The sequence below is a fragment of the Nesoenas mayeri genome (assembly GCF_963082525.1).
Source record: "Nesoenas mayeri genome assembly, chromosome: 18".
Taxonomy (NCBI): Eukaryota; Metazoa; Chordata; class Aves; order Columbiformes; family Columbidae; genus Nesoenas; species Nesoenas mayeri.
Window position 1 is genome coordinate 3,918,020 of NC_137566.1, and position 70,521 is coordinate 3,988,540.

General features: G+C 48.8%; 2 protein-coding genes across 2 annotated transcripts; one reads left to right on the plus strand and one right to left on the minus strand.

Moving 5' to 3' along the window:
* Positions 1 to 23,292: 23,292 nt before the first annotated feature.
* Positions 23,293 to 51,008, plus strand: LOC308047549 (discoidin domain-containing receptor 2-like; the record flags this gene model as incomplete). The annotated part of the gene is made up of 16 exons (XM_080356130.1): positions 23,293 to 23,356; positions 27,490 to 27,592; positions 29,669 to 29,897; positions 31,763 to 31,910; positions 32,104 to 32,209; positions 34,811 to 34,997; positions 38,502 to 38,748; positions 39,704 to 39,796; positions 40,806 to 40,963; positions 41,199 to 41,394; positions 42,556 to 42,800; positions 45,661 to 45,782; positions 46,145 to 46,342; positions 47,863 to 48,097; positions 49,405 to 49,554; positions 50,868 to 51,008. 16 exons carry the CDS (start codon positions 23,293 to 23,295, stop codon positions 51,006 to 51,008), a joined length of 2,622 nt encoding a protein of 873 aa, XP_080212256.1.
* Positions 51,009 to 68,203: 17,195 nt separating this feature from the next.
* Positions 68,204 to 70,360, minus strand: LOC308047411 (tubulin beta-4B chain-like). The gene is made up of 4 exons (XM_080355893.1): positions 70,235 to 70,360; positions 70,033 to 70,141; positions 69,849 to 69,959; positions 68,204 to 69,399 (listed from the first exon to the last, which is right to left on the minus strand). Exons 1-4 carry the CDS (start codon positions 70,289 to 70,291, stop codon positions 68,339 to 68,341), a joined length of 1,338 nt encoding a protein of 445 aa, XP_080212019.1. The 5' UTR covers positions 70,292 to 70,360; the 3' UTR covers positions 68,204 to 68,338.
* Positions 70,361 to 70,521: the final 161 nt, after the last annotated feature.

The window sequence follows — 70,521 nt, forward strand, 5'->3', positions numbered from 1 at the left end:
TGGAGTTGTGTGGGAGGAGAAATGGTTTCTTGGTTGTGTGACCCCAACGGGGAGAAGAGCAGCTGGGGCTTAACAAACTGGTTAAAATTATATAGACCCCCCAAATTCTCCAGAGAATCTCTCCTTTCCTAGAAGCTTCCTTTAACAAGCTGATTTCTCAGGCTGATTGCTTGCAGATGAGATCATGCAGTGTGTTTTGCAGGGAAAGAATCTGAACTTCGACTGGTGAGCCAGAAAGTTTTAACACACGAGTCACATGCCCGTGGTCCTCATGGCGCATACAAAACACGAGAGACGGCCAAAGCATCCGTCTTCAGGGCAGCTTTGTGTTCCAACAAGAGCTTTCTGAGTATAACGAATATCTAGGGATGCTCTCAAGTGCTGGGTCCCGTTGCTTGGACAGCAACAGGAGGCAGCAAGGAAGTGTTTCATCTTTCCTTAGCTCTGTTTCTCTCTTCAGTACGCGCAGTGTTGGGATAAGCCCAAGCGAGGGAAGTCTCTCATCTGCCTTAATTCCACAGACGTTTTTCTGCTGGCTTCGGCAAAGGAATTTATGTAGAATTGATGATATTTTTGCTGTTAATGCATGAGAACATTCTGTGAAGGGAAGACTTGATGCTGATGTTCTGCTGCAGAGGATCCCGTTGCTCTTTGCCCTCTCTCTAAAGGGATGCTGGTCTCCATTTCTCTTTATGGCAATTGGGTTAAGGTGTCCTTAATAGATAGACCTCTTCTTCCAAAATAATCCCAGCCATTGTTTAAGAATGGTGAAAATTAAGCAAAGCTGTTCTAAGGTGACATTGGATGGTGTTGTAGCATAGGGGAGCAAGCAAAAAAGTTTTGTTGTCAGGAGCTTTGAAGTACAGCCCATTCTCACAGGCAAGGTGGAACAGCACTTTCCTGATATGCCAGGGCCTCTTTGTGCCTAAAAGTATTTCTTCTTCCAAATCAAGAAGGCATTAGTTATGCAATAATAGATTTGATGTGGTGGTAGGCGAAATTTTACTAATATTGATTATGGGAACAGGAGCCAAGGAATCATTTGTTCCCAATCTCTCTTTAAAAAAAATTGTCAGAATGGGCAGGGAAAATTTCAAATGCCAAGCCTGAAATCTGCCAAACACATCACACAATTGAAGACGAGAAGGTATAAACCAAGATGCATTAAAACCTTCTACCACTCCACATCAGCGTTCTGTCTGTAGGACACTCGGCTCTGTGAGGTGCTCCGGTGAGCTTGCTTTCTGCATCAAGTAGTTGAAAGTAAATCTTAGAGCTGAGCGCAGACTCGGTGGTGGTTTTCTTTCATGTCACCTAAGCATGTCTGCTCCATGGGGGTTTATCAGAAGCTCTTTCCCATGCATAACTTCACAAAAGTACTTCATAGAGGTGGAAAGTGAAGCACGTGGAAGTGGAAAACACCTATTTGCAGGCTCATCTCATCAAACTTTGTTTGGCATCCTTGTGAGTGTGCAGTACAGTGCAAGTTAAAATGCCTACTTTCAACGTCATACATACGTTGTGAACATAAATTGCTTGGATTCCGTGCCCTTACTGGCTAATAATCCCAGAATCCTTCTTTGAAAGAAAGCACTGGTAAAACACTTGGTGCTCTGATGGATTGCAGTGATGTTGTATGTTTTTCATAGCAGCTCAACCATTTCATTCTTCACGCTGCTCCTGGATGGGATCCTGCTGGGTCTGTTCGTGGGCCGCCTGTCCACCCGCAGTTCGGCTGATGATCCTGGGGCCGTTGGCTTGAGCAGCGTGTGCACATGGGAGGTGACGATCCCTGTGCCCTGAAGAGTGCTGCCTAAACCTTGTTTTGTCCGTGAAGCTTCAGGGCTGGAGCTGTTAAAACACCAGCCCACTCAGAACTAATGCTTGCAGAATGCGTGAGCAAGGAATTAAACTGGGTGGAGTTGTTCCAAAATCTGGATTTGGGGCCTGTCTGCTCCTAGTGCAGCAGCTCTCTGGGTGTTTGCTTGGAAGGGCTCCCGGCATGGATGATGCTCTCCTGACCTGATTTGACTTCACTTTCTTGATGCTAGGGTGCTGTGCCTAGATCTGTCTGCAAAGCTCTGCAGGTCCTGATGAACCCAAAACAAGTCGGCTCTCGTCAAGAGATGGTGGGGAGATGATCAGCTCGTATGTGCTGTGGGGGATGAAGGAGAGGGCGAGAGGACAGGAGGAGAGACAGACAGACAAAGTTAACAGTTGTGTTTCTTCCCCAGGACTGCTGTACATCCTGAGTCTGCCAGCTGTAGTTTGGAGGCCAGAAGAATAGGGTGGGGTATTTTCTTCCAACCAGATGAATTTATGCAGTGAAAATGAGAAGTTTAGTTCAGTTTCTCTGGGAATAGCATTTAAGGTGTAAAAACGCCCCACCCATCAATAATGAAGAGCAAGCAGAGACAGAGCCTGCAGAGCACACTGCGTTTGCAGCTGCTCTTTTTCCTTGAAGGATGAGAATCTGGGCATGTTTTTGTTGGGTGTATCAGTTGGTAGTGGTATCAGTGATTTGTGTTGCTCTCTTAGGGAGAGCTGAACTAGCCGGGCGTCAGGTTTTGTTGTCCATCTGTAGTACTGCCATGTTATTTCACTTGTGCTCATTTGCTTCTGCCTGTCAAAAAGCAAAAAACAAACAAAAAACTACCACCACCAAACCTGTAGCAGAAGTAGCTGCAGGACTAGTATTCTCCAATGTGAAAATATCGGCCTAGAATAAGTGTTTTTCTCTAAGCTTGGGGCTGTTTCTACCATTCCTGACAAACTGTCATGTATTCGTGCTGGGTAATATGATCTTCCAGGAGTGTTTATCTTTCATTTCTGCTTTTATAGTGGAGCTGAGCTGGGGATGCTTGTGAGAACACGTGCGGCCTCCAGTGCCATGTTATTGTTTGGGATGAGGTGTTGGCCATGTGCGCTGTGATTCAGCCGCTATAGAGAACAGAGCAGCAGAGCTGGTGCAGTGAGCACCCTCGCTGCTTCCCTGGACAAGTGTCTGATGCTGTCAGTTCATCCCATGGACTTTGTTTTTGAGTGTTTGTGTGTTTTGCATTTGTCTGGATTGCGATGGATATTATTTAAATAACCCAACTTCCCAAAGTGTTCTTTGTCTTTCCATCAGTACAATGCTGTCCATCTACATACTGAGCCAGCTGCAATCTTATCATTTCCCTCATGCTTCGAGACAACCTGGATGGGGCTTTATCCTGAGAAAATGAGCTTTGCTGGCCAGTGCCATGCGCAGATACCGTAGGTCCATCCTGGCAGTACTGTGGGCGGACACAGGAGGAACGGCCCTGGTGGCACTTTCTCTGGTGTCCCTTGACCCTCTCTCGGGGTCTCAGCGTCCCCATCACCCTCCAGACAGAGCACCTCGTGTAGATGTGCTGCCTTCTCCCCGAGGACTGAACCATCAGCAATCAGATGTGGTTCAGTCTCTGCTGCGGCATTTTTTGGCCTCGTCCCAGCACTGGAAGGACACCAAATAGCAGCAGTGCTTCTGAGACCTCCCTAGAGTGAAGACTTCTAGTGGGAAATGATTTTTCTAGTTGCTTCTGATGTCTTGAGAGCTATTGGCTGTCTTGCTTTTAACCTGTATTCTTGGAATTATTGCAAGCTTTTGTATTTGAACGCGTAGCTGAAGTTAAATGCCAAAAAGAAATCTCGTATGGCGGGTGTTAATTTGTGCGAGGACAGTCTGACGCGGTGTACTGACCCTGTTTGAGACCCGTGCAGTATATCAAGTCACAGACACTGGTACTCCAGTATCCCTGCCAGTATAGAATTAGCCCTGAGTGTGTCAGTGCCGACACCTTTGTTAACCAAGCTTTTAATATAATTTAGAAAGATCCCTTCAGAGAAACTCGATGCGAGTCTTTCATAAAACCATTGGCAATCGTTACTGTGCCTCCTCTCATTCGCTGTCATGGAGTGATGGAAATACTGGGTGGAAAGGACATCTGGAGGTCTTCAGCCTGACCTCCTGCTTGAAGTGGGACTGTCTCCAGCATGTGATTGACTCAGCCATGGCTTTGTCTGGCCAAGTCTTGCAAACGTCCGGGGATGGAGCAGCGTACCATACCGGATCAGCTTTTATTTGCTTTTGCTTGAGAGTCGTACCTAGTGAACCACCTTATAGTGTGGGTCATGTATCTGGGTTTGAATTACCTCATCCTGCAGGTTGAAAAACATTTGAGTGAACTCTTAGGAAATGTCCCAGTAGGGCTAGTAGTGTAATGGATCTGGATCCTCCTGTCTTTTCCGTGCTAGTATGGGAAATATGAGCAGACCCTGGTGCTGTTTCTGCAGGGAAGGGCAGGGATCCTGTTAGGTGGTTTTCTCATGATTACACGGGCTATTACAGGTGAAGCAGTGCTTGTAGGACGTGTCCTGTTGCTGGAGTGAGCACACGGGTGTTTTCCCCCTGGTATTAGCCGTGGTGTTTGCCCAGATGTGAGCCAGGCTGGTCAGGAGGCGCAGGGTGAGCACTCAGAGCATCCCTGGCCCCGAGGCCGAGTGTGGGATGGGTGCTGGCCAGGCTGAGCCCACACATGCACAAGACATGTAGTTGCCTTTCATCTGCCAACCTCAGCCCCTCGCAGCGGGAGGAGAGGCTTTTCCACAGAGCCTGCTGCTTTTATTTCGGGGAAAAACACCAGGTCATGAGATGAGTGTGCCTGGCGGAGTGTACATAGTGATCCTGAGCGTTAGTGGGAGCAGAAGAGCTCTCTGCATCTCAGAAGTAAACTGGCCTTCGGGAATGCCAGGGCTTCTGGGCACAGTGGGTGTCCATGGACAGCACGTAGTCAGGCCGGAGCAGGGGCCTGCTGCTGTGACTGGGCTGGATTTCTTCAGACAAAACTGCGGATTGCAACACCCATACGCTTGCTCGGGCCAGAAGGCCTTGCTTGGAAGGGAAATGGCTGAGATGCAAGGAGCTGCTGGGGAAGTGGAGGCTTCCCTGGCCAGGGCCTCGTTGCTAGAGGTGTCCCTCTGTGTCCCTTCATCTAACAGGGAGATTCGGCAATGATATGCGTGCTTCACCGATGCTGAAAATGAGAGCTGCCGTGGGCTGGTTGTCATCTCGCTGGCACTGTCATCTGCTCTGGAGATGGATGTTGTGTTCCTGTTAGAGTGCAAACCAGCCCTTGTGTTGGGTGCGTCTGGTGGTGCGGAGTGAGCAGCAGCGTCCTTGGGTGGGTTACGAGGCGCCCTTTGCTGTCCCGCCTGGCTGAACTGTGTACCCGAGAACACTCTCCTGCCTTTTGTTTCCATAGCAGACCCAGCAACAGGGGCTGGGAGCTTGAGCTTCTGCAGTCTCCTGGTTATTTGAAGATGATCGTCCTTGCTGAGGAATCGAAGGAATGTGGTGCCTACTGTTGTCAGCTGCTCTCTACATGCCAGCTTGGGCCGAAGGTGCAGAGGTCAGGGCAGGGGTTGGATGGCCGGAGGGTCCTGCAGCAGCTGTACAGGCCTTCAGGGATGTCAGCTGGGGGCTGGCAGCTCTTGTTTTCCCACCGGTTCTTATTTTTGCAGAGGTCTGTGTGCTTTGCAGGTGAAGGAGCTGTAACGGCGTCACTGCCACAAGCTGAGCTCTGCCTGTTTGGTGGGTCACTTGGTTCAGTGTTCCTTGCTGGGAAAAGCAAATGTCTGGTGATGAATCTCTCCCTTCCCACTTGCTGTTGCTCCTCGCTGAAGCTTACAGCCAGGGCTTATGGTTTGCTTTGGCTTTCTGCTCATATTCTTCATGTCCCTGGAATAAAATCTGCAGTGAAGGAAGCTTTTCTCCGAGCTTCAGTTGGAATTAATGCTCAGACATTGGTGTTCTCAGGTCCCCACAGCTTGTCGTTTTTGAGGTGAAATATGCCAACACAGGTTCAACTGGGAAACATCTGGGAGGGAGGACCAGATGTGGCGAAGTATCCCTGCAGGTGGGATGGCAGGGTTTGTCCCCAGTGGTCCTGGGACCCGTGCAGCTTTACAGGGATGGGGGGCAGAAAGAGCTGTCCTGCTGCAGTGGTGGGGGAGGAACATGTGAAGGACAACACTCAGGACATTACATACTATCTAGTGCTTCAAGAAAAAGGTCAGCTTTGAAAGAGGCCTTGTGCCTGCTGAATATATGAACTGCTTCCAGGGATTAGATGTGAGAATTCCAGAGCAGAGGCTTACCTGGCTCACGGGAGTTGAGCATTCCCTGGAGCTGCGACAGTTCTCATCTCAAGCACTTGATGTTGTGGGACAGCAGAGGATACTTGGCTCACTGTGCAGATAAGAACAAGGCAGAGAAGCTGGAGATGTCCTGCTTGGGCAGGTCCCAGTGTCCAGGGACAGGGAGGGATGTCTGTTTGCAGATAATGGTTTTCTCTGCCTCTTTCTCACAATTACGTCAGTAAAGATGGCCAGGGAGGGTGTTTACAAGCGTGTCCTTGCTGAGTGCTGCTCTATGCCAGGAGTTTGCTCCTCAGCTGGATGACGTGTTTGCTGGGGCTTTGTCATTACAACAAATAAAGCTGAATTGTTCTCGTTCCACTTGTTCTGATGTGGGGGTATAAGTTCTACTTTTCCTTCTCTCTATTCTCATCCCCATCTTTGGGGCAGCCCATGTGTAGCAGCTGAGACTGTGTTTAAAAGACAGGGCGAATAGGAGGCTGCTGCTGTTTGGATAGTATTAAGGCTCCTAGTGAGATTTTGGGGGCTGGGGAGTTGTCATCGTTCCTCCATTGCCACCTCCCCAGCCATTCTCATCCCTGGGTGAGGGAACTGTGATGGCAAAGTGGTGCTGAGGCCTCTACTCCCATGTCCCAGCAGGACAGGGCTTCACCGAGCAGCTGTCTGTGCACCCAGAAACAAGCAACTTGGTTCAGCTGCAACCTTCATCTGCTGGGACATGAGGATGTGCTTATTGTGTGCTTGTTCTAGTGATTTAGGAAGCTGCTGAGGGGCAAAGGAGACAGGGTACTGAGGGGGGATTTGCCCTCTTGAGAACTCGTCACCTCTTTTCAGAGCAGGAAAGGATTCCTCAGCACGGGGTGGGGGGCATGTGGTGCTGCTCTTGCACCCCCTTGTCCCTCGTACTGCTTGGGAGGGTCTGTCCCACATCAGGTGTCCATGTATGTCACTGTGGTGTCATCTCTGAGCCACCTTCTGTTACCCTGCAGTACAGCAGCTTGTATGTAAGGGTGGTTTGGCAGTATTTCTCGGGGGATGTCACACACATGTCCCAATCTTGCCCTCCCCACTGCACCAAGCTCTGCCCTGCTTCCCTCCTTTCCCAGGTTTATGGCTGGATTTCTGCGCAGTGGCAAATCGACACTAGCAGAGCAGATGTTCCAGCTGGGGTGGGAGTGAACGTGCTCTCACACTATGAGGAAGGATGGAAGAGACCTGCAGGGTGTAAACAAAGCACTTGTATGGCAGGCTGCTGCGTTCCATCAAAAGTTCTTGGGAAGGTGAAGGTAGGAGCTGGCTGTCACTTTCTCACTGAAATAATAAACTTGAATGTGTACAGGTCCAGCATCCTTAGCGGGACTGTCCTGTGCTCGCCAGCTCCTGGTCCCTGCTTAGCCAGAGGCTGCTCAGGTGTGTCCTGGTCCTGTCTGACCATGGGGCAGAGCCCCTGGAGAAGGTTGTGTGGCCTGGTGGCATCACTGGAGTGACCCGTTGTGCTGCTGCTGCAGGAGGGGCCTGGCAGAAAAAGCTCTTAGGTGGTATTTCAATTAGTTGTGGGTTTTTTCTTTATTCATACTTGGATATATATTCCCATATCATTGTTGTGGAGCAGCTCTGTGGCATGTCTCCTCTGACATTCATTTCTACAATGTGTTTCTGTAGCTTTTCTTCCGCAGGAACCTTGTGTTCGGTACGGAGGAGAGATCTGCTCAGAAGTTCAAGGCCGTCATCAATCTTGAGCTGTTTGTCGTCTTGTCTTCGCTGTAGCATCAACATACTCCTCAGGGTTTGTTCATTTATTTCTTGCGGTGCCCCCGGGACAGCAAAAGGCAGCTTCTCAATTTCAGTGTGAACTGCTCACCAGTTCATCACCCGTGAATTTCACATTTCTGCCTTGCTGCTCAGACTCACCCAAGTTTAGGGGTTATTTTTAAACACTGGAAGAAAAGGCTGTTTTTTAAGCCCGTTAAAACATGTCTGGGTTGTAAACAATCAACAATATTTTCAAGGAGTTGTTTTCTGAGACCATTTCTTATCTCCTCTTAGAATGCTTGTGAAATATTTCTGGGATTCGGGATACCATACGGATGACTGAAAAACAGCCAAATTGCCTTGCGTTGGGATAAACAAGCTTTCGTGTCTAAATTTGTATATGGAATTTAGTGTCTGCTAATGGGCCTTCATCTATTAATTGGTCTGATGTTCTCTTGGAGCCAGACACAATCTATTGGAGAAACTATAAAAATGCCAGCCCTGGGCTGAGCTGGTTGTGCTCCCTCGCGTTCAGAAACCTGCTCATGCTGCAGAAAGCAAAACAGGGTCTGTTGATGTTATTTCTCGTCCTTTGAGAAGATGACTTACTGGTCACATGTGCTGCTATGAGGTCATGAGGAAGTCTCTCAAACACACCATCTGAGAAGTGATGATGCTATGGCAGAAGTATGCTCCCTCTGCAATGCGACTCGCAAAACTCTCTGAAGTACTTTAGTTTGTAATGGCTCTGAGTGGGATTTGTTATTGTGCATATTTGGGCTCATTCCAGTGAAAAAAAAAAAAAAGAGGACTGTTTTCGGCTTTGCTTTATGCCCAGATTGATTAGTGAGTGTATACTGTGGGATCGAGTTACATTTCAGAGGGCATCCAGCAGCGAGCCTGTTTCTGTGTTGAAGTGCTGAAGGCAACAGTGAGTCTAACTGCAAGGTCAGCAGTTTTCTAGCAGGGCTTTGTGCTGCTCCGGCACCGTCCTTCCCCAGGGGAAGGAGCTCCTCAAATCCATTTGCAAGCTGCGCCGTTGCTCTGCCCAGTGCCGTGGGGAATGGGAAGCTTTCTCTAGACCCTTGATGTTGCTTCTGTGACCGTACATCTGCTTTGATGCTTTTATTGATGTCCCTCCTGGGCTCCCTGTTCCTGGATGTCCAGAGGTACCTTCTGCCACAAGCTGCCCCGTGTCCTCCAAAGGGAATCCTTGTGATCCCAGCTCACCCCAGAGGCCTGTGATACGGGTTAGTCGTTATGTTCACAGGGCGAGCATCCTTATTTTGGCAGGAGAATGCCCTTTTAGTGTGTTGTCTGGATCAGGAACACCCTCTTGGAGTAGGGCTTCCCATGCAGGGAGAGGTCTCATGTCTTTCCACCTCCACCCTATTGCTGGTCATGTGTTTTTGTCCCAGACCGTCTATGCGCCTTAAGGGTTGTCCTGTCCTCTGAGCTGATTAATGTGCTAAAGCATGGAAAAATTACCCAAAGGGAGGAAAAAAGTAGATAGCTCTCTGTTCTTGGTACGGAGGTGGATTGTGTGGCTGAGATGGGGTAAGGAGGCAGGAAGGAAGATGGGAGCGAGGCAGCATCTGACTGCACATATGACTTGTCTTACAGCTCACAGCTGTGTTTTCCAGGTGGGGCTTCATGTGGGCACAGTGTAGTTCATGTCTGCTTCCTTTTGTTCTTTTGAATGCCCAAAATACCTGCTGCATCTCCTGATGCTTTGCTATGATTCCTGCTCTGAAGCCTGGTGTAGCATGCGGGACCTTTGAGAATGGGCTGAATTGCTGCTGTCTCTGCTTCTTGGCCTCCTGCTGTGGAGTCCCTGTGAGTGTCACTGCTGTACAACACCGGTGTCCACGTCCCACCCTGGCACTGCTGTGCTGACCCCACGGGGACACTTACCCCTGATGGGGTGTCCAAATGGGACATCGCAGCCCTTCTCCATGGGGTGCCTACAGCCTGCCAACCCCCCTGGCCATGGCAGTGTCTCCTGTGGCCCCATCTGCACCAGTCCTGCTCGTCCTGCCACCATGGAGCTTTAGCAATGTCACCTCTCCATGAGGTTCTCACTGTCACCTTTGGTAATTATCTCCCCTGCCAAGTACCACCTTGTGGTATTGAGTTTTGTTGTCCCTCTATATTCTAAGTGAAAAGGAAATGGATGTGGTGTCACGCAGCTGTCTGACAGCTGCATTTAGCGATCTTCGCTCCTGTGGGACCCCAGCCCAGGAAAGCAATAGGGGTGAGCGGTTGTGATGAACATGCATTGAGAACCAATGTCACCACTGGGCTCCCCCTCTTCCAGGAAAGACTTTGGAAGCAAAAGCCCAAGTGTCTGAGAAATGCCCTGCTCTGCTCTTCAGTTGCAATAATCCCATCGGCTGGATTTAATTAATGACTAGTTCTGTATTTGGTTTTTACCTTTCCCCCACGGACAACACGGGCTGGTGAAGAATGGGCATGATGAGCATGGTGCGGTGATGCCTCTGCCGGGATCGGTCCTGCTAGCGCGGGCCGCCGCGCTGAGCAAGAAGGTGCGAGCCGGCTCTGCCGGGGCCTGGCTCGCCCCTGGGACTACACGGGCCCTGCTTCCTGAGCAGGAGAGCTGCTTTATGTTGTGGTTTTACTAAATGAATTCAAAGCTTGGCCTTCCTCCAGGCAAAGTCTGGGCCAAGTGCCAGCGGAGCAGCCCCTGGGGAGAGCACTGGAGCAAGGAGGGGCCAACAGCAGGGAAGAGCGGAGGAATCCAAGAAGGCAGATTTGCCTAGAAAACAGCTCTGTTTCCATCTGCTGGGTCAGGAGTTGCTATAGGAACTGGGATGATAGAGGCAGGGCCATCTCCTGGGCCTGTGTGCGGAGGGAGGGAGGAGTTACTCAAGTTTGAACATATCATGTGTGCTGGTGGAAAGTTGCACGGAATGTCGAAACGACAGCCTGGCTCAACCTGTGGAGTTCAAAAGAGACATGGCAGTGGTTCCCTCTGCTCGGCAGGCCCCGGGCAAGGCAGGTATGGTCCTTCCAGCTTAAATCTGCTTTCAGCTCTCCCCCCGGCACGTTTCTGTCTTTGACTAAAGCACAAACGCCTTTGTAGACTTGCTGGAAGTGGAGGGGAGTTTGTAGAGGTGGCAGTGCTGGGGGGTGAAGGCTTTTCTCCCTGGGCTGCTGGGGAGACGGCGGCTCTTTGTGCCCTGTTTTTCACGGCAGGGTTCCCAGCTCACTGGTGTTCCCCCAGCCTTGCGTGCCCGGGATCCGCCAGGTTTGTTGTTGGGTGGAAATGTGAAGCTGGATGGTGTCGTTCTGCCGGCCAGAAGTGGTTTCTGAGGCTCTCCGGGAAGGCCCGTGGTGGTTGAGCTCTCAATTGGACGTGCTTGCTTGAACTGTTTCAGGGCTAGGGCTGAGTCACATATGCAAAATCTGGCCCTGGCAGCGAGTTGCTTGTGGATGGTGGGAAAGCAGAGGGGACACACTCCGGCCTCGGAGCCCCGGCAGCTCCTGCCCCGTGTGTTTTAGGTCTGTGTGTCGCCTGCGTTCGCTCCCCCGTTCTCCTGAGGGGATACGGAGCTCCCCGTCCCCTTCTGATGCACCTACTGCCATTTTTGTCACTGTCAAACTTTCCCAGCCCCACATCTAGCCTAAAACACAGGAGTATGGGTACGCAGGAAGCTGTTCCTGTGAATCCTTGTAGTCAGGGTTAACCGTGGGGCTCGCCAGTAGCAGCCCTTCCAGATAAAATCTGATTATTTCCCCAGTAAACCCATTCTTTTTCAGGTGCTGAGAACTTTCCAAAATAGCCATGTTTCCACCGGAGCGTTCCAGGGTCGCTCGCTGCTCCGCAGGTATTTATTTAATAGGTTTGGCTGAAATTTCATCTGCCCTTTTTGTGTCACGGAGGATAATCTCCGCTAAAAAAAAAAGTGGGTAGTCTTGTTTCTGTGTTTGAGAAGCTGCACAATAAGCTGCTGAAAACTGCAATGTGATCTCTCTCCACAGACGTGAAGCTTGCCAAAGCGGATTAGATCACAGCCCACCTACCCGGGCACCCATCTTATCTTGGGCAGCGGCCGCTTGGCACGTTGCACATGAAAATCCCAGAGCTTGAATGCAGGCAAATGTAGAATAACCTGCCTGTGCAGGAGATAACTGTCTGGTTGCATTAATTACTGCTTTGCTTATGCCTGGTTGGATGAACATTTATAGCCAGTGTACTCTTTCCTTTACTCTGCTAATGGAATCGCAGATGTTCTTATTATGTAAATCCACTTCCAATATTTTATTGAATTACTCCCACGTTGCTCTGTGGCAATATGTCCCAGAGGCTTAATATGCATGGTATGCCGTTGAATTTCATTTCCTCTGTTTTAATTTGTTGTTTTTTAATTTCAGTTCATTTTCAGTATGGAAAAGAGGTAAATGGGATCCTTTTCTTGGTTTAGGTGTCATTATTTTACATATTTCTCTTTCCCTCTCCTATCTCCTGTTTCTCTTTGCCATAAACAATCCCAGGATTTTCCTGCAGCTACCTACCTTCTGTGTAACGCTAAATCTCATTACTTCTCTGTTTTCTGCTCTGTCTTGAGAAAATTGGATCAGAATTGGCCATTCTGGCTTTCCATAGCTGCGAAATGCTGCTAGAGCTTTTTCAGTGTTCTTGTCTTTGTTTATAAGCAAACCATCTGATTTGTTTGTTTGAAATACATTGTGGTAAGCAAAATATTCTCTGAACCGTCTGTAGTCATGCTGGGTATTCTGCTGGAACACTTAGTTAATAGAAACTTTATCTCTGTCCATGCGAAGTTAAGTTTTTATCTTGTAGAGTTGTCCTGGTAGATAGTAAAGCCAGCAGAACATGGTGAGACCTGCCTGGAAATCCTCGCTGGAGCCTCCGGGCTTGATGCAGCAATTTGGGCTGATCCGTGAGCGTTGCCAGTTGCTGCTCCCACCTTTGCCAGGCACTTCATAAATTAAACTTCAAAACCACTTTCTGTAGTAAACAAAGCTTGCTCAAGCACAGTGTAGCAGCCCTGCGTACCCAGGTTGTGCTTTCCCAGTTGTGCTCAGACCCTGACGAACCGATTGTAACTTTTCCTTCTTTCTGATGTTGGAAAACAATTCCTGTAGTTTGGTATCTTTTTGTAGGTGTGTGGCATGGCTTTTCACACTTAGAAACTCTTTTTTGGTATGGTTACAGCAGAGCCAGTAATGCTCCTTGAGCTAAGGGCAAAGTCCACATTCCAGCAACAGGTGCATTGAGTTTTTCTTTTATGAATATCACAGAATCCCAGAGTGTCAGGGGTTGAAGGGCCCTGGAAAGCTCATCCAGTGCAATCCCCCCATGGAGCAGGAACACCCAGATGAGGTTACACAGGAAGGTGTCCAGGCGGGTTGGAATGTCTGCACAGAAGGAGACTCCACAACCCCCTGGGCAGCCTGGGCCAGGCTCTGCCACCCTCACCGGGAAGAAGTTGCTTCTCATATTTCAGTGGAACCTCCTGTGTTCCAGTTTGCACCCATTGCCCCTTGTCCTGTCACTGGTTGTCACCAGAAGAGCCTGGCTCCATCCTCCTGACACTGCCTCTTTCCATATTGATCCCCAGGAATGAGTCCCCCCTCAGTGTCCTCTTGTCCAGCTCCAGAGCCCCAGCTCCCTCAGCCTTTCCTCACCCGGGAGATGCTCCACTCCCTGCAGCATCTTGGTGGCTGCGCTGGACTCTCTGCAGCAGTTCCCTGTCCTGCTGGAGCTGAGGGGCCACAGCTGAACACAAGATTCCAGGTGTGGTCTCCCCAGGGCAGAGCAGAGGGGCAGGAGAACCTCTCTGACCTACTGACCACCCCCTTCTAACCCACCCCAGGTCCCATTGGCTTCCTGGCCACAAGGGCCCAGTGCTGGCTCATGGTCATCCTGCAATATGAAGAGACATTTTACAAAACTCATGAAACATAGCGTTTTGGTAGTATCAGCATTTCTGTGGTGGTTTGATGGTTAGATTACCAGCTAAATTAGTAGATGTTCCAAAAATAGTGTTTCTGGTTTGATTTTTCATTGAACCATCTCTTGGAGGTTGGTTTCTACCCTTGCGCAACCAGCAGCGTCTCAGCTCGGTGCTGGCTGGTATGTGCTGCTGGACGTGGCTTTGCTTCCCTTTGCAAAGGGTCTGTCCCAGTAATCATGTTTTATCTTTTAAAAAATAATCCCTTAGGAACATTTTTGCAACAAAAAGTTATAGATAAGCAGCTGTTACTGTAAATGAGGTATTCTGGAAGGTAAGCGATTAATAAGATGACCAAAAAAATATGGCAAGTATATCTTGGGGCAGTGAGAAATATCGTCATATCTCTATAACAAAATAAACTTCATCAGTAGTGTTTATATTGTTGGGAAAGATTAAAACCTCCTGAACTGATGGCTAATAACAATACTGAGGTAAAGCGTCTCGTGTGTTTGGGGAGGGGCTGGATGATGTACTCTGCTTTGAGGATATCAAAATACCTTCCATTGCACTGGTAACAGAGGAGGGTGTTAAATACAAGATAACTCTTTAAAGTCTTTGAAACTTGACCAAGATTGGGAACCTGTCTGTTTAAAACAAACGGGCAAAGCGACTTTCTGAATCCTGGCTGCTGATGTGTAATAAATCTGGGAAGGCCGAAGGAGTTCCAGAGGTTTGGAAAACATAAATGTTGTGGCAATGCTTTAAAATAGAGCAGGGAACCAACAGGCGCTCAAGACTGACCTGCAGTAAGAGGGACGCTGGTGCATTAGTAAATCAGTGTCCCATTAAAAAAAGAACACGGTTGGTGATCCATGTGCTCTGATGGAAAGCAGATCGTGTCCGAAAAGTCTTCAGATTGTGGTTTTTAACGAGATTCCTGTACCGGCTGCCAAAATTAAGTGTGTTGACATCATATACCTGGATTCTAAGTTCCCTCCTGTTGACCCGACGCTGCTGCTCCTGGGAGGCTGCAGAGATTCTGGTGGGAGCAGGACACGTAGGGTCCCCCTTGCCCTGGGCAGGGTCTCATCCTTTGTGCTCTGCTGGGGTGACCTTGGCTCTGAGCTCAAAACCACCCTCCTGAGCAGTTTCGGTGGTGTCTGGTCTTTATTTGCTGTTAACGTCCCCAGTCCCTCCCCTCTCACTGTGGCAGCGTCTCCGTTTCCAGTTCGCCCATCAGTACTACGCTGAATACGTTGATTTAGAAAGTGCCACCCGATACCTCTCAAAAATAGTTACTGGGGGAATGTGATGCACGCGGTCCCCGAAGAGAGGGCCATGGGGCAGCGCTCCAGCCACGCTCCGGCGTTGGTATGGAACAAACTCGGGTATTCCCTAGTTTGGCTGTGAAGATGCTGGTGGAATTCACAGTAAAATCCAAGCAGAGCTGTGCCCCCGCCTGGACGGAGCCTCGGCCTTGTGAGATGGGACCTGGGCAAAAATATTAAGTAACTTCATACAGAAATTTGGCTTCATTAAGGAGGCTGGTGGAACCAGGGTCGTTATTTGGGACAAGAGAAGGCTTTGGGATGTCTAAGAGCAGGTTATCAAGGCGGCAGGAATGGCCTCTTTACTGGGGTGGGTGGCAGGGAGGTTGACAGTGATCATGGACCAAAAGGACAGGACGTTCTGCTTTGGCATAAGGAGGGGTGAAGTTTTCCCTCTGCGGACAGTCAAGCAGTAGAAGTTTGTCCAAAGAAGTGGGGGAGCCTCTGTCTCTGGAGGTTTTTAAGCCCCGGCTGGACAAAGTCCCGCGCAGGCTGCTCTGAAATTGGCGCTAACCCTGCGTTGAGCAGGAGGTGGGATTAGATGCTCTCCTGAGGGTCTCCTCCAGCCCCAATAATTCTGTGACTCGGTAACCTGATCTCCTGAATGCAAGTTTGCATACAGTTAAGTAAAAGGTTATGGTGGAGCCCCTCGAGAGCGGGGAAGGAGGAAGGTGGTTTAGATTGAGTGCTCTTAATACCCCATCTGTCATCTGTGTGGTTAACATGTCACATAGATGGTTGCTATGTGAGACTCTCGCAGCAGAAGGTTGTAGGTCTTGAGAGAAGTATTGCTGACTTGTAGTTCATATGTTTTGAGGATAATTTAAAGAATAAAAGTAAACACTCTAAAAAAAAAAGCTTGGAAGGGGAGGCCAGTGTAAGGAATAGAGTGAAAATATCAGTGTTCCAGGTGCTATGTAGTGGCCATTCTGTGTGGGAAGAGAGCTCTGGTTGAGGACGGTGATCACTGCTGCTTGGCCAAGGAGAGGGGAAATAATCAGAGCTTTTCATCTGTTCATACCTGTCCTGCTGCCAGTTCTGCCCCCTGGGCATCATCTGTCGTACAGAAACAGGACTGGAGCCTGGAGGCCGCTCCTCACTGGAGGGACCTGTATGTTGGAGGAGCTTGCTGGGGTGCAGCAAGGCTTCCCCTGGCTTTAGATTTGGGGTTCCTGGGGGACAGCATATGTTTATGTCCCCTGTAGAGCCCCCATGTGTCTGGTGACCTGTCTGGGTCATTGAAGCCGCTCCAGGGTCCTCAGCTGAGATAAGCAGGGGTACCCCCACCCCAGGGTCGCTGGGGAAGGGGAGCTGTGGCTTTTGGAGTAGCCGAGCTAAGCAGCACCCATTGTTAGTACAGTGAGTTGCATTTCCTTACTTTTGGCTTTGCCTTTCAAATGGTTTCTAATTTGGGCCTGGTTACTTTGGCGGATTGAATGATATTTGTTCATTTATCCCTCAGCCTGGTTTTGTGGCAAGAGTACTGTGTGTGGTTTCACAATCTGAGGACACCCCACTGCTGGGGGGCAATGCTGGAGGATTTGTGGGACTCCAGCTCCTTTGCAGAAAGCCCCCACCTCTGTGGGCTGCAGGTCACGCACTGCTGTGTGCTGGGGTCCATGGGCTGAACCTTCTCCCGGTGTTAAATGGCTGTGTCATGGGGGACTGGAATGCTATTTTTCTCCTAAAATCCAGCAAGAGTGGTGTCACTTTTTTCATAGTAGCCCCATTAGATATTTGGCTACACCGTGGAGAAGGAGGTTCAGACCCTTCTCATCCTCAGGGCAGTCCTGTCACCCACCCCTCGAGGGTGACCACAACATACCCCCAGACCTCAATGTCCCCATTCTTCTGCCACTGTCTCACACCAGCTCTGTGGTCTCCCTGTCCCCACCCCATGTGCCATTCCCACATGTTGTGGTCCCTTTCTTAGCCCCGTGTGGGTTTTTTGTGTCCCCTGTGGTGACAGGTCTCCTAATACCACCTCAAAGATCATGCCGGGCCTATTTCAGTCTCACTTTTCCTATTGCTGTGTCTTAGCTCTCTCGTGCATCTTAACCCAACCCTTCCACCTAGAATCTGGTTGCTTTTATCTGTGCAGACATGTTGCTGCTCTGGACATCACTTGGTGTTGTCACCGTTCCTGCCCTATGTCCCCAGCTACATTGCTGACATTGCCGTGGGTTTATGGTCTCTTTTGAGCCATCTCTGGTGGTTCCCATATGGCAGAACTCCTGTTGTAGCCTCGTGCTTCGTGCCGGGATCTCGCCTTGCCGTGAGGTTGTTGTCCCCACGTGCTCCTCACGTGATGCAAGACGAGTTGCGAAGGTGGTATCTTTAATGGTAAATAGGGATATATAGGGAGGAAGACTGCTGGTTTCGGTTGTATCTCAGATTAATTCTGAAGCAAAGAGAAACGTTCCACCATCATTCTGGAGCCAGAAAAATTGAAATCCTGCTTTCCAGACTCTCTTTCTTCAGGCTTCAGATATTGTCCCAATTAATAGCTTTGCCGTTTCCTCCTTGAATTCCTTTAGGAGTACTAGGAGGCACCGTCCAGTCCTCTGGCTGTTCCTGATCCTCTTCTGAGGATTCAGGATAGATCCTCTTGTAATACATTCAAGAGTGCATCATAGACACAGCTACGAGTCTTGATCACGACCGTGGAGTTTCTTGGCGCGGCGCTGGGCATCTGTAATGGGATTCCTGCAGCAAACCCAAAGGTCCCACTCCGAGGTAACGATCTGCGAAGGAACCAGTTAAAACAAATGCCTGTTTCACTTGGGATCTAGAGAGGCTTGCAAACGTGCCAGACCTCCGTAATGGATCTCTGGAGGGAGAACAGTACCTGGAGGAGCTCCAAGTCCCACCTTCTCCATGCGCATCACTAAAGAGCAGCTCCCTCCTGCACCCGGCTGGCTGCGCTGGGACGGCGCTGGGTCACAGCGAGCGTTTCTCTGCTGGGAGCTGCATTGGCTTTTTAGACATGGTATCTGCTGGGTATGTTGGGAAAAAACCCTGCCCTCTTTTGCGTCTCTTACTGAGTTTTTCAGCAACTAGATGGGGTTTTTTTTCCGCTCTCACAATGATTGTAACAGGATTTTATTCTCCTGCAGCCAGCTGTTAGCAATTAGCAACTTGATCCATTCAGTCCCAAGAACAGAGTTTAACACTTTCTTGCCTCTGTGAGGATGTCTCTAATCCTGGTTTTGCTTGTTTTGGGCTCGCGCTGTAGTTTTGGCACTTTCCGTGTATGTGTGGGCAGGTCAGGAAGAAAGGCCTGAGTACAGCAGGGGCTCCAATGCAGCTGGAAGACCTGCAAAAAAGTATTGAGTTGTCTACCTAGAAAAAAAATCATTGGGAAGATGATTTCCAAGCAGTTTGTACAGAGGCTTGTATTTAGTGCTATATTCCAGTATGTTCTAGCAGTGGGAGGTGTGCAGTTTGGGAAGCCAGTCTGCTACTAGCCGAGATTTGGATTCAGCAGAAATCAAGATCCGTTGTTATTCAAACAGTGATTTCCGGCAGGACAAGCTCCAGAGTGGTGCTGAGGCTCCTCTAAATGATGAGGTGGGAGAGAAAAGCACTCCTGGTGTCCTTGCTCGAGGGAACAGCAGCTGCTCTAAGAGCACTAGAAGATGAGAAAGGGCTGTTTGCCCTCTCCAGGGACTCCCAAACATGCACTTTGTTGGTCCAGGACTGTGGACCAAGTGTGGTGGGAAGAATAAACCCAGCCCAGCCTGAGCCCAGCTGCTGAGGTCCCTGCCTGGGGCTGAGCTGCTGGAAATAGTTCGTCACTGTCACATACAAAGGTGACAATTTGTTTTGCTGAAGTGTGGCCACCTGGGAATGATGAGGCCTTTTAGGTTCCCTTTGTCATCAGTGGAGACAGACACGTCCTGAGAGGATTCATCCTGCTTGTCTTGCACACTCTTTAGGCAAGGGTCAAATTCAACGCCAGCTTCAGGCACAGAGCTGCGGACAGGGGAGCTCTAGAGCCAGCTCTGGTTTCCTTTCCTCTCCTGGAGGACAGCTTGGCCTCTACAGCCTCATCTTCCAGTTTCTCCAAGCCACGCTGGTTTTGTGTGACCTGCTGAGCTCCATGTACCCATCAAGGTGTGGGAAGCCCCCAGTTCTCAGGGTGCTGCTGCAGCCCCAGGACCACACCGGCCCTCCAGTGCTGGGTGCTGGTTCCATGGCAGGAGCTGACATGGTGCTTGGGCATTTTTACATGACCTTCATTGTCCACTCTCCACCACATTCCTTCTTCTCTTCTGTTAGCTTTTCTATCTGATCACCACATTCAAGTGGTTAAAAGATGTGACTGACTGTGTAGCAATACAATAGGTGGGATTTAGGATGTGGCATGAGCTTTGCATAAAGCACGTGGGCACTAAATTATGGTGTTTGGTCTGTACCTGGTCAAATGAGAGAAGGTTACTGTTTGTTGCACGGCACGTTATTATATTGCTGTGATGTTCGTTTCTGTTTTTGTAGAACCATAGAATAGAATAATAGAATCATTCTGGTTGGAAGAGACCCTCAGGATCACTGAGTACAGCCATAACCTAACCCAACTCTAGCACTAAACCATGTCCCTAAAAACCTCGTCTAAGTGCCTTTTGAGCCCATTCAAGGATGGTGACTCCAGCACTGCCCTGGGCAGCCTGTTCCAATGCCCGACAGCCCTTTGGGGAAGAATTTTTTCCTAATATCCAATGTAAACCTTGCCTTGTTCACACCTATTCTGAGAGGACGAGAAAAACTTAGCACAATTACTCTATTGTCAAAACCCCAAATCTTTGTGCCTAGTTTCAGTGTGTCACCTCTTCCGTGGGATGGCAGCTGGGCTGCAGGCTCAGTGCTGGTGGCAGGGATGGCTGCTCCATCCCTGTTCTCCACTGCACACAGATGTCTCTGCTCTTGGTCCTTCTTTGCTGGGCTTTTTGGATCAAATGGGAAGCCCAAGGCATCTGAATACTTCCATTGATGTCTGGGGTTGCTCTAGTTTCTTTTCTGCTTCAACAGTGAGCTCTGGTCCTCACTTATCTTTGTGCAATTGCTATTCCAGTGCCTGTTGACCATCCGTTCCCTTAGCCCTGGCCATGTTATAGGGGGAAATCGTAGGCTGTTTTAGAATCATAGAATCATTTTGGTTGAAAGAGACCCTCAGGATCATAGAGTCCAACTATAACCCAACTCTAGTACTAAACCATGTCCCTGAGAACCTCATCTAAATGCTTTTTAAACCCCTCCAGGGATGGTGACTCCAGCACTGCCCTGGGCAGCCTGTTCCAATGCCCCACAGCCTTTTCCAGGAAGAATTTTTGGTTTTTTTGGTGGTGTTAGCCTGTCTCTTTACAGACACCTTTTTGCCAGGCTGTTTGTAGGTTCTGAAGGGTGTGATGAGGGCAGGGAACATACATGTGCTCGTCCTCTGCTGACTGAGGGCTCCAGTACAGCTGGCAGCTTCTCACCCTCCAGCTGGGAAGTCACCTGGGAGACACCTCCAAGCTGCTGTCCTCCTGCCAGGGTGTCCCCAGCGGCGTGCAGCATGGGGACCCAGCAGGAGGATCTTCTCCAGCCCAGGCTGCACCCACATAGTGCAGCTGATCTGGGCAGACCCCTGATCAGGGTACCCATGTAACACCAAACAGTTCTCTGCTGCGCTTCCCATCACCTCCTCCAGAAACGCGGTTAAGGCTTTAATGTTCATGATGCTTTACTTTCTTGTGTCCTGTGGGAGAAGAGGCTCCTCTAGTGCTGAACTCCCTACAGGTCCCTTTGCCAGTCCTGCTTTGGGAGTCTCCAGAGCACCTGAGCAAATGACCTGCACAGGTTGACATCCACCAGTCTGTCCTCAAACTCTGCTGCAAAAACGTCTTTACAGACTGGCTACAAGAAGTCTCTGCTCCATGGTACTTGCAGTCCGTCATGGGATGCTGGGAACTGGTGTGTTTGCAGAAGAGATTGCTCCCCTCCTTTTCAGGGGGAAAACACAACCTCGGATGCACACGCAGCTTGGTCAAAACCTCTTCTCCAATTGCCAGACCCTCCTGCTGAGACAGAGGCTGCCTTGTCTCTCCTGTGCTTTGCTTTTGCACGCTTGCCACCCAAGATGCCACAAAATCATGGAACTTTGTCACCTTCCCACCCACCTTGGTCAGGGTGCTCACCCTGAGCACGAGAGGTGGCTGAAGCAGGAGAGGTCCTGGGGATTTTTCGGGTTTTCTTGGGTTTGCTCTCCCTGTGGCAGGGCTGGGCACAGCACTGCTGGGCAGCATCCACGCAGCATTAGTTTCCCCTCCTGCATGAGCGTTTGGCTCTTTTCCCAAGAAGGCCCTCAGTTGTTTTGCAGGCTCAGAGCCATCTTTTCTGCTGGAATCCAGCAGGGACAATGGCCAGTAGCAAATCCTTAGGAAAGAGAATAAAAACAGGGCAAGCCTCAGTGATTCTAACCCTGATTTAGCAATCTGCGACTGGGGGATTTCCTGAGCCAAAGTTTTTACCTTTGGATTTAAGCGGTAGTGTATCTTAGTATTGTGAATATATCCAATTGTTTTGGTATCCATGGCAGCTCAGGGCTGTGACTTGTATAGTTTAATTATGTTGGGTAGAAAAAATAGAGCCTTTTGTTAAAAATCTGAGCTAATGGCACTTGATGCTCTGTTCTTATACATGTGTATGCACTGACATAGTGATGGTCCCTTTTTTATCCTCTCTTCCTATCCTAACAAATCCTGACATTCAGTTTTGCCTTTTTACTACTACTCTGAGGATTCTTGAGCAAACACCCTCTGGTCCCGGCAACTTTTCATTTATTGATTTGTTCTGTTTTCTTTTTGCCTGACATTTCAATATGAGACAGAGCCTCTAACCTGCATTCTGCAAAGCTCTCTTCCAGGATGGGAACCTCCCAAGGCTCTTTGCAGTCAATGTGGACACAAAGAATTCACATAACTTTGCTGATATGACCTTGCGTTCCTTTAGGTGTTATCATGGCTTTCCACTGAAATCGCCAGCGTTTAAGCCCTTTGCTATTTTCCTTGTTTCCAAACAGGAAATTGTGTGCTTGCATGTGTGAGCGCACATGCTCTTTTAGCAGCAATGTGGCCATGTACGGAGAGATTATTTTTGCCCTGTTTTAGGCATTTATCTGAAGGTTGTGTGACAAATTCCAGAGTTCCAACTGGGGCAGATAGAGGTGTGCATTGGGTGAATGAGCCACACTTGGGGATCCTGGTGCTGAGAGGTCTGGAGCATCTTATTGATGTGGAAAGGCTGAGAGAGCTGGGGCTGTTCAGCTGGAGAAGAGAAGCTGAGAGGGATCTGATCAATGCTGATCAATATCTCAGGGTGAGCATCAAGAGGATGGACCAGACTCTGCTCAGTGGTGCCCAGCGCCAGGGTGAGGGGCAACGGGCACAGACTGAAACACAGGAGGCTCCATGTGAACATGAACAGAAACTTGTTTGCTGGGAGGTGCCAGAGCCTGGCCCAGGCTGCCCAGAGCGGGTGTGGAGTCTCCTGCTCTGAGACATTCAAACCCCCTGGACCCACCTGTGTGATCTGCTCTGTGACCCTGCGTGAGCAGGTGGGGCTGGGGATCTGCAGAGGTCCTGCAACCCAACCAGGGTGAGATTCTGTGACTCTCCAGGCTGATTGTAGATGCAGCTTCAGTACTTGTTAATATAATAAGGAAAGCGAAGAATTGATGGGGGAGAGATTACTTTGCACTGGATTTAAGAGCAGTTTAGAGAGTATGTCTGCACAGAAGGCATGGTAGCTGAACTCCTAAAAGCTGCATTACATTAATAGCTTTAGAGATAGTATCGATAGCCAGGCAACCAATGGTTCTTCACTAAGCCTCTGCTCAGGTGACGGGTCAGAGTAGGGCTGAGCTCAAGACACTCTTGGCGGTGTTAAAAGGCAGCCCACGCCATCACGAGGCAGTGAGGATACAGCAAGTCCTGTCATTGGAGGACTCTCATCTTCTCTCTTTGCTTTGTCTTTCAGAAATGTAGATGGCAGCTGCTTTCTTTGAAGGACTCGCGCCCGTCTGAGCCTGCGCAGTGCCTGCGATTGCTACCATGATCTTCTGCATGCTGCTGTTGGCCTCACTGCCTGAGCCGTCTGGTGCCGAAGTCAACCCTGGTAGGGAGCTGTGGGGCTGGGAGGGGACTCTTATCTCCCACCTTTCATATGTTTGTTCTCAGCCTTTCTTTGCTTTCTCATAGTGAATGCACATACATGTAAGGAATGCATGGAAACGTAATCACTAACGTAGTCCCTGAATGTTGTCCTCTGGACTGAGTTGGTCAGTCCTGTTTGACAGCTGTACTGGAGCAAAACACCTCACGTGACAGTCCCAGAGGGGCTCAGACACATGGATATACTCCTTTTTCTGCCTGCCCAGAGTGTCCATGCTCTCAGCAGCCCCGTTTTGAACTCTAATTCTCTCTTCATCAATTTGGCCATGTGGCCTGCAGACCAAGCCTGGCTCTAGACTGCTTCAGAGTTACTGTGTTCCCTGTGGAACGTAAATTACCAGTTAGCAAAGCATAAGCTATAGCTCTCCAGCCATCAAGAGAGGTTCTGGAGAAAGAGGTGTGGAAGGGAAGGTGGAAAACCCTACCTGGCACAAAGCTGGGGTGGAGATGGGGGTATGAGTCCCTGTGGAGGGCATGACCTGTTGTCCTACAGCATTTGGCAAGCTATAATCATGACAGAGATTAGTAAGATAACGATCTGCAATATATTGCACAAATCGCTGTAATGAGGTGGTTTGAGCTGGAGATGGTCTGTGAAATAAATGAGTCTAATCCATTTTCAGCTTGGCCGAAGGCGCGGAGAGGCGGCAGTGCTGCCCTGAGGGCCTTCGTTTGCTCTGCTGGGTCTGGCTCTGTTTGTTGGAGCCCCTGACCCCGCTCTGGCCGGCAGATGTCTGGAGATGTTTGAGGTGGTGCTGCAACCAGCCAAAAGTGAAATGAAGCCTGTGGGGGCGCTCAGCGGACACTCCTGTGCTCCCCATCACACAGCTGTGCCCTGCGCTGTACATCCACTGCACGTCCAGCTTTGAGACGGGGTCTCTGTCTGCTTCTGATGGTGTAAACTTGTGGAAGAAGAGGGCAGACAGCACTAGAGGGTCAGTCACAGGCAGATCCCTTTTGGTGGTGGGAAGTACAGAAGTTAGCACACCCTAAGGGGCAGGAATCCCCCACCACAGGATCCTGGGAGCTGGCACAGGCTGTGATCCCACCCTCGTGCCTTAATCTCTTCCACCAAGAAATAAGCACGCAGCTTTGCTCGTGCTTCTCGTTCTGCCTGTGACTTCCTCGGGCAGCTTTGTGCCCTCAGCTCCCTCTGTCCCGAGGGGCCGTGCCCTGTTCCCAGCCGGACTGCAGCCCGGCTGATGCTCCTCATTGCGATGCCCACAGGCTCTGTTGATGATCCTGACCTCCTGATCTGCCCCAGGAGTGCTCTGGAGCATCTCCCGCATGGCGTCCTAAACCAAAGGGGCTGCTTTGTGGGTGGTTTCAGACCGATGTGGGAAGGATCCTGTGCAGCCCTTTTGCCCAGCATCGGTTTGACCTCACTAACAGAGGTGAGCTGTGACACTGTTCTGAGCCTCCCTGTGTCCTGTCTGTGTGGCAGATGAGCATGTCCTTGAGTGCATAATAAAAGGGTCAGGGATGTCTTAGCAGGACTCCTGGCAGCACCTAAACAGAACCCAAAGATGGTTTTGCTCAGGAGGATGTGCATTTTGGTGAGAGCCTCATGCTGCTTGTTTTGGTGAGAGCCACAGCCACCCACAGGGTGCATCCCTTGGTGCCAGGGCCACTCCAGCTTCTATTTGCCAGCCCTGGGTTTGTGAACTAATGAGTTCTGTTCAGGATTGCAAGTCCTGGTCCCCCTGAGTCCTTCCCAAGTAGCTGGCTCTGTCTGGCATTACTGTAGGGTGTGCACTTGACTTTTAAATAAGGTGTGACCAGACAGGATTCCCACTGCAGAAACACAAAACCACTTTCTGCTTTCAAATGATGACTCAGCCCTTGTAGAAAATCTTCAGATTTTGACCCCTAGTTCAGCAATGTACTAGATTTCCAGCACTAGATTGTATTGTGCTGGTCTGTAGTGGGACAGCTAAGAGTCAGGACAGATGAGACTAGTTCGGTTTATTAAATTTAATATTCAGTATCAGAGGAGGGTTAGAGCCCTTGGTTGGCTTTCAGCAGCCACAATCACGTCCCTGATCCCAACTGGACACCCACTGCCTCCCATGAATTCTTCTGCAAACAGAGAAACCTCGGTTGAATGTTCTCGGTGGGACCAGAGGCCTGATCACCTTGGTGTCCTGGCTGCGCAGGTTCCCGTCCCTGCTGGTCCTGGACAGACAGACAGACAGCAGTGCCTTACCCAGCTCTGCTCTCAGCACTCTGCGGGATGCTGAGGAGCTTTCTGAGCCAGCACTGGTGTATTTGCCTATGGTAGCTTAGAGTTTGTCAACTGATTTTTTGGTACCCTTTGGCATTTGGAGTGTTTAATAGATTTAAGGGTGCATATGTTTGGTTTGGACTCTGCTACCTGATCTTTTGATGCCTCCTGCTTCTGGTATTCTGAGAGACTGAGTAATTGTTCTGAGTAGGAATGATGTTTGTCATGCTTCACTAATCTTCTTTGTAATGATGAGGCTGCTGATCTTTCCTTTTGCATCATCTATGTCACCTCCTTTGTCTTCTGATGGGAGAAGGAAGGAATAAGAGTTCTATTCCATCTGTCTTGACATCTGACCATAAATAGACAGTGGTGTAATGGTGTTTTCTAGTTTATTTTGTGTGTATTCCCATAATTTGCTTTTTTTTCTATATTATCATCAGTAAACATTATCACCTCACCACCTTTAAAGATTATTTAGGAATATATAGAACATTACACATTTGTCAATATGTGCCTGACTACAGCTACAGCCAAACCCTGTTGAAACAACCTCTATTTGCAAACATTTCTCCATTGAAATCTGGTGTGTAGTTATTCACCCTGAAGCTGTTTATTCTGTACGGTGGTAACAACAAGGTGGGTTTCATGGCTCTACCTTTTCTTGTTGCTTCTGGCCTTGGGGAACAGCTTGATTATCCAGGTTTGGTACAAGGGTGGCAGTCCTGAGATACAGGAACGAGGAGGGTGCTGCAGGCAGTGCCCTTGCGGAGGGCAGACGGAGCTGTGGGTGCCAGCGGGGACATGTGTCACTGGAGTGACTGTGGCATCTGCTGGCACTTGTCACTGCAGATGGGAGGGGATGGGGCTGCTGTGAGCTCAGAGCGCAAAGATCAGAAATCTATAGGAAAGTCCATTTCCTGTTTTTCTGAGGCTTTCCATTGAGTATGTTTTTGTCTTTTAATTGTTTCATGATTTAATCCCATATAACTTCCTTTTTAATCTGCTGTTGATGTCAGTCTGACAAAAATACCTCGCTTGCCTGTTTTGAATACCGAGCCTTAATGAATGCATTAAGACTTTGAGTTTTCTGAAACATCTCTAATATTCCAAGACATGTTTAAAATCTTGTGTCAGGGGCCAGAACTTGGCCAGCTTGGATTTGTAATCTCCATCTGTGCTGTGTTGGGTGTATTGAGCTGGTCAAGCTCCATGGCTTGAGCCAGCTGTGTCTGGACTCCCCAGAGGCACCAAGTTTGAGAATCTTGTGCCCAGAGAGAAATGTTTGTTCCACTTGTGGACAGACCAGGATGGGGTAGTGGGGATGCTCAGGGACTTGGGCTCAAGTTTAAGTTCTAACCTAATGTGACAGGGCAGATGTTTCCATAAGATGGCCATCTGTCATAGAAGCTGTTCAAGTGCTTGCGTGTTACTGGACTGGTGAAAATAATAATAGTTGTTCTTATTTGCATGCAATTCAAGCATCCAGTTTATTCCAGAAGAAGAAAAATCTTAAACAAATTCTTCCTTTTTATGTCGCATCATTATTAATAAATAATCCATTGTAAAATGGGTCCACGCAACCATTAACACTGGCTTTGGCTTTCATGTTCTTCAAATGTTTCCGTGTAAAGTTTTTTGCCTTGCCAGGACTCTGCTGGATGATAGTAACTCTGAGTGTGTTTCATTACTTATTTCATTTTATGGTAATTATTTCATCTTTATTTGCATTCTCAATTTTATCACTTCCATGTTTATTCCCTAGGCGTTGATAGCCTTTTAATTAAACTTGTCTGGTGGTTTAGGAAGAATTGGTACTGATCTTTTTAACTTGCTTCTGTTCCCATTTTCAGCTATATGCCGTTACCCTTTGGGTATGCACGAAGGGACAATACGGGACGAAGACATCACGGCGTCCAGCCAGTGGTACGATTCCACAGGACCCCAGTATGCACGGTAGGTTAATCGCTGGCAAAACAATATAATCCCTTTTTTTCTAGATACCTAGTATGTGATTGAGGAAGAAGTTTCCTTACCCTTATAGCAATCTTAAGTTTGCTCATGTTGTTCACTGTTCCATATTAAATCTAATTAGTGCATAGTGAAAGACCAAGAGGTCATGGTCACAAGCTGTAATAAAGGAAATTCTGAATCAATATTAAGAAAAAATATCCACATGTTTTCATGAAAAGGATATTTTTTCTTAATATTGGTTCAGAATTCTTGAAGTGGTGGAGCACTCGGACAGGTACCCAGAGATGTGATGTCTCAGAGCTTGGAGATTTTCAGGACATGTACAAATCCTCGAGCAACAGTGGTGGCTTTGGAATTAGCCCTGCTGTGAGTAGGAGGATGGACTGGAGACTTCCACAGGTGGCTTCCGACCCCGGTGTTCCTATAATTCTGTGAATAAAGCTCTAATGGATTTATGATTTACAGGTCAGGTAGGGGCAGTACCCCTGGGATTCTTGTAGAGCTCTTTATAATAAATTGTAGGAAATCATTTATGAGAATGAACTTTTCAACAGCATCATATTGAGGAAATGGGCTTTGTCCACTCAAAAACCTGGAAACTGCAGAGTTAAGGAATTGTTAAAAAGCAGCTAAAGGATTTTCTTTCAATGTGAAGCAGTACTTCAGTCTTTCTCATAAGCTCAGCTTTTCATTTGTTTGTCATTTCATTTCTCTGAATGATTCCCAAATACCTACAAATGTGAGTTTCCTTAGAATTGTTTATAATGATAGCAAACATTCCTATAGATTCTGTGCAAGTCAGACATGAATTTCAGGAAAACTGTGATACATTTTTACGATGAAATTGGGCAGTCCAAAATCGCATCATTCTCCTAGTGCTTGACTTCTTTTTTCTTAGTCTGTGGTAGAACAAAGATGTTAAGTGTTGTGTGTTTTTAAAGGTGTTTGATCAAGGCTGTGGGTCTCAAAGCTGGGACACTTACATTGCTCTCTGAATTATGGCTTATCTCCAGTTCTGCAAATACTTCAGGCATCACTTGCCATCTGTTCCCATCACGTCTTTGCCGGGGGGCAGCTGGATGTCCACAGGGTGAAGACATGAAGCCGTTCTCTAGCAGAGTTCATTTTGTTAGGGGTCATAGTTAACCTCTAATCATCCTGTACACACGTCAGTCCCTGTCATTTCACAGTCACCCTTCCTGCCTTTCTTACAACTTCTTCTTGCCGCTTCACCTTCACAAAGTCTTGCACAGGCAGCTGACCAACCTGAGACACTGAGGACTTGCTTTTTGCTAAGAAATCCGTGTTGCTAAAAAGCCCACATGATCTTTTTGTGTCTGGGTACATTTTTCGTATTTAAAACTCTCCACCTTGTGGCTTGCAAAGCTGAGCCTACGGAAGCCTGGGTGAGGCAGCGGTTCCTTGAGTGGCTCCACCTGCTGCTGGCTGCAGCGATCTCCAAGGATAAAGCTTCGTCTTTGCAGTTGGTGCCACAGTGTTCAACTTAGCAGCAGAGCCTTTCACATCATACACTTAGTGCCTTGCACTAGCAGCTCTGGGTGAAGGGAAGGTGGAGGATGTGTTGAGATGAGCCAGAATAGTTTGTAGATGGACAGAGCTTATCTTAAAAATACATTTTAGAAAGAAAAGCTCTCCTTTTTGCTTGTTAGAGCTGTAGGAGCTAGTCAAGCCAAGGTTCAGGCCTTGCTGTATGGGGTTTAGAAGAAATTAGTATGCACTTTACCAGCACGGTGCTGAAAAGCATTCAGTATGCAGTTACCTACTGAGTGGCATAGTTGTTTCCAATCAACATGAAAATATGTGTCTGGGAAAGAAAAAATTAAAGACAGATTCAAAACTGAGGGAGTTGTTCTGAACAGGATAAAACTGGCTAAAGGACTCCATCAGCCCAAAGAGGCAGCATGTTTGGTAGCAGCTGTCGGGTCTCACTTGCTGATTTGGTTCCTTTCTCACAGTTCTCAAAGTTTGAAGGTCTTTCCTGGGAAGGCTGGATCCTTGGAAGTGACATTTTTTTGATGTGTGTGGTTTTCCCCTCAGGTTACAAAGGGAAGAGGGGGATGGAGCCTGGTGCCCTGCTGGCTTATTGCAACCAGAAGATGTTCAGTTCCTCCAGATTGACCTGCACAAGCTCTTTTTCATCACCTTGATTGGGACTCAGGGACGGCATGCCCGTGCCACAGGCAAAGAATTTGCCCGTGCTTACCGAATTGACTACAGCCGCAACGGAGAGCGCTGGATCTCCTGGAAGGATCGTCAGGGCAGGAAGGTGAGTGTGCTAGGAGCTGAATCCTGGGAAATTCAAGCCATAGAGATCTAGACCGTAGAAGACAGGTCCTCTATGTACTGCCTAGTGCATCATACTTTATCCTGACTCTCCTCTCATGCATTCAGCATCATCTGCCTTAGTCCTGTATTTGCTGCAGTGTTGGGCTGTTACTCCTCTGACCTGATCCCCGAAGCCCCAGCCATTGCCGTGACTGAAAACTGTTACTCTTCGCTACCTTTCTGTCCATGTTCGAAACATCATGTGAATGTCCCTCAACCAGCCAGACAAAAGGGAGGGGGTGGCAGAGGATGAAGATGAGTTTCTGGATGTCCGATAACAGCGCTTAATATAAGGAGCAGTGAGGAGGAAGGAGTTTAGAGGGTAGGAAATGTGAGCACACACATTCAAAGAGGCTTCCCTGCTCACCAAAGTTGTTTCCTGCTCTCTCCAGACGTGAGCACAGAGCTTGGCCATGGCTGCGCCCTGCTCATGTTCATAACCCTTTATTAAACGCCCCCCCCCAGGAAGGAATCCCCTTCTCTCATCTGCAGCTCGTCTGACCTGATCCCCCTGCCTCAGCCTGGCTTGTGGAGCCTGCAGATCTAAGCCAGACTGGAAAGGTGCTGGGTGTGATATTTTCTAACTCTGGGGGTGCTTTGGAAGTGACACTGGGGTCTGTATTGCAGTGTTAAGTAGCAGCTTCTAGCTTGTTAATGAATCATTTGTTCGCTCAGACCTTTGATCGGCTCTTTAGCTGTTACCATTATCTTGCCCACCCCTCACGTTGTGGTGTGTGCTGCAAATGCCGTGTTTGTAGGATGGGAGGGGAAGGTAACTCTTCTTTGGTACTTTCTTAGGTGATGTCTGTCCACATCTTGAGTTATATCGGAATGCAATTGGTTACACTGTCCACAACAGCTAAATGCCCCTTGTCTCGCAGTCCTGTGCAAACCCTTGTTCCCAGGCACTCAGTATGGTGTTAGTGTCAGGTGTTATGATTTAGAATGGGTCAGTTTCTGCAAGATCTTTCTTTGGCCATAATAAGGTAATGAGCATGTACTCAGCTGTGTGTGATTGGAGCCATCCTCTCTTCTGTGCTGTATATGTGGAAATCCATATATATTCTGTCAGTGTGTGTACCTGTTTCCCATCACATGAGACCAATAAGTTTTCCTTCCTGGTATCCTCAAAGATGCTTCTGCTCCTGCTGGTCTGGGCATGGCATACACAATGGGGTACAATTCCTCTCATTTCAGCTCCTCTGAAAAATGACTTTCCATACCACATATTGTTCCAGACAGTGGACTTTTAGCAGCACTATTGAAACTGAGCGTAAGGGGAGGGTGAAGGTCCTTGCCAAATCAGACTGTGCTGCAGCAGGATGGGGTGGCTGTGGCAGTGCTCAGCACTTCAGTTCAAGAGATCTGCCATGCAGCTGCTTGCATTTTCATCTTCCAACACTGCAGCACCTCTGGAATTTTGTTGGCTCATAGTAAAAGGGTATCGGGACTTTCCACCAGGTAACTAGTGATGAGGGCAAGTGCTCAGTTACCTGCTGTTGAGTGTAGATGGAGACTCACTTGAAGAGAGGTTACATACTAGTAACTGGCGCTTGCTGCAATTTATAGTCTACATGTACATTCATCTCAAACTTGCCTTTCTCAAAGCACTACCTGGTACGAGTCTGCAGGGGACAGGAGGTGAAATGACAGTACTGGGTAGGAGAGGGGAGCAGCAGCAGCTAATCCTCTGCAGATACTGCATGGGAAAGCTCCTTAGACTCAAATAATAGGGTACAAGTACACTCCTGTTCATAGTAACTGCACAGCAGGGAGAAGTTACTGATAAGGAGCTTTCTTCTCCAGGTGATCCAAGGCAACATTGACACTTATGATGTGGTCTTGAAAGATCTTCGGCCTCCCATCATCGCACGTTTTATCCGGGTGATTCCTGTGACGGAGATGCCAATGACTGTCTGTATGAGGGTGGAGCTCTATGGCTGTGTCTGGTATGGTAAGTACCGATTTCCACACCTGTAGTCCTTGCACAATGCTGATTCGCCTGCGTCCCCACGTATGCAGAGGGAATCCCAGGCCCACAGAACTGCTTCTGTTGGTCCACACCATACATGAAAGGACCATATGGACAGAGGTGATGGAAGGCTGCTGCTGCTGTATTTCTGAGGTATATGGCCTTCTTTTTTTAGATGGTTTGGCATCCTATAGCATCCCTGAAGGAGGGACAATAGCGGCTCCTGGCTTCCCCATCGTTTATCTGAATGACTCGACCTATGATGGCTACCAGGAGCGCAGGTGGGAGAAGTTGTCCTGTTCTCTCTCAGTCACTGTGCAAATGATCTCTTCTTTCCTACTTAACCTGTCACTAGTATCTTGTATCCCAAACACCTCTTTGAGACCTCCAGAGCTGCAGGCTAACCTACTAGTTCTCCAAAGCATTGTTGCTTTGTTGTTCCAGGCTCTTTGACATATTGTTAGTTGCTTTTTTAAAGGAGGGTATGGGCTCAGGATGCATCACATTCATTTCCCTCAGCTGGCAAAGGCTGGCAGGAAAGAAATATTTATGTTGTTAGAAGTTGTTGCTTCTCTTTAACGAGTGTGCCATTATGCAACTAAGTGCTGTGTGTAGCTTCCATCTTTACATGATGTGATGCCACAGTCCTGATGTGTCCGATTGCCTCAAAGCCCTTGTTTGTGACCATATTCATTGTGCTGATTTCTCTGTTGGTTCAGGTATAGCCTTAAACTGTTGTCAATACTGCAGATCGTAAGGTGCTGCTACTCTTCTGTTGCCCCAGATTGGAGTGGGAGAGCTGGCTGGACCTTCTGCCTGCCTAGTCCCAGTGTCCCTGGAGCAGATGAAGGTCCTTCCCCTCTTCATTGCCTTTGTTACTTCTGCAGTTTGATAACTGAAATGAATTCTCCATCAGGCTGCATCTTAAACTGTTGCAGGAGGTCTCCAGGGTAAACGGGGCATCCAAGAAAGCGCGCAACACCTGAACTCTAGGCCTGCGCTTGGTACCTGTGAGCTTCTGGACAGATTTGAGATGTTGTTTTTGAAAACAAAGCTCTGGTGGACTTGAAACAACTTGGAAAACTGCATCACTCCCTGTGAGAAGCTCCAGGTCAGCAGAGGCACCACTGCCAATGTGCTATGAGAGGAAGGGGGCTGATTACTCACTCTGCAGATTTCTTGGGTATGATGCTTTTCCAATTTGGAGTCAAAAAGCCTAAAGTAGCTGGATTTTGACAGCTCATTGCAAGGTCTGTTAATTTCTCACATCATTGAAATGAGGTAGGGTGGCATGATACTGACATTTGGAGGTGTCTTTTGTTCACCTGATAGTTGACTCTCATGTAAGGACAGTTCATTAATAGTCTGTATCTGAAATATCTGAAAGTTCAGCCAGTTATTTAACATTTAGTTTGACCACTTTCTTTGCTGTAAATACGGATTTGAATGTGTTTCCATGGCTTGAAACCTCAGACAAACTTGGATGTGAGTATCCTCTTGAGGCAGCATATCCCCACTTGTGCAGGAATGTGCCGACCGAGTGATCCGACAGCGTCTTTTCCATGACCTGGTGTTGTGCATTGACTTAAGGCGTTTTTGTTATATGTCCCATTTCAGTTGTCATTAACTTTCTGAAAATCTTTACTGTTGCCTAAGATAATTTCTTTTAATGCTTGGAGATGATTTTTATAAATATATTTGTTTTCTATCGTGCTGGAGGTTAAAATAAGGAGGCAGAAAGTACATTCTTCATGCTTGCAGGATGTTACAAGGTTCGGGGTAACAATGTTGTCTTATGTTAATATCTGATGCTTTTAAGCTGCCTTGATATAGTAGGGATTGGATATTTTTAAAAAATGGGTTTGTGTGCAGAAAGATGTTAAGTGCTGTCCAGCACTAACTTAGGACTCTGGGCTTGCTGGGGGATGTCAGGGACCTGCAGATGGAGGCATAAAACACAAGGAGTCTTTCAAACTATTTAACCTCTCAGTCATGTGTCTGTCTGGCCTGGAAGCAGGACTGTGCCTCTTCCAGCTGCTAATCCCGTCTTGGAGTTCAAGACCAAATGCTAGTGACAGGAGGGCTCACTTGGAACAGAACTGGGGAGCTTCAGTGTGTGTAGCAGCGAAGGGAACAGGTCCAAGGAGCAAGCTCAGGCACTAATACAGCTGAACTGTTTGCACTTACCTGCTACAGGACAAGGGACACACCAGGGATGGCTCCTGGAAGGCGAGTGGGTCAGAATTGTACCACATCTGGCATCTTCTATTCCAGGATGGTGCTGGAGAACTGTATAGTGGGCTCTGTGCTGTTGGATAGGGAGTGAAACGGGGCAGGGTGCTGGGCAAAGAGTCTGATCAGCCCTGGAAAAGGAGCTGATGCTGCTCTGCTCTTGCGCGAGGAGCAATGCCGGAGGTGATCCCAGCTGGCACTGGCTGTGGCTGGGTGAGCCACACATGGTCTCTGTTCTTTTTCCTGCTTTTTCGGTGCCTGCAGAACCCTCCCCACGGTTCCCCCAGGGCAGGATGGAGCAGTGTTCCTCCCATGCTGCTCCATGCTGGAATGCTGCAATTGCAGCTCTGTGTGCAGACCATCCAGTGTCATTTTCTCTAGTCTCAGTTTTCATTCTCAAGAGGCTCTACTTGTAGCTCGGCTCTGGTGTCAGTGCTTGATATCAATGTCAAAACTTCTGTGTTTTCCCAAGCAGGGAGAGATTTTAAAAGTTTAACCTGAACAAAATAAAGGTGATGTTGCTTAAGAACAGGGAATGAAATGGGTTAAGCATAAACAAACTGTTTTCCTGGTACCAAAGGATTGCAATACTTTCACATTTGAGCTCTCCTGGCTGCTGTTCTGCCTAACTGCTGTTTTTTTCTCGCTAGGCACTTGTATGGTGGTCTGGGCCAGCTGACGGACGGTGTGCTGGGGCTGGACGACTTCACGCAGAGCCACCAGTACCGCGTGTGGCCAGGCTATGACTATGTCGGCTGGAAGAACGAGAGCTTCAGCACGGGCTCTGTTGAAATGGAGTTCCAGTTTGACCGACCCAGGAACTTCACCTCCATGAAGGTAATGAGCAGGACCCGGACACAGACACGCTGGTGCCCAGAGGGTTCACGGACCCTGGGTCAGGTGTGGGATAGGACACATGAGCCACAGCAGTGGGCTGAGGTCTTCTTGGGAAAAAGTTAGGTGCCCCATAAAGGAAATCATGGGATGTACTGGGAAAGAGGGTCAATGAGGAGGCTGAATTGGAGATCATCAGTGGTCCCTTGTATCCTCCTGCTTTGGGAAGAGGACCCAAAGGGGGATTCTCAGGAGCAGCTTCCTGCACATCAGCACTCCTGTGTTTTAGGCTGAATGTGAGTCTGGGAAAGTTTGACAGTGACAAAAATTGCAGTAGGTGCATCAGGAGGGGACAGGGAGCTCTGCATCTCCTCAGGACAACGGGGGAGTGAATGCAGGTGACATGGGTGCTTCCAGATTCCCCCTTTGGGTCCTCTTCCCAAAGCAGGAGGATACAGGGTGCTTGACAGCAGAGTCCACCACAGGTGGAATGTGAGCTGGAGATGTCCCCAGTTTGCCAATGTAGAAGGTGAAGCAGGGGAACGTTTGCCTCTCCAGAGCTCAGACACTCTTCTTTCAGTATTTGGCTCAAAAGAATAAAAAGCAGACACTCAGAGCAGTGCTTAAGCAGCTGAGGTGGATTTAGGATGTAGGCTACGTACTCTTTAGGGGCTGCCTGGCTCTTGAGGTAAAGGAATGTGGTTGTGCTCCCATTGTAACCAAAAATACCTCTGGATGCCTCAGTCTGTGCTGGTGCTGTGGGAAATTACTCAAACTGAACTGAACTTTGAGTCTGTAGTAAACAGCAGGATCTTTTAAAAAGTATTGGTGGCTTTTCTTGTAGAGATCTCAAATGAAGGAGAACCCACCACATCCTTAAGTAAATTGTTTTGGTGGTTACTTACCCTGGTTTTATTTTGTCTATTTTTAACTTGCAACCATTGGCGCTTAGCCTGCTTTTGCTGGCAAAAATAGGAGTCCTGCCTTCTCAGAGATTTTCCTGCTTCCACACTGTGATTTAACCACTCTCTTGATCTTTACTTGAGTAAATTAAGTTGGCTGAACTTTTCAACACCTTCCCTGTGAGATCCAGGGTCATTTTTGGAGCTGTCTTCCTTTCTTTGCCAGTGCTCTTTTGGAGATACAGAAACTGGAACTGGATGCAGGCTTTCCATCAAACTGCATGGAAGAATGGTACCGATTTCCTGCTTTTGGACGATTCTTCTTTGTTTAGGAATCTTGTGATCGTATTTGTCCTCCCAGCCAAGGGGTAGAGAGCCAGTGTTCATTAAGTATCATGCTAAAAGTCAGTCTAAGGTTATTGGTGTCCATGGTGTAGAAAGCATCGCTTACATTTTGTTCCCAAGTTCATTACCCTGAAATGAGTCAATCCTGAAAATGTCACATTATTTTAGGAGACTTCTTTTTTCTCTCCCATTTAATTTATTTTATTGCTGGTGATTCTGCTGTTTCTCTCAGATCACTGCAAAAGGTAACAAATAACCTGGAGCTGGGAATACATTCCTGCTAGAAAGTCACCTACAGAAATATATGTGCCCCAAAACTTGTAAGACTTCCTAGTTTACAATTTTTAACCAAATTAATCAAATTCATGAGTCCATACTATGCTAATTGGAGTCAGATGTTATAATGAGTAAATCAAACGCCTTACAACAATCTGTCATGTAAACACAGCCATCCTGATCAGCCAAACACATGAGCTCATAAAAATAGCTACTTCATTTAGTATTTCATTATAAAGCTGTATTGATTAGCATAAATTATTCTTCATTCTTTATTGAATGTTACCTGTTTCAGCTTTGCATTTATTTTGTACAGGATAGGTGGTCTATAAGGACTTTTTATATCTCCATACCTGTTAACTTTATTCCAGTTCTGAGTTTCCCCAGTATCCAAGTATTAAAAATAAACACTAGCAAATATTGCAACCGCATTGTGAATTTCTTAGGCTTGCATGTTATAAAATTGGACGTTTGTAGGTGGTGTTTGGAATAGCAAGTGTCTCTGGATCGGTCCAGGATGTGAACATACCCAACTCCTGTCCAAACACGGCACAAATTGTATATTGCAGACGTCAGGCTTTGCTGCCTTGTTATGGATGACTATTTCTCCTTATTGAATGTTGTCTAAGCTTCATCTGTTCCTAATTACATGCAAATACCCCTCTTTTGTCTTTTGACTGCTCCTCAGGCCTGTCATCCTCATTACTGCTTCACTGCTATTCACTGCGAGACCTCACAGGGGCCAAGCAATTAATGGGGTTCAAAGCTGCGCTTCATTTGGAAACTGTTGTTGTCACAGTTGCTAATGCTTCACTGTCATTAGGAAATAATGTGTGGAGTCTCCAGGGAGGGTTGGACCACCATGGCTATGAAAACGGAGTAGACCGAGGGATGCTGAGGACTTTAAGGGTCATCTTATTCCTTGGTCACTGGCCACAGTGGTCCAGATCTACAGGACTGCGTGGCAGGACTTAACCTGTCATGTACATTTGTTTAGAAAGGGAGTGATTTGCACTGAAGAAAGGTGGTGGGATGTAAAGGATCCTTACAAGCCTTGTCTTTTGTGAAACTGCTTCCTTGGGAGCGCTGGAGGGGTGTTTGGTGTTGATGGGTCTGCGGGGCCACCATGCAGCCAGATAGAGATGCCACCTCTGTGCTGGAACCTCTTGGCTTGGGTGCAGCCCAAGAGCAGGGAGGGACAAAGTTGCCACCAGCTCTTGGGAGGGTGAAACAAACCTCCCAAATACGGAGGTGTGAAGTCAGCCTGACAGCAGGTAGTGAACCGCTTTGTCTGAAAGCAGATTGTGTGGAGCCGTAACTCGATGAGAGAGGATGCCTTTGTTTCGGTGAGAGACCAGCTTGGCATCTTTGTGACTGCACTTCAAATTCCAGCGTCATTGGCTAAAGCGGTGGTGCCATTGCAGCGGGGACAGCCTGACCATGAGCCACCAGGTTGCTGGATGCAGGCTTACATGATGGTTTTCTTAAAATCTAGATTCTCAGTTGTCCTCGAGGTGAAACCACGGCAGAAGAGCTGCTGTCGGTCAGCGGAATATTTTCTTGAGCTTCTACTTACTTATTTTTTAAGGAATTAGCTTAGACTGCAGATGCTGAAGGCTTTCTAAATGAAGCTAGAGCCCAGGTGTCTTTTTTTTCCTCAGAATATATGTTCGAGGAGAATTTGCCTGTGAGCCTTAGGTTAATACAGAGTTTGATTTTTACATTGGGCCCTTTGAAGACCCTGCAGAATTTGACCATTAGTGTGGCTTTTGCATGTTAAGTTAGGAGCCATTTTAGAATGACTTTTTGCACAAATGTTCTCATTGCACACTACAAATGGATGAAGCTGAACTGGAATAACTCACTCATTCTGCGTTAGGAGTATTCGTACAGGGAGGTGGTTAGAAATAGAAAATCCCTGAGGCTCGACTTAGGTTTCGGTAATTCTCGCTCCCATCTGATTGATCGGTTCTCTTCTGCCCAGGTGCACTGTAACAACATGTTTTCCAAGGGGGTGAAGATCTTCCAGAAGGTGGAGTGTCTGTTCAAACCGCGCCTGATTGCAGACTGGGAGCCCGAACCTGTTGGAGTGGCAACTGTCCTGGATGATAAAAACCCCAGCGCGCGGTTCGTGACCGTCCCCCTCAACCAGCGCGTGGGGAAAGCCATCCTCTGCCGCTTCTACTTTGCTGACACCTGGATGATGATGAGCGAGATTTCCTTCCAGTCAGGTGAGTATTCCTGCAAGTCAAGCAGATCTGGCAAAGCACAGAGAGCGAAAGAGATGGTGTGGGGTGCAGGACATGTGTGGGGCACCATGGAGCTACACGGGAGGATGGAGGAGGCTGTAGAAGCATTGGAAGGGCAAGAAAGGTCCCATCTACAGTGGATTCTTTTCAGGCTGATACTGATGGACCTGTGCAGAAGCACAACCAGGGCAACCAAACATTGGACTGTAGAGCATTTTTTCTTTTTGAGACAGTTGCCTGCTGCTTATGGGGTTGATTTTTCCTTCTCTTTAAGAGTATTTTGTTTGAATAATTCAAGTCTATCTACAGGTGGTAATCAAGTTAGTAAGAGGCTGACTTTTTTCTTTTGTCAAGTCTTAACTGTGGTGCAGAAGTCAGTGCCATGAGGTGCTCTAAAAGACTCTAGAAGGGAATGAACAAGCGTCTTGGAGAAAACCACCAGCACTGCCAGTCAAACGATCTGGCTACAGCTTCCTACTCAGAGGTCCCTGATGTGCTGTAGTGAGAGGATGTTCCTGGGGAAGGAGTGCTCTGATTGCAGCTTGCTGCTTGTCTTGCTGCTGGCAGCTCCTCCTGCCTGTCCTCTGTCACTCTTGGTCCAGCCTAGGATGGGAATTCTTATAATCATGCTAAAACTGGGAAAAAGAAAAGTTCTTGCTGCAGTCCCCTGTGTCTGGCCAAGCTCTGGGTCACATCCTGCACACTCTGATCTGCTGTGGTCAGGATGTATGTGCTGCTCAGCGCAGAGGCTTGTTCTGCAGGTGTGCTGGGAAGCGCTGAGTGAGCAGATATCTCTGTATCTCTGCTCAGGCTGTTTGTGACCTGCCTGGGTGTCAGCCCAGCCCTGCTCGGGAAGCCGAGGGTGGTGCTTGGGGTTGCACTGGCTGCTGGCAGGAGCAGGGAGGGGACTGGACTGACTTTCCCTTCCCTTCCACAGACATGGAGAGTGTGAATCCCAATTTTGTCACGGTAGCCCCAAGCACAACGGATGTCCTGGAAACTGAGTGCAACGTTACTGAGGGTACCTGGGGTAAGGACTTGGGTCAGTTAGCCACACCAAGGGCTTCAGTGTTGGGGGTTTCGCATTAATGTGGTCTGTCCCTCCATTGCTGGAGATCTGGGTATGGCCTCTTATTGCCCTCGTGCACAGGGCTGCACAGAATCAGAATCACAGAACAGTTTGGGTTGAAGGGCCCTTCCCAGCTCCCCCAGTGCCCCCCCTGCCATGAGCAGGGACATCTTCACCAGCTCAGGGTGCTCAGAGCCCCGTCCAGCCTGGCCTGGGATGTCTCCAGGGATGGTTCATCCACCACCTCTCTGGCCAACCTGGGCCGGGCTCTCACCACCCTCAGGACAACAATTTCTTCCTCATGTCCGGCCTGAATCTCCCTCCTTTAATTTAAAACCATCAGCCCATGTCCTATTGCAACAGGCCCTGCTCAAAAGCCTCTCCCCATTTGTCTTATGGACCCCTTTTAAGTGTGGAAAGGCTCCACTAAGGTCTCCCCGGTGCTTCTCGTCTCAGCTGAACACCCCAGCTCTCTCAGCCTGTCCCCAGCAGAGCTGTTCCAGCCTTGGGTCATTCCTGTGGCTCCTCTGGCCCCTCTCCAGCAGGTCCGTGTGTGTCCTGTGCTGAGGACCCAGAGCTGGACCAGCACTGCAGGGGGGTCTCCTCTTACAGTCCTCTGAGCCTCAGCTGTTTCTTCTTCCCTGGGCTGGCAGAGCTGCCTCAGAGCAAGTGGGCTGAAGGTACATGTGCAGCCAGTGGAAATCTGAAAACTGTGCTAACACAGATCCATCACAGGAATCTGTTCTGGCGCTGGGAACAGTCTTTGCAGAAGTCCTGCACGATTCTTAGCTGTGAGCCTCCAAAATGAGAATTTTTTATTAGAGCAAAATCTGAACGCAGCTAATGTTTAATATTCAGGAAGATCTTTTCTGTACCAGCCTGTAGGGAGGGACACATGGGAAATTAGGCAACACAGATAACAACCTGTGCTTTGTTAACTCCAGATTCTTCTTCATTCCTCTGACTGCAGAAACCACATCTTCTGTAACCAGCACCTGGATAGGAGAGAAGGCAGATGACTCCAATACCTCCATCCTTGTGGGCTGCCTTGTGGCTATTATTCTTCTGCTCCTGATGATTATAATCGTTATTCTTTGGAAGCAATATGTTCAGAAAAGGTTGGAAAAGGTAATACAATGGGGCTACTTTGTAGACACAGGTTCAATACTAAGCATTAACTGTAATGAGCTCAGATATATGTGGAAAGCACAGGCTCTCCCCAGCTCCACAGAGCAGCTAAAACGCTGTTCTCACAGCAGGGAGGATGCCAGCCCTATCCAAGATGTTACTGGAAGTTGGTGCGGTTGCAGCCAATACATTACTTAACTGAGCATCGCCTCAGCATTTTTGTTCTCTTTTGCAGGCCCCACGTCGAATTCTGGAGGAGGATGCCACAGTTCGCCTCTCCTTCTACAGCTACACCATTGCCAACAACCAGACCCAGATCCACCAGTCGAATCCCACCTATGAACGTGCTTTCCCGCTGGATTTGGAGTATCACCAGCCAGCTACGCTGCTCCAAAAGCTTCCAGAGCTCTCTCAAAGTGCAGAGGATTCAGGTAATCGTCAGTCTCCAGAGGTCATGTGTTTATTCTTCTATTATTGCTCTCAGATTTTAAAACGTGCCACTTCTGAGTGTCTAAGTAATCTTTTCTGCCTCCCATGCAATACAACACAAACCCAGGGACCTGAGATGCTATTCTGGAGCTCTGAAACATTTTAGCACATAACTTTGGCAGGCGGATCACCAGCCCCACTAAAGGGTGGTGGCCTTTCGTTGTTCTCTTTGAAGCCTGTGTTTCTATGTTAGCCAGGCCATCTTTTAGGAGCAGGTTTTGACAATCACACGGTGTTTGACTCATCAGCCCCTTGGCAGTGGCTACTGGGCTGCCCAGACTGGCTGCTGGAGACCTTGAGCACCTTCTCCTGCAGCAAGGGCCCTTTGAAATTCCCTTGACAAAGCAGAGGGGAACACAGCAGAGAATTATCAGTGGTGCCTTGGCTTCCAGCCCCTGGGGAGCTTTTGGATGCATGCAGAAGGGAATGTTTCCAACAGTGCTTTGTACTCAGTGCTGATTAGTGGATGGAACGGCAGCACTGCGTTTCTCAAGCACCAACAAGTTGCTGAGATGCAGCTCTGTACTACACAGGGAGGCTGATTTGGATTGAGCCAGGATTTGAATTTGAAGCAGAACAAAAGTTCTATGTAATATTGACCGTACAGGGAGTTAATTATAAAGAGCTATGCCACAATATTTATGTGAAGAAGCTCTAAGAGGTAACATAGCGTGCTAACAGAGTATGTGGAGAACAGACCATGATCAGTTATTGTTGCAGAAGCGAATCCAGGGTAAGTTTGATGACGCAGACCGTGTCCCTGCGCCAGGTACGGGCAACAGATCATATTTAGGATGAATCAGAAACAGGAAATCACTTTAGACTCATCCCTGCATGTCTGGGCAAGGATTTTAGCTCATAACTGGACAGAGAGGCAGCTGTTTAATGTGAGTTCACTGGCACCTCACAGGTATTCTGGTGTCTGCAGAAACGTGTGTTGCTCTGGTTTAAGCCCTAGTGAAAACAGAGGAAAGTTTTCCATCTGGACATACTAGGCTGAGTTCCAGAGGGCTGCAGGGTGGAGGAGAGCGAGCTGGGCCCTACTGGTTTTAAAGAAGTGTGTCTAATTCCACCTGCCTTGTTTTGTACTCATGTCCCTTTAGTGTGCAGCGGGGACTACGCTGAGCCCGACCTGACCAAGTCCACTCCTCACCAAGGCTTTCAGAACAACGTTCCCCACTACGCCGAAACAGATATCGTTCACCTGCAAGGTGTGACCGGCAACAACATGTACGCAGTGCCAGCCCTCACTGTGGATTCTCTCACCAAGAAGGACATCTCAGTGGGTGAATTCCCTCGGCAGCAGCTGCGGCTCAAGGAGAAGCTGGGAGAAGGGCAGTTTGGAGAGGTACAGCCATTCCCTTCCACAGCTCCTCCAACAGAAAGGAGATGTTTGGCACAGTGAAACTTCTGAGCTGTCTCTCTGGTGCTGTGTCATGTTTGGGGGCTGAGGGACCTGTGTACCAGTAGTTTATTTAATACCTGTCTCTGTTGTTGGGGAAAGCTGCTGTCCCTTAGGAGAGGCTTCAGAGAGCCCTGTTCTACACTTGTGAGGCTGCTGCTTGGTACCACCTGAGTCTAACAGATGAGCTTTGCAAAGTTCTTCTGTCTCTGTCTGTATCCCCATTTATTACCCCACAGAAAAGTCCTGGCAGTGGGAATTCAGACTGTTGCATGGCCGCTCAGGGACATCTTGAACATGTGGTGGCTGTCACCCACCTTTAGGCATGTAAATTTGGAAACTATAGCAGCAAATCCAGCCAAGACAGATTGATGTGAGCGGTAAAAACAGCTTCCACATTAGCACGTGGAGGTTCTGGTGGGGCTCTGCATGCCGGCCCAAGCAGAGACAGATGTTTCCCAAGCACTGTGGTGCCCTCACAGATTCTCCAGCATTGCTGCTTGCTCAAGCCCCAGTTTGTGTGTGTCAGAAGCCTCGGGCAGCATGATACGTACGTCTGTCATCTGCCAAGCTTTCTCTTTACTCCTTGAGCTGCTTTTGGGCTGTGAATGCTTTCAGCTCACCGTGCTCTGTTTCCACACCATCCTTAGTTCTATAATGAGCCGAATCTTCGCCTCACCTGCTCCCACTCTTCCACTGTCACTTCCCAGCATTTGCTCATTCACAGCCTTAAATTCTACCTGTCTGCTACATTTGGGCTGTGCTCCAAAAGTCAAACAGGCTTTTTCCCTCATTGTTTTGCTTCGGGTTTCTCCTCTCTCATCCCTGTCCTTCTAATAACTGTCAAAGCTTTCTCCTCCTCCTCCTTTGTGTTGTCAAACAGCAGCAGCCAGGCTCCCCATCTCCATTTCCTTGGAGACTGATTCAGAGCCTGTTCCTTTCTTCACATGACAGGCCCCTTTCCACTTCTCTGGCTCGGTGTACAGTGTTCTAGCAACATTGCTCACTGTGCTTGTGGTGTTTTTTTCACCTCTCCACCCAGAGCTTCCTTCCATTTCAAGCTTTTCTTTCTCCTTTGCTCCCAACCGTCCACTCCCTGGACTTGATGACACATTACCTGTGCTTATAACACATGTGCTTAGTACCACAGCTCCCTTTCCCATTTCTAGTCTTGTGACTGTACATTTACCACAGCAGATTCCATTCTCCATGTAACTGCAACAGCATCTCTGTACTTCTGTTTCTGTTCTGTGGGTTTGTCCCATTTTTCTGCACTGTCTCCTTTTTCTCCTCACCATGCTTGTCCAGTAAGTGCTTGTTTTTTCTTCATATAAAATTCATTAAGCTCCCATTACATCCCCTCTCTGCTGCAATCTTTGACACATCCAGTCTGCTCCCCTCCTCCAGTCCTTTTTCCTTCCCACACGCTCAGCTCTGTCTGCTTTCCCCACCCCACTTCTCCAGTTGAATATGCATTCTGATAAATTCTTAAGTCAATGTCTTGTCATCCATTTCTTACACAACCCTGGCAGTAGTTTTATGTCTTTATTTATTTATCTGAAGAAACTTGCAATTCAATGTACACTTCAGAGTATTCATCTTTGGGCATGTTAATGGTTGAGGTGTTTACATCACAGAATCACAGAATCGACTGGGTTGGAAAAGACCTCAGAGATCATCCAGTCCAACCCTTGGTCCAACTCCAGTCCATTCACTAGATCATGGCACTAAGTGCCATGTCCAATCTCAGTTTAAAAACCTCTAGAGACAGTGAGTCTTGAACACAGTACTCCAGGTGTGGCCTCCACAATGCAGAGTAGAGGGGAAGGATCACTGCCCTTGTCCTGCTGACCACGCTGGTTTGGATACAGGACAGGATCCCATTGGCCTTCTTGGCCACCTGGGCACACTGTTGGCTCATGTTGAGCTTCCTGTCCATTAGTCCCCCAGGTCCCTTTCTGTCTGACTGCTCTCCAGCCACTCTGTGCCAGCCTGGAGCTGCAGGGGGTTGTGGCCAAAGTGCAGGACCCGCCACTTGACCTTGTTGAACTTCATCCCATTGGAATCAGCCCATTTTTCCAGTCTATCCAGGTCCCCCTGCAGAGCCTCCTGCCTTCCAGCAGGTCCACACTCCCTCCTAACTTGGTGTCAGCAGCAAATTTGCTGATGATGGTCTGAATCCCTCATCTAAATCATCAATAAAGATGTTAAACAGGACTGGACCCAACACTGACCCCTGGGGGACACCACTACTGACTGGCATGCTTTTGTCTCTTTTTTTTCCCTGGAATTAGAGAATTTGTAGAGCTGTCTGTAGCTCCTGGACGCTGCTCAGGTCAGTTAGGGCCTGGCTGCAGGACATCTCTGTGCCTGTCCGGCTGCCGGGATGCACTGTGTGTGTCAAACCTGCTGCAGCCTTGTGAGTTGCAGGCACATGCAGAGTAAAGCAGACAGCTCTGGGTACGGTGACCTTCCTGAACATCTCCAGATCTTGCCGGGAGAATCGGGCTTCCCCAGTAATCTACTGCACCAGTCTGCACACTCACAGTCTGTTCAGTGCATTGGGGTCACATCAGGCTGCAATCCCCATCGACTCCTACATCATGGGCTGTATAGTGTGTGTACAAATTTTGTCCGGGATCTAGAGCCAACCTATGGGATATTTCCAACCCAAAGAGTGTCACTTTGATTGTATCATTCACTCGGTCATTCTGCCAGCGGTGACCAAACTGGTGACCTCCATGCGAGGTTGTTTCCCTCCGTTTTGCTGCCTGTATGTGCTCCCATGGTTGTCTCTGCCCCCCAGGTGCACCTTTGTGAAGCCGATGGCCTGCTGGAATTCCTGGGGGTCTCGTCTACAGAATTCACTCACCAGCCAGTGCTCGTAGCAGTGAAAATGCTGAGATCAGATGTCAACAAAACAGCCAGGTAAGCGCATCCACAATGCCAACCGCCTGAGAAGGAAAGCGAATGCTCTCCGAGCAACAGTTCCACATGGGTTCACCCTGGCGACTTCTGTAGGAGGGTGTCATGTGTCTCTGTATGTTCTATGTGTTCTTGTAAAGAACAGGACACATACAGGGAGTGGGGGATAGGAGTAGATGTAGTATCAAACTGAAATGCTGTATGAATCCTGTTTGCTGGGGAAGGAATCGATGTTGAACCAGCTTTCGCTCTCACTTTGTGCGGATTTCTGAATGTCTCTGAGTAGGGATTTCCTCACATGCTACTTCTGCTTCCCTTAGACAAAAGAATAGTTTAGGATTCAAACCTGTTTTCTGTTTCACAAGAAATGATTTCCTGAAGGAGATCAAGATCATGTCCCGGCTGAAGAACCCAAATATCATCCGGCTCCTGGGGGTGTGTGTGCGCGATGACCCGCTGTGCATGATAACGGAGTACATGGAGAACGGAGACCTCAACCAGTTCCTGTCGCAGAGAGAGATCTACAGCAAATTTGCCATTTCAAACAATATTCCCTGTGTCAGGTAAGAGGAGCTGCCCGTATTTTGGACAAATCAGCAATACAGAGCTACCAGTTTAAGCTGCTGTGACCTTCCTCCAGCCCGGCCGTTGTCACAGCACGTCTGTGGACACGACTCCTGCTTTGTTGTGGCTGTGACCATCTTAGATGTATCGTTTACTGATGTGACCCTCTGGTTACATTAGTGGGTTTGCATCAAATATTAATATGGGAAGGCAGTTGAATTACAGCAAGAATTTTGGGATGAAAATCAAGAACGTCTCTCAGGTTTTCAAGATGGTTCATATGTTCTCTGGATGTCTGAAAAATATTACAAGAGGAGTTGAGTGTGGAGCTTCACTGAGGAAAGATTTCATCACCCAACAGAAGGAGAATATTTGGCCAGGAAAACCATTTTCTGTCAGCAGTGGCACTTAGCCCCCTCCTCTATGGAGGATTAAATCTGACATAGAAACCTCTCTACAGTGCAGAAATCCTTTCCTCAGAGGAGAGTTGTGTGTAGGACTAAGGTATTCTGCTCAATAAAGAAACCTGCACTGGTCAGACGTGGTTGCATTGCTTGGCCTTTGGCACGTACCCTCGCAAAGGATTACATTGATTTATAGGTTAAGAGCAAGGCTGTTAGGCAGAGTGAGTTCTCAGGACATGTGTTAGTGCCAGGCTTGGGTTAATGGTTGGACTCAATGATCTTGAGGGTCTTTTCCAACCAAAATGATTCTGTGATCATGAAATGCATTTCATTATTGTAATTTAGATAACATGATGGCTCTTTTCTCATTGCCACCAGAACACAAAGAGAGGCAGACTAAGGCTTTATTTTTCTGAGCTTTATCAGAGAAATACTGTGAACAGTATTAGATTTGTTGTGACAAATACTTGGTTGTGTGAAGTGTTGAGCGCGCACCATGAGAATCGAGCCGAGCATCGCAGAGTAACGGTGTGTGAAGGATGCTGAACGTCAGATGGTCCAAATTCTGCCTATTGTGCAAGTTTGTTAATGTTTTAATTTTGCTAATCAATGAATTAATGTTACATCAAATGGAAAATGCATCTGTTTATATATTCAGTAACATTAAACATTGAAAAATAAGCTGTCTTTAATGTTAAGTGACATTTTAATGTAATCATGCAGTAGCGACAGTGGTTGAAATACCAGGCTAAGCAGGTTGAGATACAAGATTCTGAGATTGTACAGCTTAATTTTTCATGTCTCTCTGCAAAAAGTTGGTGCTTTGATGCATAAATTCTGTGAAAATCTTGAGATTAACGCCTGATATTAAAAATCTAAAGGACATCAGACTCTAAGGGCCCTGAATTTCAGGGCCAGCTTGTCTGTTCTTGCTTAATGAGCTGAGGAGCTTGGCTTAGCCAGGCAGGTGGGGTGTTAGTGCCATGAAACTACAGTTTAGTTTCACTGTTCTGGCAGAAAATAAAATGATATATCACTGTAACATGTCAAATATGGGAGAGTTGAGTGTGGGGAGCTCTACTCATTTTTTTAAATCTTGTTTTCTTTTAATGCAGCTACTCTAACCTGCTGTACATGGCCACCCAGATCGCCTCTGGAATGAAGTATTTAGCGTCTCTGAATTTCGTGCACAGAGATCTGGCGACTCGCAACTGCCTGGTGGGGAACAACTACACCATCAAGATTGCGGATTTTGGCATGAGCAGGAACCTTTACAGCGGGGATTATTACCGCATCCAGGGGAGAGCTGTGCTGCCCATACGCTGGATGGCCTGGGAGAGCATCCTTTTGGTAGGGACTGCACAAAACCTGTTTCACTGTGCCCCTGAAACACTAACACATGTACGTGTATCAGTTTTCATAGCATCAAAACGCACGCTACAGGTGGCCCCAGGTGAGATGTCCCTTAGGTCACATTGAGTGTAACTCAGATCCTGGAAAATTGAGCGAGTCCTTGCACATACAGCAGAGATCCTCTGGGATATAATCTCTGTTCTGTGCTTGGCATTCAGGATTCCTGCTGGAATTGGAAGGAAATTGCCTTTCTGGGCGTATTTCCCCAGCTGTGAAGCTGAGAGGGGCAGGGACAAAATTTCATGAGTTTCAAGTGGCAAGTCTGGTTCTGAGGTTGAGGTTTTGTTTGTGTTTAAGGGTCCTGCTGTCTCCCCTTAGGAGATTGTTCAACAGCCCAAACACATCCAGTCTGGAGGCAATTGTTTAATATTCAACCCTATATCTCTTTCTTGAACCCAAGATCATGCAGTTGTACTTTCTTGTAACACCCTCTCTGAGTACCCAGAAAAATTGTCATTATCTCTGCTATAAAAGCTAGTAGGCCTACACTTTTCTAAATTCACCCTATTTTCACCCTGGTTACAACAGCATCTAAACCATAAATCACCCCCATCTTCCTTGTGTGAACACCTTCCAAACACTGTCAGGCTACTGGGGTTGCCACATAAGCCTGAGCAACCTGGGTCTTGAATGTTTTCTGTCCAAACAGCCCTCCAGCCCCTGATTATTTCCTGTTATTTTCTGAACAATCTTCAGTTTCCTTTTACTTCTTCAGAAACACATTGTTCCAAACACGGCCGGTTTGGGCACATTTTTCGAAGACAGAAAACAGGGACGGTTAGCAGACTGTCACCGACTTCTTACATGTGCAAAGATTGAAATTATCATGGTCTTTCTCTAAGTGTCTAGAGTCTGCTTTGGCTCTGCCGGCACCCCGAGGGCTTCGCATCCTCTTCAAAGGCTTTTCTGTGCTGCCCTGCTGGGTTTTGGGTGGAGGTAGGCAGAAGCTACCACCCCTGCCACAGCCTGTTTTCCTATGGCTGCAGACAAATAACAGGCTTCTCAGGAGCAACAGAAATCTCTGCTTTTCTCTGAAACGTGCTCCTTGTTTCCAGAGCTTTGCCACAGTGAAGGCTGCGCCTTCTTAGAGCCGTCCCTTGGGTCCCACAGAGGTGCTGCTCCTGCTCCCCAACGCAGCAGTGTCCTACCTTGGTTCCTTTGTGTGGGTGACCTGCTCTGCTGTCTCTTTTGGAACATGTTTTCCCGGGTAGCGCTGTGGTTTCCAACATCCCTTCTGTTCGCAGGGCAAGTTCACCACAGCCAGCGACGTCTGGGCGTTCGGGGTCACCCTATGGGAGATGTTCATCCTGTGTAAGGAGCAGCCCTACAGCCTCCTCTCCGATGAGCAGGTCATCGAGAACACCGGAGAGTTCTTCCGCAGCCAGGGCCGGCAGGTAAGAGCAAACGTGGCCGCTCCTCCCGTCGCTGACCTGCTCACATCCCAGGGGTCTCCACAGGACCGTTCTGCTGGCCCTGAGCCATCTGCAGAATCCTCTGCTTCTGTTACTCGTATTTTCCAGTGATTCCTGCCTCTTCTCCTTCCTCCAGGCTCATTCACTCCTTTCCTCTCTTGGAGTCCCACTGGAAGAGCCCTTTGGCCCTGCCCAGTGCTTCTTCCCTATGAGCTGCTTCTGTTTGACCTGCCCTTGATGCGCTGTCCTCCTTAGCTTTTCTGGGCTCTCCTACACCATCCCTTTGCTCTTCTCCTTTGTCAGATCTCTCTCCCACAGAAAGGCGAGGAAGCACTTACTGGGGTGGGGAGGGAGGAGTTGTTAGTGCCTGGGAGTTAAATACCCCCTGTATTATATCCATGTAGGCTGAGAAGCCTTTGGCCATCTCTAGTTGCTGAAGGGCTTTTCTGTCACTGTCCTCTCTTACTGAGTCCCCAACAGGACAGTGACTCCCCTGCTGGTACCTTCAATATGCTCCAGTAGACACCAGTGATGGTGCTGGTGTGTTATGGTGTGAACTGTGGGGTTGTCATATGCGGGGACAGGAGCTGGACTCGATCCTTGTGGGTCCCCTCCAACACAGGACATGCTATGATTCCAAGCTAAATAGAGCAGGACAATCCAGCCCCTCAGTTCCGAGCATCGCTGTACCCCAAAAAGTGCAGTGACAATTGTTTGTTCTCCCAAAATTCACCTTTTAGCATCAAACAAGATAAAGGATTAAGGGGAATAAAATAATGGGAGGCTTTATTCAGTGTCTCCTGCATACTAATGTAGAGAGCCTAAAAGATGTGTGTTGAAATGAGAGGAGAAAAGAAAAATACTGCCAAGCTGTGCTTTAGATTAAGCTCTAAAAGGTGTTTTTTCTGTTTCTGCTAACAAGCCGTCGCGATGCTTACAAAGCCTCATGGGTTGTCTGCGGTGAGTGAAAGTATTTGGATTTTATTGTGGTAAATTTGGTTTGTGTTTTGCTGTCACTTGAAAGCCGGATCTCTGAGGCATTCATGTTTCCTGGGGGACAAAGGACTGTTTTGTGACCAGCTCATCAAACAAGTTGGCAAAGCATCCACAGTGCCATTGGAGATGGTGTCAGAGCTCCATCCAAACTTCACTGCCCGATTCACGCTTAATGGATCTCAAACACTGCATGATGGCTGCCTTGTGAACCCGGAACGGAGCTGTTGGTGTTAATTTACTAAAGGTTCCATTCTCTGGTGGAAAACCCACTGAAATAGCTGTGTTTTTCTTCCTTTCAGATCTATCTCTCCCAGACTCCTCTGTGTCCTAACCCTGTGTTTGACCTGATGCTGAAATGCTGGAGCAGGGATATCAAAGATCGTCCCACTTTTGACATGATTCACCACTTCCTGCTGGAACAAATGGAATCAAACATTTGACTCCAGTGGAAAAAAAGAGATGAACTGTAGAGAACAGAGTGACTTTGGTGTGTCCTTGCCTGTACCTCACGGGAAGACGGTCGGGCCACCTTGCTCTCCTCCCTTGACTGTTCCGTATTTAAGTTGAGACGTCCATGGCAGCTGCTCATTCTATTGGCCATGGTCTGACACGCAGGACCAGAGGATCTCATTTGGTTGAAAAATCATCTCCTCTTCTGAATCATTTCCTGGGAATACTGTGAGAGGGGTTTAGTAGATACCCACATACCTTTGGGCGAAATGAATAAGTAAAACGTTCTGAGGGACTCGGAGCTCTCTCCGGGGTGGAACAGAAGGCACCATCGGTGAGAGCGCTACCACTCACAAACAGATGTCTAGAAGTAGAGACTTCAGTCTTCTAAAACTATTCCATTAAGTCAAATGGAAGTCTTGTGCACATTAGCGAGTGTTTCTGTACGCTCTTGCTACAGATGATATGTATAGTGAGCGACTAGAGACGCGTAGAGCTAGAGAGCGGTTTAACGGACTTGAGGACTGACGGAGCTGGACTTAGCAACCCTTTGGAAGTGACGCTACCAGGGTCTGCAGAGGATGCTGATACACGAGTCCAAGATCATGTTCTTTTTTCCTGTGGTTGTTAAGCACTGCTTTTGTTCTATATGTGCATTTTCCCCACACTGGATTTTTTTTTTTCTAGAAAAAGATATTTTGAGAATGAATGTTAAAGGCCATAGGAAGGTCGCTGAGGTAGATGATCTTCTTTTGACCTACAAATTAAGGCTAGGGTAGGGAGTTTGTATTGAAAAGTAGCTGATACTGTACTACTGTCACTATGTAGATTTATTAGCCTAATGAACTTGTAGCCACAATGGACTGATGTGCAATTAATCCTGTATAAGTACCCATTAATATGAGATCTCTAAGTCAGTGCTGTTACACGTGCAGAGGGAACGTAGCCGGGGTGAAGCGGAGAGGCTGAGAGCGGAACCCGCTGTGTCACTTGTCGCAGGTCCCGCCGGAGGACAAGCAGCAGTGCGGCTCGTCCCCGGCACACGCGTGTGCTCGCGCTCGACACGATTCTCAGCCCAGCAGCTCCTCAGGTCTGCAGCGGGGTCGGCGCTGTTGGGCAGATGCGTTTCGGCCCAGGCTCCTTTTTTGCCGCGATCAAATCTGGCGTGGGGAGGCGGGTCTGACACGTCCCCTTGGGTTGGGTTTGTGGTTTGTTTTTGGATGCTCCCCGCACAACACAAGACAATTCACTCATTGAGCTTGGGGTTGGGTTTTGTTTGTCGTGTCACAAACGGCTCATTCTCTGAAGGGTTTTAGAGGGCTCTGAAATCCATTTGGAGTGAGTTAGAGAATTCAGCTCGTTTCTACAATAAATCCACTGTGGATTTACCAGGTGCCTGGGGGAATACTCTGCTATTCCCTCTCTAATCATTTAGCAAGATACTTAGGACCAAACCAAATATTTCATAAGCTGGGAGAAGATGAAAGCTCAGCGCTTGCCTTTTTTTGTTAAACAGCATCCAGCATAGCTTACATTTCCAGTAAAGATTAGAAAGATAATTTTTATCTTGGCCACAAGCGCAGTGTGAACAGCTGTCTGTGCTGCGAGCTCTGTACCAGGGCACTGCTGGGAGAGGGGATGTCGGAACAGTTTTAATACGAGGATAATTAGGTTGAAAGGAAGAAAACCACCTGATTGTGAATTGGCGGGTGTCAGGATTGTGTGGCTGTGTCTGCTCCCCGGGCAGAACAAGCTCCATCGCGAAGGCTGCAGCTCGCTCGGCAGCGCTGTATGTCCAGGTTGTCCCGCTGCAGACCCCACGGGGGGTTCCCCCAATGTGTGTTGGTGTCTCCATCCGAGCTGGTCCCCTGAGCCCCCTTTACGTGACAGGGAGCTGGAGGGGCTGAGTTGTCTCCCTGCGAGAGCCACACGGGCTCATGTGCATCTCACCCCAAATAGGTGTATTTTTCTCCCTAAAGGGGCCTGGGCTGAGCTGCCCTGAGCCTGGGGCTGGTGACAGAGCTCAGTGACAAGCCACCCGTTCCTTGTGTTGCTGGCATATTTCTATCCTGTCCCAGAAAATGAACCCGAGTCATACACAGCTGTGTGCATGGTCTGGAGTGTAGAGACACCAGAGCGCTGTAACATCACCGGGATGGGCTTTGTATTTCTGCTGTGTCAGGACGGGCTGTTCCTCCATTGACATGTTGACATGCAAAGTTTCTCTCATATCAATAAATTCTAATGATAACCTTGACAGAACCTAATTTCTACTCTTTTTTTACCCGCGTGTCTGCATTGGGGACAGATATGTTTGGTTATTCAGTAGCTCTTTGAGTCTGCGACCCCCAGGTTTGGAAGGAGCAGCCTGTGGCCATTTAAAGGAGTGAACTTTGAGGGCAGTTTCTGAACGTGCTGGGAAAACACTGGTCCAAGGAGCTGGAACAGCTTGGGGTGGTTTTTTGGTGCCGTGAATACAGTGCTGCATTTCAGTAAGCGATTCTTTTTCATGTTCATATTAAAGATCTAAACTGGGAGGGACCTTTGTAGGTCTCTAACCCAAGAGTTCACCCAAGTGAACTTCAAAAAGCTGTCCAGGGTGCTCTGAGTGTTCCCCAGCGGAGCTTTGGAGGTCTCCAAGAATGGGGATGTCATGAAGGCTGAGCCTCTCCCATTGGGGAGAATTGTGCCCTTGTGTCCAGCAGAGCTTCCTCGTGCTGTATCTTGTGCCTGTCACCTCTCGGTCCCCCACGCAGCTGACACGAGCCGTCCTGCACCTCTGACCACTTCAGAGCCCCCCCTCCAGACCCAGGACCCCCTTAGAGCTCAGATGTTTGGGCAAACACAAACATATTAATAAGGGCTGGAAATTCCAGGTCTCCCCAAGGGCAGGAGTCAAAGCAGCATTTTTATCTCCTTTTGGGTGGAGAACAGGCACCTGAAGAGCTGAGAACAACCCTCAAATACTCTGATTTCTGGTTAGTAGCTTTGAAACCTTAAAACGATGGTGCCAGTGACATGTCTGAGCTCTTCGAGGCCACAGAGGGCCCTTGGCAGCGAACCAGGCCTGGTGCCGGTATTGCGGCTGGTGGACGCGATGCTGGTGCTGACAGATGTGAGTCTGACTTGGGGACAGACGGACCACAGGGGCCTGTGTCCTGGGCCTCCAGCCACTGCACACAAGACAACATGACCATATGGTTTGGGGAATGGGAACAACCTTTATCCTGTGTGAAGGAAGGCAGGGAAGGGTTGTGTCCTCAAACAGCCGGGCAAGGAGGAGCAGGGGAGGGAGGGCTGAGGGTTCCACCGCAGCGTGGTGAGTTCCCAAAGCTCTGCATGGGGGTTCCTGGGCAGAAACCCGTGTCCGTGTGTCCGCACCAGCGCTGGCCGGGCTGCGTGAGCTGCTCCAGTGACAGGGCAGCACGGCCGGGCTCTCCCCGGTCCTGTGCGTTGGACACAAACCGCAGCTTGAACGTGTCTTTGTGCTGGAGCTGCCCCCGAGGAACACCTGGCGCTGCTGTCCCAAGGGCTACGAGCCCTTGCAAAAGCTCTAAAATCTCTGTGCTCATCCAGAATTTCCAGGTGGGGGAAGAAAACGCTGCATCCGGAAAACCTGCTGAGCTGCTGCAGCTGGAGCCGCTGTTGGTACCATCATCGCTCCGGCGGCGTCACAGAGGTTTCCCGGGTGACCGCACCGCGCTGCAGCTCCGTCCGGCCACAACCAGCACCGCAGCGCCCATGGCAGGGCCCAGGGAAAGCCGCTTCTTCCCTCCCAACCCCTACTACATCCCTGGGTGAGTTCTGATGTGAAACCTCTGTTTGTTTCCAATGCAAATAGCTCCAGTTGGGCTCACGTAGTATTTATGATTCAGGATATTTTTGTTTTCTTGAAGACACTATTAAACATCCCATGTAACAGTGCTCCAAAGGGCTCCAGGATGAGAAGTGCCACCTTATAACAGGGTATAATTAAAGACCATGCCATAGTGTGTTGAGGCCAAGTCAACATTGTTGGTTTTTTCCTCCTTTTTTGAATTTGTTTTAAGCCACCAAATGTTACCTGGGCTGCTGTGCAGGGTTTGGTTTCCAGTCATAACTTTTGCATCAAGGATGTTTGAAGATCTCCTTTGAATAAGTACTTGCATAGGCATGACACGCTCTAGTCAAATGGGTTGGAGCAGAGTCCTGCTGCCAGATCTGAGCTCTTTGAAGGTGCCAGTGGCTCTGTGGGTGCTGGGGGTCTAGTTGATATGTAGTTAGATTTCTTTTTCTTCCCAAAATTCTCCTCTAAAGGCTTGAAAAGAAGAAACCAAGATCTCATGGGTATTAAGTTATTGGTTAAAAGGTAAGACACGTAATTGGAGAGGTTTAGCAGTGAAGAAGTTGTGTGTGGCATCCCCTGGTGACCTGTGCTGAGAGATGCGGCCCAGGACCTGTGTGAACAGGCTGGAAAACCAGCTGCTGTTGGTACAAAATCACTGGGATGAGTCCGGTGACTCCGAAGGGCGTCAGGACCGTGTCCCAGGGGCCGGCGTCAGGACCGTGTCCCAGGGGCCGGTGTCAGGACCGTGTCCCAGGGGCCGGTGTCAGGACCGTGTCCCAGGGGCCGGCGTCAGGACCGTGTCCCAGGGGCCGGTGTCAGGACCGTGTCCCAGGGGCCGGCGTCAGGACCGTGTCCCAGGGGCTGGTGCCGGCCGAGGCCGCACACCCAGCGCCGAGAAAACCCGCATGGCCGCGGGTGCCGCTTGGGCACAGGCAGGAGGGAGGCAGGTCCCAAGCTGTGGGTAAAGGAGCGTGTTCCCTTCCTTAACAATGCTCCTGCAGTGGCGACCACCTCAGTCCTTCCCATTAACGCAATGTAAAGGATTTTTCCATTACTGATCTCTGTGTCTTCCAAACTGTGGTGTCTGGATGATGTGACATGTTACTCCTTGTTGCTGCCACCCTGTTAAAGCCGTTTGCTGACAGCGGCTTGGGAAAGACAACTAAGGGCAAGGAGGGAGCTGTGGCTGGGCTTGCACCTCCAAAACCTCAAAACCTTCCCTTGCTCCCTCCTGCCTGCAGACAAACCCCAAAGCAGCAGCTTTGAACCCCAATACTGACCCAGCAGCTGGGGCTGCTCCTCTCTAGGCTGCTGCTAAAGGCAGGAGGGGGAACCAAATTCTGCTGCTGCATTTTGTGATGGTAGCGTCAGAGGAAGCCCCTGCGGGTGCTGAGGTGCTTTGCATCTGCTTTGGGTGGCTGAGAGCGAGGTGGAGCTGCTTGGAGGGCGGCACTGGAGCCCGGGCTCTGCATCCCAGCTGGGTGCCCCGAGGAGGAGGAAGATACCATGTCACAGCATCTCGTGTGTCCCATATCTGGCCGTGCTGGTGAATCCGTGAAAATGAGGGAATCGAAGTGGGTTGTTGTCACTCAGGTTGGGCAATGGTCCTGGCCAGGGCTTTGAAAATGCTACCAGAGTGCTCAAAAGCTTTGGGAAACCAAATCCAGCGTGTAGGGTGGTTTGGGAAGGACCTGGTGTGCGGAGAAGGGGTAATTCCCTGCCTGCCCCATCCTGGCTTGGGAAGGGCACAGAGCCCAGCAAGGACGGGCCCAGGGCCAAGGCTTTCCCTGGAGATCAGGGAGGCTGAGCAGGTTTGGTGACGTGGGCTGGGGAGCAGCGATGGAGATGTGGCTGAGTAAGGGAAAAGTGAAATGGGGCTGAGCCTTGGGCAAGCAGGTTCCTCGCTGCTCGCCGGCGAGGTTTGAGATCAGCGGCTCAGGGTAGAGCTGCAGAAACAGGGGATCTCCCTGGTTTCTTAATCAAAATACCGAGCAAGTGATGATCAAACAACCCAACTGAGACTGGTCTCTTCACCGCTTGTAATTCACTGTGACAGATCCCGGTGCCATAAAGCCCGACTGACCAGCCCGAGCTCCTTGGATTGCCTTGCTTTTAATTGCTTACAAATTGAATCCCTTCTCAGCCCTACCATTATTTTGTTCATGATCAAAATCCCTCTGGCCATCCTGTAATTATTCGGGCTGTGTCGTTTGTGCTCTTGCTGAGCTTTATCGTCCTGGCGTAGCTTCCCCGTGTTGCAAAACTCATTGAGAACCCACGGGGATGAGCCACCGAGCTCCTCCGGCAGCTGCTGCTGAGAGATCCCGCATGCAAAGTGGGAAAACCTGCCAAGTGTAAATGCACTGCTCTGCTCACTGTTGTTTAAAGCATTTGGAAGGGAAAGTACTTACTCATCATCTTATGATCCTCATGCATCATCCACCTCTGTCCCCAGACACGCAGTGGGATCATTGATTGAATATTTCTGTCTGTACATTGTAACTGGCAGCTCTACCTTCTTTCTTCGGTGGTAGAATAACAGCATCTTTGATACTGGGAAGAGCTGAAGTTTCTGATCTGTACTATTGGACTTGGGAGCAGAGCTGGAGCTCCAGCACCCACTGTACCCTGAGCCACTGAATTCAAACCGTGTGTCCCACATCACGGGGAGCGGAGAAGCAGCGTGTGGCTGCACAAAGGTCCCGAAAAATCAAGTGATGTTTGTTATTGGGGCTGCGCAGCCACTGGGTGGGTTGGTGAGCCTGTTCCCCTCCTCGCTATGAGGGTCAGAGCAGGGAGCTTTGGAGGGCACAAGTAAGCGACTGTTTGGATTTTTGAGTTTCAATATTGACCTGGGAAATTCTCAGTAACTCACAGAATCACAGAATCCCAGAGTGTCAGGGGTTGAAGGGCCCTGGAAAGCTCATCCAGTGCAATCCCCCCATGGAGCAGGAACACCCAGATGAGGTTACACAGGAAGGTGTCCAGGCGGGTTGGAATGTCTGCACAGAAGGAGACTCCACAACATCCCTGGGCAGCCTGGGCCAGGCTCTGACACCCTCACCCCCAACAAGTTTCTTCTCAAATTTAAGTGGAACCTCCTGTGCTCCAGTTTGCACCCATTGCCCCTTGTCCTGTCACTGGTTGTCACCAGCAGAGCCTGGCTCCATCCTCCTGACACTGCCCCTTTCCATATTGATCCCCAGCAATGAGTCCCCCCTCAGTGTCCTCTTGTCCAGCTCCAGAGCCCCAGCTCCCTCAGCCTTTCCTCACACGGGAGATGCTCCACTCCCTTCAGCATCAACTCACTGTGGTTCAGAACAGAGAGATTGCAAAATTTGGAACGGAGGCGTGTTTAACTGGAAATACCATTTTAACCGGGGGCTGCCGAGGTCAGCGCTGTCAGAGCGACCGCAGCCCACCCTGTGCTCTCACCGCCAGTTTTCCCATCCGCAGGTGCTGCTTCGGCCGCACTCCCTGACCTCCTTGTTCCTTCAGGAACCAAAGCACAAGTGTGTACTTACACACGTCTGTAAAGCCATGAGCCAGTGTTCATGCTGACATGTCAAAACAGCCATGTGCAAACAAGGACACCCCCCTGGCTCCATGTGTAACCACACGCGTCTTCCCGCTGCTCCAGCGACACAAACTCCTTCACGCTCACGGGGACAAACACCTTCCCCAAGCCCATGTACCGCTACCCCATGGCCTTCCCACTGTGCAAAAGCTCTGAAGCAGGTTGTCCTACCAGTGCCACCTTGGTGACGCTCCTCTTTGGTTTCCTCCTCAGCTATGACGGCTTCATCCCTCAGTACAACTACCAGTTTGGAGAGACCTTCGGCAAAACCACCCACCGTCTGCTGACAGACCCCACCGTTGCGAAGAGCCCTCGGCCCTTGCTGGCACCGCTGCACAAGCCCAAGTTCATCGAGGACTTCAGCGGGACCACGCACGGTGACCAGGGGTATCTCCCGGGGCGTCCAGGTGAGCAGGCTCGTCCCTTCGCCAGAACGGGCTCTGCTAATGAGCACAGGGTTAATTATGAGCAGCAGGGACTGTGCCCATCCTTGATAGGCTCTGGGGTGAAATGGGGTATTTTCCATGGAGAGATCATAGTGTTGAGATAGGAAGATGGGCAGCCGGTGTGGGGCTGGAGCACTCGGCCTCAGCTAATGAGCACAGGGCATCTCCAATTGACGTCTGGTGGAGTGGGAAGGAGAATTTTAGTCCCCATGTTACCATCAGTTAAATGAAGATAGATAGATGATAGATAGATAGATAGATGATAGATAGATAGATAGATGATAGATAGATAGATAGATGATAGATAGATGATAGATAGATAGATGATAGATAGATAGATGATAGATAGATAGATGATAGATAGATAGATGATAGATAGATAGATGATAGATAGATAGATAGATAGATAGATAGAAGATTTTATGGCATATTATGATCTCACTCCCCAGTTCTTCCATATTCCTGTCATGGTTTAACCACAGCTGGCAATTAAGCACCACACAGCCACTCATTCACTCCTGATGAGAGGAGAGAATCAGAAGGGTAAAAGTGAGAAAAGCTGTGGGTTGAGATAAAACCAATTTAATAATTACAATATAGTAATAATAAATTGTAATGCAAAGGAAAATAACAAAAAGAGAAAAATAAAACCCAAGGAAGGCAAGTGATGTGAATGGGGGCAACTGGATGCCCAGCCAGTCCCTGAGCAGTGGCCTCCACACACGAACCTCCTCCCCGGTTTTATTGCTGAGCACGGTGCCGTGTGGTGTGGAATGTCCCTTGGTCAGATGGGCTCAGCTGTCCCCGCTGTGTCCCCTCACAACTCTTGTGCACCCCCAACCTGCTGGCTGGTGGGTCTGTGTGAGGAGCACAAAGCCCTTGACTCTGCAGGTGCTGCTCACTGGGAACTGGAACAGTTCACACTGGGAATTTCTGCTGTGTAGTTCCTTGCAAACCTTTGGCCTTTCTGTCCATCCCAGCTCTGTTGTCCAGAGTCCAGCTCCCCACCGCACACGTGGTGTTGACAGCTTTCATTCCACGGACACTTACCTTTGCATTTCCTTGGAATCAAGTGTGGTTTGGATGGACCGAACCAACCGGTTGACCCAGTTGCTCTCATTATCCCGTCCTCATTCTTGTTCTCTTCTCAACAACCTTTACGTCACCTGCCAGTGTTTGCAGCTGCGAGCTCACGTTTGCTCCTCCTTGGTGAGATACCCAAGAACATGGGCCGTGCTGGTAACTCTTCATCAGCAGCACCTGCAGCCGAGCTGTTGGTGGGCAAACCCTGAAACCCTTCATTGCAAATGGTGAACATGGGCTAAAACCATGGAGATATTTACTCAAACACATGACGCCTTCCTGGCTTTTAATTTAGTGTCTGACTGTGCAACCTTTTGGAATCAATAAGTTTGCAAAACTCAGGGTCATAAAAAAGAGCTCATATGGATTTCTCAAGTACAGAAGAACTACATTTTTCCTTTTCCTTTGGCTTGCAGGATAAAAAGAGTAGATGCAGTATTTTCATTAATGATAAAGGAAATACTTAGTACAAAGCGGCTTTAAAATTTGCACGCTGGATTGAAAAATCACTTTCATCGAGTTATTTGTCTTTATCAACTGCTGTTCGGGTTAGCAAGAGAATAATACAGTTAAATACAGTGTTAGGGAATAGACTGCCTTAGCTTATTGAATATAGATACTTATTGAATATTATATTAAAATATATAGTTACCAAATATATATGATGTAAGTAATATTTATAAGTAAATTATAATTACTTTGCAATTACTATAGATATAAAGTATATATACTTTATAATACAATTACCAGCAGATTGTAAACTCAAATGCCCATCGAAGTCTGACACCCTTCTGAGAAGTTTCCTCCGCACTGTTTGGGCCAGGACAGGTAGTTGTTCCAGGACTTTCCGCGACAGGAATGTCCGTGAGACGCGAGGAGGTCGGGGAAGGCGGTAACGACCAGAGGGCTGAAAAAGAAATGACCTATGAGAACAAAAATGGAAGGAATTTGGTTTGTTTAAAAGGGACAAGACTGACATAGTAACGGTTTTCCAATACGGAAAAGATCGTTGCGTGGTGTAAGATTGTTCTCCGTAAGCACCGGGGAGGAACCGGCTTTGTTCCCGCATTGCACTGGGGATCTGGGGGTGTCAGGGGGGCCGGGGTGTTTTTAAGGGACAGTCAAATCGAAGTTGCCAAGCGTGGCTGTCCCTGTGGAGTCTCAAGCTGCGGGGCTGTCCCTAGTTCAGATGAAATATTTAGCACTTGCTGGCCATGAGGTGTTTTTGTCCCAGCCGGTGTCACAGCAAACCCTTTCCTCAATGAGCAGCAACAAAGCCAGAGCAAGAATTCCTTGGTGGACATGGGAGGGTCTGTGTTCGGGTTGTGCTGATGCAACCGCATGGAGAAAAGGATATATGGTTTGTTTGTTTGTTTTCCCTTAATCTTTATAGCTTGGCTGATGCTATTTTACAGTTCAGGCATCACTTAAATTTTAACTTATTGAACCTATCTTTGTGCAGTTTTTCCATGCAGGCCAGTTTGTTGGATGGGGCTGATGGTGCTTGTACCCCATGGGATGTCATTGACCCCCAAGCTCCTTTTCCCCACTCCAGGGGCACATGTTGGAGCTGAGGTCCAGCACGATGGGAATCCCTCATCCTTCCCCTTAACTCAGTGTCTAATCCCACAGGATACTTTCCCTATGAGAAAGCCGGGGCTGCAACAAGCTTTCCCGAACCAGTCCTTGGGCCAAAACCTCTTCCAGTGCTGGCAGACGATGACCTGACGATGGCGAGCATGGATCCCATGTCCCGTCACTACCCCGGCGAGTACGTCCTGAGGGCACGGATGCCACACGGGTACCCACGGAAGATTTCGTGCCATCCCGCCACTGAGAGACGAGAGTGGAAATTGCCTGAGCTAATCCCGGCCGTCAGACAGGAAAAAATGCACAATATCAGCCAGCTGAGCGGCGCCTTGGTGGGAAACAAACCGGTAAGTGGTTTTGGCTGGAAAACGTGTGTTAAGGGAAGTGGCTGTGGAGGGATGGGGCTTGGGGACTGGTGGGCTTGGGAGGGATCTCCTTGGTCTGTGGGTGTGAAAAGGGAACCTCATACGGGCAAGGATGGAAAAGTTTAGAGTGTTGTGCAGAGAAACATCAAATACACAAACGTTTCTAGCAGTGGCAAATCTACCGCATCTTCAGAAATTGTTGTAACCTTTAATCACTTGTTGTAACCTTTAATTACTTTTCCGAAGCAAAAAGACTTCTCATTTGGTTGAGTTTCAGCTCCAAATCCCAGACATTGGATTTCGTGTTGTGCTGTGCAGTCAGGGTTGTGTTTCCTTGGGTGAGCAGGGAGCTCTGCCTTCCTCCTCTTCCTCCTCTTCCTCCTCTTCCTCCTCTTCCTCCTCTTCCTCCTCTTCCTCCTCTTCCTCCTCTTCCTCCTCTTCCTCCTCTTCCTCCTCTTCCTCCTCTTCCTCCTCTTCCTCCTCTTCCTCCTCTTCCTCCTCTTCCTCCTCTTCCTCCTCTTCCTCCTCTTCCTCCTCTTCCTCCTCTTCCTCCTCTTCCTCCTCCCAAAAAGAGAACACCTGGCACCTTTAGTTGTGTTCTGGGTTTCTGACCCCTCAGCCGCTCCCACTGCTCACCTGAATTTCCCACTGTCCTTGTCCATCCCTGGAACACGAGGGTTTGTGTTTCCCTGCGGAGCCGGGTGCTGTTTTGCTCAGCACCAGCGTGTTTGAGCCCATTGCTGCCCCTGGAGCCCAAGGCAGCGTTTGTCACGTCGCAGCGGCTGGGGCTCTGCAAATCCCCTGGAGGCAGAGATTAGAGATTTGACGCATGGAGTCAAAAGCTGGCTGGGATATAAATCCCCAAGAAGGAGCATTGCTGCTCCTTGCTCTGAGAAACAGATCTGCAAAGGAGCTCAGCACCCAGAGCTCCCCTTGTTCTCCCTGGGAATTTTGGCAGAATCTTGACGTACAAAGAGGTTGTCTAATAATATGACTTTACCAGAAATTCTCAAAGTAGATCTTAGTGCAAACCCAGGAAGAAATGGAAATGGCAGTTGCCATTCAGAGTTTCTGGCAGTGATTTAAGTAATGAATTGAGCGGAAAGAGATGAACTGAAAGGAATGGCCTCGAGTGGCGCCAGGGAGGGTTCAGATTGGATATAAGGAAAAATGTGTCCCCAGAAAGGGCTGTAAAGCCCTGGAACAGGCTGCCCGGGGTAGTGCTGGAGTCACCATCCCTGGAGGTGCTTAAAAGATTTATAGATGGGGTTCTTAGGGACATGGTTTGGTGCTAGAGTTGGGTTATGGTTGGACTCAATGATCTTAAGGGTCTCTTCCAACCAACATGACTCTGTGATTCCGTGAAAGAGGAATCGGGTCCTACTGGTGTTTATTAAATTTCTGCTTTTATTTTGAGCCTGTACAAATGGAAGGAGAGGCTGAGACTGCGGACGCGCAGCGAGCTTATCGGTTACCAAGACTGGATGTACCACGTGTGATCCAACAGAAAGTCATTCCAGGTAAAACAGAGGGAGGTCGCTCCCCGTGTGAGTCCCACGAAGAGATCGTGTCACCCTCCTCCTGCCGGGGACATCTCAGAGACATCGGCTGGTTGTTCCAGCTCGTTTGATCACTTTGGGGTGGAAAATGCCTCTTCTTCTTGCCATGTTTCTTTGGGATGGGTTTTAGGCTTTATATAGTTTATTATATTTAGTGAAAGTTTGGTGGATGGGCAGAGCAAATAAGAAACGGACACCTGGTTGTTTAGTCCCTGAAGGTGTATTAAACCAGCAGAGAACAGGACAGAGCTGTTGCCTTAAAGACTGTAAGAAAATCCAGTGTTTCTGCTATACCTCATGGAGATCAAACAGCGGTTCAACCCGCTGAGTTTTCCTCGGGAATCATAAAAAAGACTCAGAAAAGATACTTCCCATGTAAGAGTGAGTTTTGCAATTTAAATGGATGAGTTTTTCCTTCCTATACTCTGCCAAGATTTTATATTTATCCCAGCCTCTTCCAATTCCAAACTGGTTGGGCCTTATACAATATGTATGTTCTCTCTTGTCTTCATCCGAAGGGTACACTGGGTTCATCCCCCGCTACCTCTGGGTTTATGGCACGAACTACACCCAGGCTGTGAAGGAAGCCATGGATGAATTTGACCGATTTCAGGTAAATTATACCCACAAATCTTATTTCAAGAATATAACGATGGTATTGATTCACCTGCAACACCAAAAGCGGTTTAATTTACAGTAGTAGTATTAGAACTGGGGTTATAAGTACAAGCAAAATAAAATGCTATTAGGTAACATGTTGAAAAAATCATGAGCAATTAAATCCTACAACTTGTTTCCTTGGGACATTAAGGGAGGATAAATGAGTTCTTAAAAGGATTAAGCGAGTCTATAGAGGGTTAGTTCATGGCTGGCTGTTAAAAATGTTGCTCTGAGTGCAGAAACTCAGGATGCAAATATCTGCGCTTCCTTTACGCAACACATCTTCTTTACCTGGGTGGCTGTGGTGGCTTCCTGGGCTGCTTGGGTGGATATTTCTCCCTTTTAATTGGTTGTAAGGCTTTTTCCTTTACTAACATAATTTGTCTTAAAAGGGTCTAGGTCTTCCTCCTCCTCCTTTTGGGAAGGATGCAGAAATATCCCTACTGAAAAACTGTTTTGTCCCCTTGCTGTAAGATCTGTATAATGCCATATAATCCTCCTACAGGGGAAAATGAGGTCCCTCCCCATGTCGTTTGCATTCAAAGCTACGTGTTTCTTCCCGCTGCCAGGATGGAGCGCGATGCCCGCGACAGCCGTCTCGCTGGGCCGGTGAGGGCTGATCGGCGCCCTGAGAGCCGGTTACGACATTTGCAGCCCTTTCTGGTCACCGGGATTCACTGCGGTGCCTTCACCGCAGAGCATTTGGGTCTGATGTAGAGAAAATGCAAGACTGAGGATCCCCAGGTCAGGGAAACTGCGCTGGGAAGAAATGACTCAGCAGCACTGGCAGCGTGATGCTCCGGCTGGGATGTTTCCCTGTGCCGACTGCCTTGTCCTCTCCTTCTGCCGTTAATAGGAATTGAAATGAAGCAAAAGGAACAAAAAACAGGTGTTAGCAAACCTGTTTGCAAAGCCTCTCTGCCCCTGATTTCTTAAGAAATGTCTGCCATGCAGTACGTGAGCAAGGGAGGTGTTTCTGCATCGCAGGATTCAGCAGAATCCAGGCTGGCTGCAGGGCATCAGGAACAGCAGGAATATAAGAATGCTAAGAAAAAATACAACTTGCAACACATTTCTATCTAAGATGGCTTCTGACTTGAAGCCACTAATCTTCTGCCCTAAATCTCCGTTGCCGTAGGTTACATTACTGGGATGTGCCATGGATCGCTGCTTACGGCCGCGTCAGGCTAAATAATGCAATCCTCTCGCTCCAGCGCCGTGCTGGAGGGATTGCGGCGGTTTGCTCGGCTCTGTGAACTCCATCCCTTTGCTGCTGAGGAGGGTGACACAGATTTCGGGTCGCCCTGAGGGGTTTTGTTGGGTGCAGAGGTGCAGGGTCCATCCTGCAGCACAACCCATACCTGGGGCTGAGCTCGGGGTCAGGGACAGACCTTGGAGGTGATTTACGCTCTCCCTAAGCCTTCCTCTTCCTCCCAGCCTGGGAATTACTGGCTAATCACTGTTGGTGGCACTTGTGGAAAAATAAAACCAGTTAAAGGGGTCACACTAAATCGCAGATGTGCAGAGTCACAGCGCAGGAGCAGACGAGGACAGACCCAACGCCAGCAGATACCGCTGGGTCACAGGGTACCAAATGTAGGAGCACGAGGCGTTCAGGACTTGCAGATGCCCAAAGGTGATGGATGCTGTGGAGGTCCTGAGGACCACAGCAGGGCCAGGAGCCGCTTGGGGGTCCGAGCTGTCAGGGTGGCTGCAACACCCAGTGAGAGAAGAACTCACCAAATGGGAAGAGGGAAGCTGCAATGTAGCTCCTCATTAGAAGGAAACAACTGTAAAGAGAATTGCTTTACACTGGCTTAGATATTTCCCTTAATGCAGAGTCAAAGTATGTGGAGTCTCCTTCTGTGCAGACATTCCAACCCGCCTGGACACCTTCCTGTGTAACCTCATCTGGGTGTTCCTGCTCCATGGGGGGATTGCACTGGATGAGCTTTCCAGGGCCCTTCAACCCCTGACATTCTGGGATTCTGTGACTTGGGTAACAATAATATGGTTTAAAATGAACTTTACTGAGTTGTTGGTTTGTTTGTTTTCTAGTTTTTGCAGAGAAACCCGGTTTCCAGCTTTGGCAAGAGGTTTCCCCAAACATACTGGCCTAACAACAAGATTTACACCGATGCTGGACTGATACCTTTCTACAGCGGCTTTGTACCAGGTACGTTCATCAGCTGAGTGAAAATGAAAGTCACTAATACTAATTACTGTTATTAAGTAGCACTCTCATTAGCTGTAGTGACCAGTTACTGAAATGTTCCACATGGGTGCCAAGGTGCTGGGGTTGTGCCATCCGCTGAGTTATTTGCAGGAGAGCCCATTTCCCAGCCCGGGCTGTGCAGAATGTGCCGCTGGTTTCCAGCTGAAGCAGAGGACGATCAGGAACACCCCACTCGTTACACGGGTGCAGTACAATTTCTTCCTCAGGGAAGTTATTCTGGTCTAAAAAGCTTAAAGTCCGATAAAAAAGCAAAAGGCAGATGATACAAAGGGATTGAGAAAGCACAAAAAGGCAGGGAAATGATGTGTGTTACTCCTTGATCCTTGTTAGATCTTGGTGTTGCCTAAAAGAGGGCTGAAAAAAAGTCATTTTGTGTATGTTAAGGGCTTCTCACGCAGAGCATGAAGGTATCAGGCTAAAATTTCAACAAATCAGCAATTAATATTGCTGGTTTTGGGCACAGCAGAGTCAAAAGGCCACAACTCAGTAACACAGGATGTGGGGAATCATGGAGGTAAACTGGAAAAAAACAAATGCCTTGTATTAAATGTGATAAAGAGGAGGAAAATGGTGTCAAAATGTGGCAGAAATGAAAGCAGAGAGTGAGAAAACAGCTCTCCTGGCAGCAATAGTAGTTGGAACTGAGATTGTGTCTGAGCTTAGAGGGGAGAAGGCTGAGCCCAGGGAATGCGGCTTTAGCAAGACTTGAAACCGGGTTTGACATGGGGCTGGTCAGCAAGAGCGCGAAGGACAGAAATCAACTGCTAATAGTGTTACCTCACGCTTTAAAAATCTGTTGTCATCATTTCACCTACAAGTGTTCTCTGCAGGTCTGGAACCAGCCGCCTGTTTCTGCAGACAGACCCGTGTCCCCGCCCCAGGAGCCACCACAGCCCGTGCAATTTGAACTGCTCCAACTGCTTTGATTCTGGAAGGAGAATTATTTTTAAGACAGAAAAAAATCAGCCCCCCCAAATCAGTTATAGTCTAGAACACCAAACAGAGTTTCTTCAGCAGGGAAGCAGCCTGTTATCTCCTGTCCAGCTATTTAGCGTGACAGGTTTGTCACTTAGGTAACACTGAACATATTGTTTCCACAGTAAAAATTAGCTAATACAGGGATTTAATGAGATAAAAGTGTATTAATTTGGTATGAGGTGTTCAGCTCACTTTCAAAGCAGAGAGGCTGCACCTAATTAGTTTAGGTTTGAAATCTCTATATGCTGATTCTAAGGCTGGACACACGGGAGCTCTCTGGTGTCACTTGTCCTCAGCAGCTTGTCACAGCTGTCCCCAGGGCTCCTGTGACAGCCCACAGCTACCTGCTGGGTTTGAGTGGCTGCAGAGATCAGCCCACCTTGTCCTCCCCCAAAACACCCACCTGTGACACAGGCACCTTCCCTGCACAGGCTGCCAGGGCGACCTACAGCTTAGGGACACCTAAAGCTGAACCTACAGCACTGCTCAGCTCCCACCCAGCGCAGCCTGTAACAGGAATCCCCAGCCAGGTACCTAAATTTAGACACAGCTTAGAGCTGAATTCCACCCTCTATGTGAAGTGTGTGTGTCATTCCCGCTCCGCCACTACCCTTGATGATTGTAAAGCCGGTTTCTTCAATTCCCGCAGCCCTGGAGCAAAGATGCCACCACAGCCAGTGACAGGATCAACGGGCGTCCACCTCAAGGCAGGGAGAAGCCTGGTTGCCTTGGGCGAGCGGCAGGACTCACCAAGTCTGTATTTTTCTTTTCCAGAGCTGCGCAACACCTACGCGCTGACTTTTAATAACAGCACCCGAAAAGCTTACGGAAAGGAAAAAAGGAGACGAGCTGGTGCACTGTGAAAAATGCTTTAATGGTGCCTGTACAGCAGCTGAAGTGACTTTGAAACAGGAAGAGGAACACAAACACAGACAGAAGTTTTGAATGAAAGAGTTCATACAGCTTTAAACAAAATTTACAGGTGGTAACTGCATAGCTTTTACTCTGCCTCGGCCTCCTCCTCCTCCTCAAACTCCCCCTCCTCCTCAGCTGTGGCGTCCTGGTACTGCTGGTACTCAGACACCAGGTCATTCATGTTGCTCTCAGCCTCTGTGAACTCCATCTCGTCCATGCCCTCGCCCGTGTACCAGTGCAGAAAAGCCTTTCGGCGGAACATGGCCGTGAACTGCTCAGAAATGCGTTTGAACAGCTCCTGGATGGCTGTGCTGTTACCAATGAAGGTGGCAGACATTTTCAGGCCACGAGGTGGAATGTCACAGACCGCTGTTTTAACGTTATTAGGAATCCACTCAACAAAATAGCTGCTGTTTTTGTTCTGAACGTTGAGCATTTGCTCATCGACCTCTTTCATCGACATACGGCCCCTAAAAACAGCAGCTACGGTCAGATAGCGGCCGTGACGCGGGTCACACGCTGCCATCATGTTCTTTGCATCAAACATCTGCTGGGTTAGCTCTGGCACGGTTAAAGCACGATACTGCTGGCTCCCACGGCTTGTGAGCGGGGCAAAACCAGGCATGAAAAAGTGCAAACGGGGGAAGGGAACCATGTTCACCGCCAGCTTCCGCAGGTCAGCGTTGAGCTGGCCTGGGAACCGCAGGCAGGTGGTCACACCGCTCATGGTTGCCGACACTAAATGGTTCAGATCACCGTATGTTGGAGTAGTTAACTTCAGTGTTCTGAAGCATATGTCGTAGAGGGCTTCGTTATCAATACAGTATGTTTCATCTGTGTTTTCCACAAGCTGGTGCACCGAGAGTGTGGCATTGTAGGGCTCTACTACAGTATCTGATACTTTAGGGGAGGGTACAACACTGAAAGTATTCATAATTCGGTCTGGGTACTCTTCACGAATTTTGCTGATGAGCAGGGTACCCATGCCAGAGCCTGTACCACCACCAAGAGAGTGAGTAAGCTGAAAGCCCTGGAGACAATCACAGCTTTCTGCCTCCTTTCTTACAACATCTAACACAGAATCAACTAATTCAGCACCTTCTGTATAATGGCCCTTTGCCCAGTTGTTTCCTGCTCCGCTTTGACCTGGAAGAGAGCCATTGTCGTATTAGATTACGGTCATTGCTTCCTGCTTGCAAGCAAAGCTTAGAAGCATAAGCCTACAGAGAAACCCCACCAACGCTTTCATTTTATCAAGCGCAGAGCTGTGGTTTCACACAAGCACCTCTGAAATGGCTCGCAAAATACACAGAAACATTAATCCATTACTAATGGTACAGCAGCCATTTAATCTCTGCTGGTAGCATGAAGGAGATAATTAGAATCGGAAGAGCAACGACCTCTCAGACCTGCTCTCCCAGCAGCTGCCACCGCGCACCATCCCGCACACCCCCGGTTATTTCACGCCCGTCAAGAAGCGCCGGGATTAACCCCCCTGGCGGAGCATGTGCGGCGGTGCCCGCAGTGCGGCCCGGCCCTGCCCACCCCACCCCGGCTCCCCGGCGCGTCCCTCCCCCGCTCCCGGCGCCACTCACCGAACACGAAGTTGTCAGGCCTGAAGATCTGGCCGAAGGGCCCGGAGCGCACCGAGTCCATGGTGCCGGGTTCCAAGTCCACCAGGACGGCGCGGGGCACGTATTTGCCACCTGCAAGACAGGGAGGAGCCGTCACTGCGGCGCCGGGGGGCGCAGAGGGGGCGGGCGGCGCGCCGGGCCCTACCTGTGGCCTCGTTGTAGTACACGTTGATGCGCTCCAGCTGCAGGTCGCTGTCGCCGTGGTAGGTACCGGTTGGGTCGATGCCATGTTCGTCGCTGATCACCTCCCAAAACTGCGGCAGAAAATCGCGTCAGGGGCGGCGGGGCCGGGCGCGCCCCCACCGCTCTCATCTCCTCCCCCGCCGCCCCCTGCCCACCGCCCGCACCTTGGCCCCGATCTGGTTTCCGCATTGCCCGGCCTGCAGGTGCACGATCTCCCTCATGATGGCGGCGGCACAGGTCGCTGTCAGCCAACGCCACTCTTCCCCCAACCGACTCTGACTGCGAGAGGCAACGGCCAAGCCTTATATAGCAGCGGAATGCGCGCGCAGCCTTCGTTTCCCCTCCCGGGCGCCCATTCGCAGTATCTATTGGCTACCCATAACGAGGCTCTACAAATGAGGAAATCTGGTTGGTCGGAGCGCTGTCATTCAAATCATTGGCTCCTCTTTGC

Excerpts from the sequence above, each read along its gene's own strand:
- LOC308047411 (XM_080355893.1), bottom strand. The coding sequence starts at position 70,291 with ATGAGGGAGATCGTGCACCTGCAGGCCGGGCAATGCGGAAACCAGATC. Across the intron at positions 70,142-70,234 it reads GAAACCAGATCGGGGCCAAG|TTTTGGGAGGTGATCAGCGA; the intron begins GTGCGGGCGGTG and ends TTTCTGCCGCAG. Across the intron at positions 69,960-70,032 it reads GTACTACAACGAGGCCACAG|GTGGCAAATACGTGCCCCGC; the intron begins GTAGGGCCCGGC and ends CCTGTCTTGCAG.